This window comes from Lissotriton vulgaris, chromosome 7 (assembly GCF_964263255.1).
Source record: "Lissotriton vulgaris chromosome 7, aLisVul1.2, whole genome shotgun sequence".
Classification (NCBI taxonomy): Eukaryota; Metazoa; Chordata; class Amphibia; order Caudata; family Salamandridae; genus Lissotriton; species Lissotriton vulgaris.
The window spans coordinates 1,751,914,159-1,751,986,247 of record NC_141695.1 but is presented as its reverse complement, the minus strand read 5'-3'; the positions used below and the strand labels follow the sequence as shown (position 1 = coordinate 1,751,986,247).

The following is a 72,089-nucleotide window of genomic DNA, read 5'->3' as shown; positions in this document are numbered from 1 at the left end:
AATTCAGGTAACAAATTATGCACAAATTTATCTACAAACAGTCTTTGCCCTCCTTCTGTACTCATATCCTGACCACTATGATCCACAAAAGTCTCTTCGAACCTCGTGAAGAAGTCCGAGACACTTTCGTCTTTCTTTTGCCTACATGCTGACAACTTGTCCCAGTTAACACGTAATGCTGGCATCAGAGTCTTCATTAGATCAATTATTCTACCTGGCAGATTAGCAATCAAAGGTTCGGGTTTCGCACCACCTATTTGTTGACCATCTGCTGCAGTGATAGCTGCCCAATCACCACCTAAAGCAGCCTGATGATCCTCTCTACGAATTTTAGCCCACACTGGTTGCGGAACTACATTACCAAACAACATATCAATGTCGGCTAAGTTCATTATACAAGCCTCAACTGTCTGTGTTAATTCCTTGTAATATCCGGCCGGATTCTTACGTGGATCTGGCAAGGCCTGTTTCACCGCTAACACTTCTGCTCGCTTCCATGGAATGTGTATCCACACTCGTTGGAACTGTGCTGGAGCAGCCGCAATACCAGCAACCGCATCAGCTTGAATAGCTTCGCGCCAAATCGGAGGAACTTCCCTCATCGGATATTGGCGACTTAGCTTCACTTTACCTTTTTCTAAATCTCTCGGTGAACGAAGAGATGGATAATTCCTAAAACTTAAAATGAGTTCCATCGCTTCCTTTATATTCTCACCCACTATCATTCCAGCAGCAAACTCCTTTTGAACCCTAATTAAATCTTCCAAATCTGATTCGACATCGTCTTCTTCTATCTCCTCACGTAACAACGAGCACATCTCATCAAAGACGTATCGTTGTGTTGGTTCCCCCCACTGCATAAATGTGTCTAACACATCTCTCGTACTATATCTTCTACCCTTCGAAATCCATCTGAGAGCCGTGGAATCTAAAACTCCCCGTTCCTCAGTACTTGGAAGCTGACTCCGTCTCTGAACAGAATCAGTAGTGGGAGTCTTAATCAAAGTTTTATATATAGGAGACAGCATATTAGTAACAGAATCAGTGATTCTTCGACGAACAGAAAGTGGAGTTAGCACACTCGCAGACATAGAGAATGCAGTAGAGGTAGGAATAGATGATGAAGCAGTAGGAGTATCGAGGAAAATAGTTTCTGAAGCAGTAGGTACAGAGGTAGGTATAGGGGCTGGCAGTGTAGGAAGAGGAGGAGCTGTAGGAACATTCACATTCACCACAGGAAGTACAGGAACTTGATTCTGAGGGATAGGAGCAGGAGCACCAGGTTGTCCAGCAACCGGTAACTGAACATTCGGGACAGGCGGAGCCGTAGCACCTTGTGCATACGGTGGAGGTGACCGTAACAGATAAGATAGCAGAGGATCGTTTTCGGAGTCCTCCAGTATCTTAGCCATTTTCGATGGCAAGGCAGGATAGCACTTGTCAATCGCTAAGTTATGCTCTCTAATGGCTACATCTATGGCCTTCTCACACTCGTTAGCCTGCAACTGTTTAGTCGCTTGCTCTAGAGTTAACTCTTCTTGTTCTTTCTGTTCTTTCTTCAACCTTCTCATTTCTCTCTGTTTGGATTCTTTCCGCCAATAACGGAAAGAATCAAACATTGCCGGCCGGGCTTTCTTCTTAAACAATTTCGCTTCTAAGTTGTCGAGAATCTCTGGTTCAAAACTACCATGCAGTGGCCAACTAAGGACACCATCCTTCTTACAATAGCGGACCCATATCTCATTATAAGATATAGGACCCACGCCATACTTGCAATATAAATCATATAGGGGAGTCCCAATCGGAGGAACCAAACAAGAGTCCTCCAATCGCGAGTCACTGTTGCAACTAAAACAAGACAACATTTTCCGACTTACCATTCTCAGTCCGGAACACAAAACAAACAAACACGGAACAAATATGTGCACTTGAACCAAGAACTTAGGCCTACCAAAACGAACTGATGTATCGATACCCAAACTAAACCAAATAGATTATCGTAACTAGAACAACCAGTGATAATCTGACAAAACCAAACCAAACCAAGAACCGATCAAGGATTTTTAACAATCCTCACAAAAGTAACCAGCTAGCTATCACTAAATACTTAACTGAGTCACTGAAGACGTCACCAAGGAGAAACCCGTCACGTTTCGCCGTACTAAGGACTGCACCACTTCGGGTCCAAGACAGGGCGACGGTCAAGGCAACGGCCCACTGCAGCCGTCCTGAACGGGAAACCCTCGTGGAAGAGAACTTCGGGCCACTTTTGCGATATGCCGGGATCGATGAAGTGGGGCGCCTCCCTCAGGAATCTTCACACGAAGCTTCTCGAACTCTTCAGGCTTTTGGACCGGTACCGAATGACGTCGCCCCACGTTGGGCGCCAATTGGAGTTCTGGACTTTTTGGTTCCGTCCAGAGGTGTCAGGGTACAACACCCAAAGACCCCGGAGTTCCACCTGCCTTGGTGCACAAATGAACAGAAACACGGGCTTCTCGATGGTGGCGTCAAAGACCAAAGGTTTATTACTGCAGGGACACAGAAGTCACAGAATCTACACACGGGCAGAGACTAGGAGCCTGTTCGATTTGTACAAAGTGGGTTGCTCCTTATATACGAAATTTTAAGCTGGGGGCGAATTCTTTACATGTAATACATTCCCAAAACCTTTGTGTCTAAAACAATAAATATTTGGTGTTACACAGGAACCGTCGATAATATCTGAGGCCAAACATTGCAAAAAGAGGGGTTCCCACTAGTTTGTCACAATTCCCTGTCAATATTGCATTCAGGACCCGGACCGCCACCATCGAGAAGCCCGTGTTTCTGTTCATTTGTGCACCAAGGCAGGTGGAACTCCGGGGTCTTTGGGTGTTGTACCCTGACACCTCTGGACGGAACCAAAAAGTCCAGAACTCCAAGGCATTGTTAGGATGTGATAAGGAGAGGTAGACGTCATTAGGATCAGAGAAGGAGAGGTAGACGTCGTTAGGATGCGAGAAGGAGAGGTAGACGTCATTAAGATGAGAGAAGGAGAGGTAGACGTTACAGTGAGAGAAGGAGGGGTAGACATCATTAGGATGAGAGAAGGAGAGGTAGGCATCGTTAGAATGCGAGAAGGAGAGGTAGGCATCGTTAGGATGTGATATGGAGAGGTAGACGTCATTAGGATCAGAGAAGGAGAGGTAGACGTCATTAGGATGCGAGAAGGAGAGGTAGACGTCATTAAGATGAGGGAAGGAGAGGTAGACGTTGTTACAGTGAGAGAAGGAGGGGTAGACATCATTAGGATGTGAGAAGGAGAGGTAAACGTCATTAGGATCAGTGAAGGAGAGGTAGACGTCATTAGGATCAGAGAAGGAGAGGTAGAAGTTATTAGGATGAGAGAAGGAGAGGTAGACATCATTAGGATGAGAGAAGGCGAGGTAGGCATCGTTAGGATGCGAGAAGGAGAGGTAGACATCATTAGGAAGAAAGAAGGAGAGGTAGGCATCGTTAGGATGTGAGAAGGGGAAATAGACATTATTAGGATGAGAGAAGGAGAAGCAGACATTATTAGATTGAGAGATGGAGAGGTAGGCATCGTTATGATGGAGAGAAGGAGAGGTAGGCATCGTTAGGATGGAGAGAAGGAGAGGTAGGCATCGTTAGGATGGAGAGGAGGATAGGTAGACTTTATTGTGAAGAGGATATTAATGAGTAGCGATGGAAGGAATAGAGAAGGAGAGATAGATACTATTAGGATAATAGAAGCAGAGGTAGACATTGTTAGGATGAGAGAAGTAGAAGTAGACGTCATTAGGAAGAGGGCAATAACTTGTAGTGATGGGGGAGGCAGTGAAGGTAATGGCAGAGTGACAGTGCGATTGGGAGATGAAACAGGTGCAAGAGAAAATGAGACAAGACAGATGGTTTTGGACCAACGTTTAGAAAGAGTGTGTATGGGGCAATGAAACACAAATGGAGGATTGTGAAAGAGAGTGGTGCAGACAGGACAATGGCAGTACTAGCAATGACTCTAGAGACCGAAGCAGAATGACAAAGAAGAGAGTGAGTTCATTAACGCGTGACGAATTCAACAAGAAAGGTAGGAAACGAAGGACAGTAAAGCAACAGAGGCAGCAGGAAGTGTTTGGCAATGTTAGAACCAATCATTTCAGCTTTGAGCATTATATACCCCAGAAGGAACAAAGAGGATTTAGGATTTGCTTCATGGAGAAAGCAACGGAGAAGGTGAGGAGTTGTGGAAAGGACCTGACAGGACAAATTGCAACATAAAATCAGTTTTTCTCTGTTGTCTCTGCACCAAAATGATTCGACTGTCTTGGTCCACAAATCTGGATTGGAGGGGCCTGATTTAGATCGCGGTGGATGGGTTACTCCGTCACAACCATGACGGATATTCCGTCCACCAAACTATAGATTTATATTTCGGCGGATGGGATATTCATCACCATTAGGACGGAGCAACCCGTCCGCCAAGAACTAAATCCGGCCCTTACGGTACGGACCTTGGTGTTGCCCAACTTGATCCGTCACTTTTTCTCGTGAGGGGAATCCATATAACAAGGCTGCCAAAATAGCACGACTGGTCATCGAGCATCGCCTCGGTCCGCCATGATTGCTATCCGCGATGGCTTCGGAACCTTACTTCGAACCTTTCGTTTAATTTTTCCATTGATTGGGCTAGGGCAACGCTCCCAAGTAGCTGCGTGCTTCATGCCACCATATCGGGTTTCACCCCGACAGGTGGGTAATAATTAACGCCCCCTCTAAGCAGCGCGGCTGCCGATTCGGATTCAATTGGATTCCTCCCCTCTCGGGGAATCTACTCCGGGTTGAGTCTGCACGCGTGGTCTCTACAGGCCCTCAGGCCTCCTCTGATTTGACAAACAGATTACTGTTTGTACACAGGCACATCTACTGTCCTGAAGATGATCCCATGTATTTAGCTCAGGGATCGAAACGTCAACACTAATTGTACCTTATGTCACTGAATAATATGGAGATAATGCACAATGGTACCTATATGAGAATCAAGTATGTTTAAATACATACCTGAATACAGACACCTTCCCCTTACCTGAACCCCCTCGTCCTACCCTGTTTGTGTCTGTGTGGGCCGGAGGTGCGTCCTACTTGTAATTGTCACCACTTTTTATACAAAGCTTATCTCTCAAATAAATGTTGTCCGGCTGGACAAAGAACATACTGTCTATCTAGCATATGTTTATCAATCGTTCTCTACTTACAATTGTCTAGGGACTGATGTGTTTAGTAACAATTGTGTCACCCAAGGTCCATAGTAAAATTACCTTTGGGTTCCTTTGTTTCTTTCGAAAGTGAGCAAGTGTAGCAGCAAAGCATACAAATCAGAAGTACAAAGCACTCAATACAGTTCTCTGCAAAATCCGACATAGATTCACCTTCTACTACGAGAAAAGCGGGCGGTCCCCCTAGTCACAGATATCCAATTACCTTTATAGAGCTTTGGACAAATTCCATTCTTTGGAACTCTTTGCCGTTAGCCCTGCGTAAGGAGGTAAATCTCGCCAGTTTTAAGAAAGGTGTAAAAACCTGGCTCTTTGATAAATAATTGCAGGCTTCTAATAGGTTGTTTTCTGCGCTTTCGGTGTTTTCTCAGCTCTCACATCTTTTGCGCCGGGAAACCCTTTGTGGGTATCTGTGCGCATTATAAGTGCAAAAAATAAATAAATAAATAATAAAAAATCTGTGGGAATACATGATTGTCATGGTTTGGCCAATGGGGAACAGGCGAGAAAAAAAGGTTTTACTACAGAATACATTGGAGATTTCTCTCAGGATAGTAGTACATTAAGATTCAGCCGTTCTCACAGTCTTGGCTGCAAAGTTAATGTCACGATGTCCTGGTGCTCCAACGCTTCGCAGGGGCAGTACTGACGAATGTCCCGATCACCCTTCCACCGGTACCCTCGCTTCAAGAGCAAGACCACCAGCAGCAGGGAAAGGGGAAGTGGACAGAGAAGAGAATACCTGTACTTCGACTGGCACCCCTTACTTCTAGTGACTGCTATACGTCTCGCCGTCGACTCTGAAGGTGCCTAATACACAGAAGGGAGAGAAGCAGAGAATATACCACAAACCTTCCTTCACTATGCAGACTATTCTTAAATGGTAAACGAAACTTGTCCTACCAGTTTCTGCCCAGGTATTTGCCTCTCTTATATATTTTGGAATGTTATCTGACTGAGCTTCCTGCAGTGAAGACATATATGAACATTAATATCTCCACCCAGAATATTTCTCCACTCTCGCTCACTCTCTCTCTCTGACTGAACTAGTACCTGTGAAGCCCTTCGTCAGACTTGGTCTTGGGGGTTCTATGCAGAGTTGATCTTCTTGTCAGAAGTGCAAGCAATAGTTCAACAGAATTTCCGTAGAACGCAAAAAGGATATAGGAAGGTACAAGGGGGAGGAAAGGCAAGGGAAAACGCAAGGGGGAATGTCCAGGGGGTAAATGCGAGTGCTGACAATACAGTTTTTGTACTTGCTGGCTTGACGAGAAGAGGTAACACCTTACTTGTAGAGTTCTGGAATCTCTTCAGATGGATACTCAACTTCGTCGTGTCTGGTCAAGTCTTCCTCGACACACGCCTTCTCATGAAGAACAGCTATGATATCTGGATGACAGCTGTCACCGCTCAGGGACAGCGGCTGGGAGCTTCGTCTGGACAGAGGTGCCTCTCTGAACAGTGAGAGCGCACGGTAAGGATTTCTCTTACAAACGTCTCTGTAGACCCAAGTATTATGACACGCTGAATGTCTTTGATAATTGCTGTTATTCTCCCGTCATGAATAGTTGACGCGGAGCAGCGACAAGAACAAGCTTCTCGAACGGAATCTTCGTTGAAGTGCACAGTTAGGAGCGCGCGCCTTCCAGAAGTCCACTAGAGGGCGCATCTATCGAGTACTCTAAATGGAACATTGAGCGGCCATCTTAGGGAGGGGGACTATATACAATCTTATCAGTTCTCTAGTTCAATGACTCGGATTACCTCTGGAATATCTCAGTCTGCCAGAGGAACAAGGGAACCACACATTAGATCGTGCAGAACGGGGCCATGACAGGGATTTGAACAACAGTCTTGAGGGAGCTACAGTGGCTACTCGATGAATCCTGACAGTACCCCCTCTCAAGGACCGATTCATCGGTCCTGGTTTGTGTGGAAATCTGGAGTGAAAACGTTTCAGCAGTTGTGGAGCATGAAGGTTACTGACAGGTTCCCAGGACCTTTCCTCTGGGCCAAACCCTTTCCAATCCACTAAATATTTCAATTTACCTTTTACGTACTTGGAATCTAAAATATCCTTAACCTCATATTCTGTGTGCCCTTGAATGTTAAGTGGATCAGGAGGTTTTGTAAGTCGTAAAGGTGATTGAACCTTTTTCAGCAAGGATACATGGAAAACTGGATGTACCCCAATCTTGGTCGGAAGTTTCAGTTTTACAGTAACTGGTCCTAACACCTTTTCTACGGTATATGGACCCACAAATCTGGGTTGGAACTTTCTGTTTCCCTTCAAATGTAAATTTTTAGTGGACAACCACACCTGATCTCCTTCTTGGTACTGTGGGGACTTTTTCCTATGTGAATCTGCAAACTTCTTATAGGACACCTTAGCTTTCTCTAAATTCTTCTCAGCTGATTTGTGCAAAGAACTCAAATCTAAAAGGGCTCTCTTGGCTGCAGGGACATCTAACTCCTCTTGCAAAACCATAAAGTTAGGATGTCTACCAAAGTTCAAATAAAACGGAGAGTAACCTGTAGACGCACTCTTCGCATTATTGCAAGCAAACTCTGCCATCCACAACTTTTCTGACCATTCCCCACCCTGATCCAATAGAAATAACCTCAAGTACTGTTCTAATTCTTGATTGGTCCTTTCTGTCTGCCCATCGGATTCTGGGTGATAACTAGTAGACAGTCTACCCTCTATCCCCATTCCCTTTAGGAAGGCCTTCCAGAAGTGAGAAATAAATTGGGGACCTCGATCTGAGACCACTATCTTAGGGACACCATGAATTTTTACTATATTTTCGCTGAATACTCTAGCTAACTGGACTGCAGTTGGAATTCCTGACAAAGGGACGAAATGACTCATCTTGGTGAAGGTATCTACCACCACCAGGATGGTATCAAATCCCTTGCTCAACGGTAGGTCTACTATGAGATCCAAGGAAATTGTATGCCATGGAGAAGTTGGAGTGGGCAAAGGCTGCAAAAACCCTTGGGGAGCCTGTCTAGTGGGTTTACTTCGAGCACAAGACTCGCAAGACTGAACATATTTTTTGATCTGATCGGACATTCCAGGCCACCAAAAATAACGCTGCACCAATTCTTGCGTCTTAGCAATTCCTTTGTGACCCGCTAAAGGATGATCATGGCAGCTCCGCAAGGCCTTTTCTTGGAGATCAGTGGTAGGAAGATATAAGGCTTCTTTGACATAGGGTAACTGCTGTCGACACTGGCGTTCTTCTCCTTGTAGAACCCACTGTTGAATCTCTTCTGCGGTTAAACTCTTACGGACCTCTTCTTTGAAATTATCCAAAGTAAGTGCACCCACTATCTTTGTTTCTGGAATGATTGGTTTCGCTTCCACCGTATGCTCAGATTCTTCGGTCTGTAATCGAGACAGTGCGTCTGCTTTCCCGTTCTTGGGGCCAGGTCGATATGTAATCACGAAGTCGAAGTCTGCAAAGTAAAGGGACCAGCGCAACTGACGAGGAGTCAAGGTCTTAGCCGTCTTTAAAAACTGCAAATTCTTGTGATCGGAATAGACTGTGACTGTGTGTCGTGCCCACAACAGATAGTGCCTCCAGTCCTCAAAAGCATCCTTTACCGCCAATAACTCTTTCTCCGTGATGGTATAGTTAATTTCAGCAGAGTTCAGTTTTCTAGAGCGGTACGCCACGGGATGCAACTGCCCAGTCTTTAGATGGCGTTGGGAAAGGACTCCCCCGATGGCCTGATCTGAAGCATCGGCTTCCACATAAAATGGTTCAGCAGGATCCGCGTGCAGAAGGATGGGGGCAGAAGTGAATTGTTTCTTCAGACTCAGGAAAGCGGAATTTGAATCATCCGTCCATTCAAATTTAACTCCTTTCTTCAAGAGAACAGTGATGGGAGTTATCAGTTGTGAAAATCCTTGAATAAATCGCCGATAGAAATTGGCAAAGCCCAGAAATCTTTGAATTTCTTTCACGTTCTTGGGGGCAGGCCAATCTTCCACTGCTTTTACTTTTCCTGGATCCATGGTAACTCCCTGAGGTGATATAACGAATCCCAAAAATTCCACTTGTGGCACATGAAAAACACACTTTTCCAATTTAACAAATAGCTGATTCGCTTGCAATCGTTCCAAGACCAAACGTACATGCTGAGTGTGTTCCTGAGGGTTCTGCGAGTAAATCAAAATATCATCCAGGTAGATGATGGCAATCTTATCAATTAAATCACTCATAATGTCGTTGATAAAATGTTGAAACACTGCAGGAGCATTACAAAGGCCAAATGGCATGACACAATACTCAAAAAGACCAAACTTGGTTCGAAAGGCGGTCTTCCACTCATGCCCTTCTTTCATTCGAACCAAGTGATAAGCTCCTCGCAAATCCAGTTTGGTGAAAATTTGAGCTTCCTTAATCTGATCCAAAAGAACAGAAATCAACGGCAACGAGTACCTATTTTTAATGGTGACCTGATTTAATGCACGATAGTCTATGCAAGTTCTTAGACTACCTTCTTGCTTCTTCGGTATGAAGAACAGTGGTGAGGAGACTGGAGACTGAGATGGCCGGATAAATCAATTCGCAAGATATCGATCTAGGTATTCTTTTAAATGGACATTTTCAGCTTCAGTCAGAGCATAAATTCGACTACATGGGAGAACTGCTCCAGGTTCCAAGTCTATGGTGCAATCATAAGCACGGTGTGGTGGCAACAATTCAGCTTCCTGTTCACTGAACACAGTCTCTAGATCTCGGTACTCTGGAGGGATTTCTTCCGTCACTATCGCTCCAATGGACTGTCCACCAAACGACAACAGCATAGATGGCGTAGGTTCCTTCTCAATATTCTTTGTACCGTAACAGTGGGACAGGCAAAACTCTGAATGCAGACTGACTGTCCGGTTTTCCCAATCTATGGTCGGGTTATGAAGGGTCAACCATGGCAGTCCCAGGATCAATTGAAATTGTGGGGCGTCGATTAAGTTGAATTGTAACACTTCCCGATGCCCATCCCCTTGAGTAATTTCCAATTCTTCAGTGTGACTAGTAATTGGTCCGGAAGTCAAATTTGTTCCATCTACAGCACGAACAGGCTCAGGATGGTCTTTTGCGATTGCTTTGATTCCCATCTGTTTAGCATAACGGATATCACAGAAGTTTCCAGTGGCACCGGAGTCGAGCATAATTGCCACTCCGAAAATCTGATGTTCACGGAATTGCATGGTTACATGAAGAATTACATGAGGAGTCATGGTCTGTAGTGTATTTAAAATCAAATGAGATTTTGGAGTCGTCTTATCTTCTTTCACCACCAGAGCGACCCCGTCTACTGGCGGTTCACCTCGTTTCCCTTAAACGGAGTCTTGGGGCGCTTCAAACAATCCTTTACAAAATGGCCGGCAGCACCACAATACAAGCACAACTTCTTTTGCCTCCGTTGTTCCTTTTCTTCGTTGCTCAAGGGGCCTCGAACTGTCCCAATTTGCATGGGTTCCGACTCAGAATTCCCTCCGTCCTTTTTCACTCTTCGCTCTGTCAAAGCGCGGGAAATTTATCTTCCAATCTCTCTTCTTCTCACCCTTGCGTTCTGAATTCCGAAAATCCAATTCCAAAACCAAATCCACCAAAGCTGACAATTCTGTGGGCCTATTAGGGATCTGAGCCAGAGTGTCCTTGATTTCATCTCTTAATCCACGATAGAATAAGGCAGCTCTCTTTTCTTCTGGCCAGCTAGTTTCCAGGATTAATTTATTAAACTGTGTGAGGTAAGTAATCAAATCTTTAGATCCCTGACGCAGCTCCAGTAACTCGTTATCGGTGGCCTGAGATATCCTTCTCCGATCAAAAATTCTAAGAAACTCAGCCTTAAATTTAGGGAAGTCACTAAGCAAAGGATCATCCTCACTAACTAAAGGCATGGCCCAATTGGCAGCATCTCCACTCAAATATGACAGGATAAATGCTACTCGAGATTGGGCGTCCGGAAACAGTGTGGGGCGGCACATGAAGTGAAGGGAACATTGGGTCAAAAAATATTGAGCCTTTTGAGGATCTCCTGAAAACCTTTCAGGAGTCGCCAACGGGATCAACGGGGATACCGAATGAATTACTTGAGCTACAGATTTTGGATCCACAGTGGCACCACTAGTGACTGGAACAGCTGAACTCTGTACTGGGTTTCCCATAGCTAAACCATCTACCTTTTGTGCCAACAGCCTAGTCTCTTGACGGGAAGCCACTAACTCTAATTTTAAACTTTGGTTTTCGTCCTGAACTGCTCCCAAATCTCTCTGAATACCCACTAAGATTGCACCTAATTCCTTCAAGTCCATTCCCTCAGCCATACTGCCCGGGCGAAGATAAAATACGTGGGCACTTCAATCTGTCACGATGTCCTGGTGCTCCAACGCTTCGCAGGGGCAGTACTGACGAATGTCCCGATCACCCTTCCACCGGTACCCTCGCTTCAAGAGCAAGACCACCAGCAGCAGGGAAAGAAGAAGTGGACAGAGAAGAGAATACCTGTACTTCGACTGGCACCCCTTACTTCTAGTGACTGCTATACGTCTCGCCGTCGACTCTGAAGGTGCCTAATACACAGAAGGGAGAGAAGCAGAGAATATACCACAAACCTTCCTTCACTATGCAGACTATTCTTAAATGGTAAACAAAACGTGTCCTACCAGTTTCTGCCCAGGTATTTGCCTCTCTTCTATATTGTGGAATGTTATCTGACTGAGCTTCCTGCAGTGAAGACATATATGAACATTAATATCTCCACCCAGAATATTTCTCCACTCTCGCTCACTCTCTCTCTCTGACTGAACTAGTACCTGTGAAGCCCTTCGTCAGACTTGGTCTTGGGGGTTCTATGCAGAGTTGATCTTCTTGTCAGAAGTGCAAGCAATAGTTCAACAGAATTTCCGTAGCACGCAAAAAGGATATAGGAAGGTACAAGGGGGAGGAAAGGCAAGGGAAAACGCAAGGGGGAATGTCCAGGGGGTAAATGCGAGTGCTGACAATACAGTTTTTGTACTTGCTGGCTTGACGAGAAGAGGTAACACCTTACTTGTAGAGTTCTGGAATCTCTTCAGATGGATACTCAACTTCGTCGTGTCTGGTCAAGTCTTCCTCGACACACGCCTTCTCATGAAGAACAGCTATGATATCTGGATGACAGCTGTCACCGCTCAGGGACAGCGGCCGGGAGCTTCGTCTGGACGGAGGTACCTCTCTGAACAGTGAGAGCGCACGGTAAGGATTTCTCTTACAAACGTCTCTGTAGACCCAAGTACTATGACACGCTGAATGTCTTTGATAATTGCTGTTATTCTCCCGTCATGAATAGTTGACGCGGAGCAGCGACAAGAACAAGCTTCTCGAACGGAATCTTCGTTGAAGTGCGCAGTTAGGAGCGCGCGCCTTCCAGAAGTCCACTAGAGGGCGCATCTATCGAGTACTCTAAATGGAACATTGAGCGGCCATCTTAGGGAGGGGGACTATATACAATCTTATCAGTTCTCTAGTTCAATGACTCGGATTACCTCTGGAATATCTCAGTCTGCCAGAGGAACAAGGGAACCACACATTAGATCGTGCAGAACGGGGCCATGACAGGGATTTGAACAACAGTCTTGAGGGAGCTACAGTGGCTACTCGATGAATCCTGACAGTTAAGCCAATATATTGCTTTACCATACGCCTGGGACAGTCAGAAGCGTCCTTGATTCAGTGAGACATTTCTCTGGGAACACTTTCTGCTGACTCAGTGAAAACTACACAAGTTTAATTTAGACCAGGAATCAGCAGCAGTTATCACGTGATATATTGTGGCGTTGAGGCAAGCTTGAGAGCAGTGTAAACACAAGCTAATGTTGGCATAAGCTCAGTTCGTAATGCCCCGGTTACTTACCGGTAATCTTCATTACTCCGAGTATAGTCTTCCTCACCACATGAGTTACCTAGTGAGCTTTAGCTCCACAACAGAACCCTCCAAAGCAAAAAGAAACCACCTCCCACCCCCTCCCAACATGGCCGACCAGTCCCACCTGACCTCTATAAGAGGCGGGCCGGCCCAACCAATCAGCCTGATCTACCAAGCAAACAATGAAGCCGATAGCCAGATAGGGAGGAGGGGAGGGAACTCATGTGGCGAGGAAGACTATACTCGGAGTAATGAAGATTACCGGTAAGTAACCGGGGCATTACCTCCTCGTTAGTCTTCCTCGCCCCCTGAGTTACCTAGTGAGCAAATACCCAAGCCAACAAGGCTTCATTGACCACCATAACAACAACACCACACGGTGATGCAGAGAAACCAACCCAAGGTTGAAGTATAACAACTGAAAAGAAAACAGGGATCACAGGAAACCTGAAATCAAGACCTCCAGGAAAAGAAGGCCAACCAGGAGTCGCAGCACCAGCACTCAGAATGGCCCCAGCGAAGTCCCCCCGGGACTGCTAGAGACCCACGTACCAGGCGGGGGACGGCCACGCCGAAGCCAGATAAAACTCCACAGAGGAGACACCCACTAAGGGGGCCCAGGGAACAGAGCCACACCTCGCGGACCGACCCTGGGCCCCCGCCGGATCCACCGAACCCAGCGAAGCGTAGGGAAGGATGCCAGCCTGTGTAAGCCCGCGAACCAAGGTGGAACGAGGGCTAGCGGCCCGAACGAACCGGGCCAAAAGACACAACACAGGTCATCCCACCGGGAAAGGAAAAACGTGCGGCCAAGAGAAGCCAAAACAGCACGCCGAACAACCAGCACGGACAAGGGAGGAACCTCGTTGGCCGGGAAAAGCGGTAAAGATACCACCTGAGTCCGAGGCCCCAGGGAAGGAACCCCGGGAAGGACACGGGGGACATGCCGGAGGAACAACCCCGTCCGGCAAAACCCGCAAGAAGGGCGGGGAGCGGAGGAACGACCCCCGCACGCCCATCCGCCCAGCAGCCACCGAGGGCCGGGGCCCAAAAGGGCGGACCCCGAAGAGCTCGTAGAACGAGAGAGAAAACTCATGTGGAACGCCTCACGAATTTGCGAGTCACCCTTGCGCAGGGGCCCTGCAAATCTCCCCTGTAACGTTCCAATATTAGTATATGTGCAGCCGAAGCGAGCACCCAAGGGGGAGACCGGCAGAGCACCCGTGGGCGAAGGAAAAATAACATCGGAGCCAAGCGAGCCACCATGGAAACCAGGCCGTCGAACACCGGACTGTGGAAGGCCCGCAAGGCCGCCCACCGGGCCCACAGGGAAGAAGGGGCCACGTTCCAGGAACACCCCTCCGACCGGAAAACCAAGACCCGCAAGGGGACCACGGAGGCGGGGACAGCACCAAGCCGACCGCGCCAACGCGAGAAGGGCGCCCAGCGCCGGGCACAGGCAGAGCACGTGGAAGACCGGCGGGAACCCAGTAGCAAAGCCACAACCCCGAGCAAGCAGCGTCCTCCGCACAAGAACCGGGTCTGCCGAAGGAGGCAGGCCAGCCGACAAGAGCCGGCTCAACACCGATGCCGAGAGCGGGAGACCCAACCACGGCAAGGGAAGATCCGGGATCGGCCAGGAGGCCCGAACCGACAGCTCGCCATAGGAGAGGGTACCCGGGGCGGCGGACCCCGCCGGGAACTAAAAACAGGAACGCACCACGACTAGCGTGGCAACCACGCGCGGGTGCCAGGCACCTCACCACTGCCACGTTCCAAAATAAGGCCATGCGCTGCCGAGCCGAGCACCCCGGCCCTGCCCAAGCGAATCCTGCCGAGGACCCGCGATCTCAGAGGGCACGGGGGAGACGCGTACATCAGACCGAAAGGCCACGCGAAAGACAGGCAATAAGGACCCGGAAGGAGGAGTAGAACCCGGGCCGGAGGGCCGAGCCCCCCTCCGTGAACAGAGACCTCGGAGGCAGACCGAGCCGAGGCCCCAGGCGTCGAAACACCACTGGGGCAGGGCGAGACCAGGCAACAAAGGCCAGACCCGACTCCGTCGGACCCCGGGGGAAGACAGCCCGAAGGGCCAGGACCGGTGACACCCCCACCAGGGCGCCCAACCCGACCACGACCCTGGGACCTAAGCACCGGCAAATGGAACGCCACACGAAAACGTGCAGGGGCCAAGCCAGTCAACTCATCCAATTTTAGTAAATGTGCTGCCGAAGCGAGCACAGCAAAAAGACGGCCGGCCAGGAAGACATTCAGCAACCCCTGAAGCACGAGGTGCTGAGCGGCCGCAGGAGAACCCAACGACCTCCAAACGACCCGGCGCCAAAGGACGCCCCCCCCCTGAAAGAACCAGAGGGAAGTACCGGGACCAGGCACACGCCCCCCCGAAGGAGGACAAGCCCGAGACGCGGACCGAAGGGACCACCTTACACAGGCCAGGAAGCCGACGGATGAGAGACACCGCCAGATGTGAAGCCACACCCATGGGGGGGGGACAAAAACGAGGCCGTGAGGAAGCACACGGCCAGACAGGGAACCCCAAGACCCACACCCGGCGAATAAGATCCACCAGGCGGGCCAGGAGCACAGCTCCCCCCCCCGTTCGGGCCAGAAGGCAAGCCCAACGGAAGCACCTGCAACCGAGAGCGGGGACCCCCACACGCAGGCCGGCCCCACAGGCCAATCCATGGTCCCAGAAAAACCAACAGGTGAGACAAGGGAAGGAGTGGGGACCCCAACCCGTCGAGACGGTGGGCACAAAATGGAAATCCAGTGATTGCAAAGCGCTCAGCTACCCGAAGGCCTTCCTGCACTGGGTGCCTTCGGGAAGATCAAGCAAGCTATTGCCCAGAGTCAAATGGTGCAGGGCTAACCAGCCTCCGGTGCCGGGGATTGAATCACTTCCCCCGCGGCAAATCCGCAAGACCGGACAGCAAGCCCGAAGAGCCCAAGAACCGGGACAGCCACGTCCCAGGACGGTATGCAACGGAGGCAACCGCCCTCCCCCTCCCCCCCCAGGGGACCTCCTGGAGTGAGAGGGCCGAAAGACAGTCACTAAGGGCGAGACAGGGAGCGGCCGAACCAGCACGAGACCGGTACCGCCGAAACTCAGGCCCGGACCCGCCGAAGGACCCCACCCATGCAAGGGCGGGACGTCCTCACCTGAACTGCGCAGGGGCCAAGCCGGACTACACAGAAGCGGAACATGATGCGGAAATCGCGCACAACCCCCCCCGCAAGGGCACAAGGCGTAAGCACGAAAGCCGCTGTTTCATAACAAAACACAAGTACTAGTAAGGTGCCCATTCACCCCTACGGGAATCTTGGCGCCGAATAACAGATGTCAGGTGTCACCCAACGCAATGGAAATAATCTCACTGACCACAGATGGCTGAAAGGCCGAGTGGGCCCGCCGGTATTTGAACCTGCGACCACGAGGTCAACACCAGCCCCTGCAGTAGACGCATCAATCCACTGAGTCACTAGCCCCGGTAGTCCCAACCCGGCCAACTCCCTGAGGCCCAAGGAGGAGGCCAGGCTACCAAAGCCCCGTGGGGCCGACGCGGAGAGACCGAAAAAAACCAGCCATGCCCAGAGGCAATAACTGATCCCTGGGATATCGAGTCCACGACCCGCCGAGGCGGGGAATCGAACCCCGCCTCTGCACCAGGGTCTGATTCGCTTCTCCACAGCCGCAGAACGGGACAACACGAGTGGAACACTCGCGACCGGCTCAACCAGACGGCCCAGGGCGAGTCCCCCAGGGCGCCAGAATAGGGAACACGGACAAAAGGGAACTGTCCCCATGCCTATAAGCACAGGCACTCTGTGAATGAGGCAACCTCACAGGCCCTATGGCTGCACGAAGAAGGAATAAAACACTACCCCTTCACCTCGTGTTGTATGTCAACAGCCCGGCCTTACAGGGCACAAAAAACCGTTAGAAAGTTCCACGTGGGATACCTCAACAGCATAGGCAGGATACGAACCCTGGCCTGTGAGGACCGTCCGTTCTATTATCAGCACCACACGAAGTGTACCGAAGGCACAAGTCCCATTGAGCTAATAACAGCCTAAACGCGGTTACAATGAAATGGTTCCCCGGACCTCCGAGAAGGAGACAGACGCGCTGCCAATCCGACGAAGGAAAACGCACCTGGAGGCACTAATAACTTAACAGTACACGCAATTACCAGAGTAATCACGTCATCAGCAATTGCGTGCCGAAGAGTAACACAAATCAATCCTATTACTCTGGGCCCGCCCCCGAGAGGTGGGAGGCGCCCGGAACCAATCATAGCGCGGCAAACCGCCGCGGCCCGTAGGGCAGCCACATCCATGAAGGGAGGCAGAGGGGAGACTCGGCCGCGACCAGCGTCCCAGGCCCGCAGGAGGGGAGCACCCGGTCCGGATCGCAGAGCCCCCGAGGACCCGCCGAGAAAAAGGTAGGACCGAGTCCGCCCCCCGAAGCGCCGCTGATCCGCAAGGCTCCAGCACGTTGTCATTTTAAATCAGTGCTTACCTTGCAACAGACTTTTTCGGTGCTCAGCACAGGCCCTGAATCAGCAACACCGGCGCATTCCATGAGCACCAGCGAAGGAAGCAGTCATTTGCAGACAGATATTCCTTCGTGTACCTGAGGGAAACCCAGGTCAGAAGCCGGACAAGCGGCCTCACAACAATCAGCGCGCCCACCGGACACAACAGAATGCCGAGCCAGAGACGCCAAGACTCGAACCCGGCTCTCCAGCACCGAATTCGACAGCTTTGACCATTATGCCAAATCCTCTCCCCCTAAAAATAGAAATGCGAGACACACATCGGACTCGAACCTGGGTCATGTTTAAGCGCCAAACCGTCCATGACCCCAACACGGGGAGCAGTCGAATCATACACGCAGGCAGTGCCACAGTGCTAACTGCTGCCTGAGGGTGTAAAACCTTGCGCAACACACCCCCGTAACCGAGGCACATGCATGTAGTCAGAGCGCAATTCCAGGCGGTAACTATACAGTGGAGCCAGGAAAACAAGAAACACCCCTGCTTGAGGGGAGTGACAAACACCAGCATGACCACATACAGGAGAATGCGCAGGACCCAAAAGCCCATTCAATGGCTCGGGCCCCTCAGTAACGACCGGGGGAGAAACGGGCATGTACAACAACACCACACTCCCGGCCGCCCCCCCCCCCCCCTGTAGACCCTTGGCACGCTATAGCAGCACCTAACCGGCCCCACAGGACCGGGGGAAGGAAGAGGGGGGGGGGATTTATTAGGCAGAAGGCACCAGATACCGCTAGAGCAGGTCCTCCACCCTAAACCCCAGAGCCAGCTCACGCCGGCCCATCTTACCTGAACAGTGCTCTGGAGAGAATCGTGCAGAACAAAAAAAACAGGCTGATTGGTTGGGCCGGCCCGCCTCTTATAGAGGTCAGGTGGGACTGGTCGGCCATGTTGGGAGGGGGTGGGAGGTGGTTTCTTTTTGCTTTGGAGGGTTCTGTTGTGGAGCTAAAGCTCACTAGGTAACTCAGGGGGCGAGGAAGACTAACGAGGAGGTAATGCTCTTTATCAACTGAAAATCTGATATATGTAGACAGAGTCATGGGAATGGGCTGTTCAATATTGTGTGCGTTTTCAAAGTTTGAAGGAGAGCTGGCAAAGACATGGCTCCTTTTTATATTGTATTATATAGTGAACAAACTGTGGCTGGGAGAAATCTTTTCCTGAAGAAGGTGGCAGTGGTATTGTACGGCCCACCGAAACGCGTCAATGATCTACTGTTTTTTAGGATGCTAGATCTTTGGGATATTTGTGAGGCAAAGAGATATTGAAGTTTCAACAAGGGACAAATGAACCGACACAGACTAGTGCTGTTTTAATGACACAATATTTTGGCTGAATTGTTCTCCCACAGTGTTGTCTTTCATTGTTATTTTTTATGAAGCTGAATTGTTCTACTTATGTGTAATGAATTGTGATGTTATATGTTTTTTGCTTATCCGGAAGGATTTTTTAATTATGAGCTTATATTTTTAAGTGTGTATACTTGATAGCCCGATTCACAGAATGAACCTAAGACTAAATCCTAAACGTACTTCTATTTTGGTATTCACAGAATGCACTTACTACTTTTGGCATTCACAGAATGCACCTACTACTTTTGGTATTCATAGAATATACTTACTACTTTTGGTATTCACAGAAGTTAGGATTTTGTCATAAATTTGTCTTAAGACAAACTTAAGACAGACTTAGGACAAACTTAAGACAGACTTAAGTTAGGAGTTTGTCTTAAGTCTGTCTTAAGTCTGTCTTAAGTTTGTATTAAGACAAACTTAAGACAAAATCCTAACTTCTGTGAATACCAAAAGTAGTAAGTTCATTCTGTGAATACCAAAAGTAGTAAGTTCATTCTGTGAATACCAAAAGTAGTAAATTCATTCTGTGAATACCAAAAGTAGTAAGAGCATTCTGTGAATACCAAAAGTAGTAAGTGCATTCTGTGAATACCAAAATAGTAGTGGGCCCGATTCACAGAACTAACTTAAGACAAAATCCTAAACTTACTACTTTTGGTATTCACAGAAGTTAGGATTTTGTCTTAAGTTTGTCTTAAAACAGACTTAAGAGAGACTTAAGACAAAATCCTAACTTAAGTCTGTCTCAAGTCTGTCTTAAGACAAACTTAAGACAAAATCCTAACTTCTGTGAATACCAAAAGGAGTAAGTTTAGGATGTTGTCTTAAGTTAGTTCTGTGTATCGGGCCCAGTAAGTTTAGGATTGAGTCTTAAGTTCATTCTGTGAATCGGGCCCCCAGTATGTATTGTATGTGATATTCAAGAATTTTCGTACACTATATATGGGTTTTAATAAATGAGTTTGAGTTTGAGTTTAAAAGTACTTCTTAAGCGCACGTATACCAGCGGCTTCTTGGCGCTATAACTAACGGGGACTGAGGGTGGAGGTAGGGAGGTCAAAGCGGGCAATTAGTCAAAGGATTTAGTGAAAAGATAAGTTTTAAGGTTTTTACGGAATTGTGAATAGAGGGGGGTGGAGCGAAGTTCAAGGGGAAGGGAATTCCAGAGGGTAGGGGCAAGGACAGAAAATTTAGATCCACCCCACTTCTTTCTCCGGAAGCGTGGGATGGTGAGGAGGGACTGGGTGGAGGATCGTAGAGCCCTAGTGGGGACATAGGGGACGATCTCAGAGGAGATGAAGGCTGGCGCCGAACTGGAGCGGGCCAGGAAAGTAATGCATGCGAGCTTGAATTGAATTCTAGCTCGCACGGGGAGCCAGTGCAGTGATTTCAAAAGAGGGGTAGAGTGGTGGAATTTGGGGAGATTGAAGGCCAGGCGGGCCGCCTGGTTCTGTATTTGTTGAAGGCGGCGTAAGCTGTATGCGGGAATGCCAGCATACAGGGCGTTCCCGTAGTCCAGGCGGGACACCACCATGGCCAGAATGATGAGTTTCAGTGCGGAGAAAGTGAAGAATCGGGACACCCTGCGAATAGTGCGCAGTGAGAGAAAGGAAGAGGAAACCACAGAGCTAACCTGGGAGTGAAGGGTGAGTTGCGAATTAAGTTTAATGCCCAAGGTTTTGACTGAGGGAGAGGGAACAGGAGAAGGACCGAGAGAAGGGGGCCAGAAGAGGGGGGACCAGGGGCTGGACGAACCACCCATCAACACCAGTTCTGTTTTATCGGGGTTGAGTTTGAGATGGTTGTGGTTCATCCAGTCCCTGATATGAAGCATAACAGTTTGAAAATTAAGTGTAGCAGAAGGAGAAGAGAGATTAAAGACCAGCTGGAGGTCATCCGCATAATTAAATACGGTGACCTCCATCTGTTGAAGAGAGAAAATAAGAGGGGCAATATACAGATTAAAAAGGAGGGGAGAGAGAGAGGAACCCTGGGGAACCCCGCACTGAACTCTTCGGGTGTCCGCTGTATAGTCACCCAGGCGGACAGCCTGGGTGCGGTCACTCAAGAAGGAGGACAACCAGATCAGGGCACTCCCCCCGATCCCCGCCGCCGCGATACGGGAGAGTAAGGTGTTGTGGTCCACCGTATCGAAAGCGGCTGAGAGATCGAGGAGCACGAGCGCCTGGTGCTGATTGGTGTCCATACCCTCCCTGAGGGTGTCGAGGACCGACATAACAACAGACTCCGTGGAGTGTGCGGGGCGAAAGCCGGCTTGACGGGGGGCAAGGACACCGTGTTTCTCCACAAAGGAACTCAGAGCGCAGGTGACATGGCGCTCGAGCACCTTGGCCAGGAAAGGAAGGAGGGAAATGGGGCGGAAATTGGCCGGGACAGAAGGATCTGCCCCCGGTTTCTTCAGAATGGGCACAATGACCGCGGATTTCATAGAGCTGGGAACTATGCCTCGGGAGAGGGAACTATTGAGGAGATGGAGGGGAGGGTCTGGGCAAGAGACAAAGACGTGGCGAAGGATGTGGGCAGGGCAGGGGTCGAGCGGAGAGCCGGATTTGATCAGTGGCACTACAGAGGTCAAACTTTCCCGAGTGATAGGGGGAAAGGCAGTTAGTGCACCTTTTGGGGGAGGACATGGCGGATCAACAAAAGATGGGGAGGGAGGGGGGATGTTGGCCTTAATGGTGGTAATTTTAAGAATAAAATAATCGTTAAGAGAGAGACAGAGGTCTTCGGATGGGGCTGGTTTGAGAGTCGTTCTGTCCGAGAACGCCAGGTTGTGGACGATGGAAAAGATCTCTTTGGACTGGTTCTCTGCTGCTAGGATTTTCGAAGAGAAGTAGGATGTTTTGGCCTCCAGGATGGCTTTTTTATACTGGCTCAAGATGTTGGTGTATTCAAGCTTCAAGGTGGGGCAATAGTTTCTTCTCCAGGCCCGCTCTGCGCGACGGACGGTTAATTTGGTGGTTTTGAGCTCATTAATAAACCACCGGTTAGCGTCTTTGTCGCGTTTGGAGGTGATGCGTTTGAGCGGGGCAACAGAGTCGCAGCTGTGAGTAAGCCATTGATTTATGGAATCAACCTGGGAAGCAGTGGTGAGGCCCTGGAGAGCGGGAAGAGAGTTAGTCAGGAGGGAGGAGAAATGTTCAAGATTGACGCGACTCCATGATCGGATCCAGGTGTTTTTGGGTCGGAGGGTCTTAGCTGGGGGAAGAATAGGAAGGAGAAAGGAGATCAGGTGATGATCAGACCAAGGGCAAGGGGAGATAGAAAGTGATTCCACAGGGCAGTTCAGGGACCAGATCTGGTCAAGCCGATGACCTTTAGTGTGGGTAGGAGAGTGGACGTGGGATGTAAAGTTGAGAGAGTGAAGGGTTTCGGAGAATTCCTTAGATGAGGGGCATTCGGCAGGATCGGAGGGCCAGAAATTAAAGTCTCCAAGGAGTAAAATAGAAGAGTTGTTGACAGTAAGAGTGGCCAGAACCTCCAGAAAGTCGGGGAGGAACTGTAGGGGGGACTGGGGGGGTCGATAAGTGAGGAAGCAGGTTAGGGGGGGAGAAGTGGAGAGTGTGCGGATCACTAGGAATTCAGTAGTAGCAATGGGGGGTAGGGATAGGATTTGGAAGGGGAGATCGGTACGTGCGAAGACCGCCACGCCGCCCCCGGCTCTACCTGATGGACGATCAGCCCTAAGGGCGTAGTAGGAGGTCGGTAAGGTGGAAAGAAGTGCGGGGAGGGAGTCGTCGCAGAACCAGGTCTCAGTTAAGAAGAGGAGATCGGGGGTCTGAAGGTCCAGCAGGACCGAAAGTTCGTGCGCGTGGGCGACCGCAGATCGGGTGTTGAGGTAGATGACTGTGAGGTTTTTAGGGGTGAAGGGAGTAGCAGTACCACAGTTGGTGGGAGAAGAAGTGACTGTGGGAGAGGAGTGAGGAAGAGGGGTAGGGAGTGCTATACCAAGAGTGGTGATGAGGGAGTTGGTTGTGGCCGAAATGGGCCAAGGACCCTGGTAGCTACGTAGTAGGTCCGGGGAGTAGGTGATGAGCGGGGCAGAGTGGAACGCCCCTAGTCCCGGCCTGTCGCGGACGGGCGCAGACGGGCTTGCCTTAGGCGCGCCTTCGGCGCGCAATCGACGCGCCCGCTGCGCTCGTCCGCTGCGCTTCCTACTGAGACACATGATTTATAGCAACTAAACAGGAAGTGGGGGGGTGTGGCCAACCGAGGGGGCGTGTATCAGTCACGCGCCGCGCCCTCGAGGATGGCTGCCCAGGAACAGAGTCGTTGCAGCGAGAAGCGCTGTTCAGGAAGTGCAGGTGAGTGGGGGGTGATCAGAGCAAAGTAATTAGCAAGTTTTAAAAAGGGTTTTTAAAAAAACCGCGTTGTTCTCGCTCCCGGCTTCCGCCTCAGGAGTCCTAGCGTTAGTGCGACGCCTAGTGTTGGCGCGCTCTATTTATGTTGTCAGCGAGGGGGCGTGGCCAACCGAGGGGGCGTGTATCAGTCACGCGCCGCGCCCTCGAGGATGGCTGCCCAGGAACAGAGTCGTTGCAGCGAGAAGCGCTGTTCAGGAAGTACAGGTGAGTGGGGGGTGATCAGAGCAAAGTAATTAGCAAGTTTTAAAAAGGGTTTTTAAAAAAACCGCGTTGTTCTCGCTCCCGGCTTCCGCCTCAGGAGTCCTAGCGTTAGTGCGACGCCTAGTGTTGGCGCGCTCTATTTATGTTGTCAGCGAGGGGGCGTGGCCAACCGAGGGGGCGTGTATCAGTCACGCGCCGCGCCCTCGAGGATGGCTGCCCAGGAACAGAGTCGTTGCAGCGAGAAGCGCTGTTCAGGAAGTGCAGGTGAGTGGGGGGTGATCAGAGCAAAGTAATTAGCAAGTTTTAAAAAGGGTTTTTAAAAAAACCGCGTTGTTCTCGCTCCCGGCTTCCGCCTCAGGAGTCCTAGCGTTAGTGCGACGCCTAGTGTTGGCGCGCTCTATTTATGTTGTCAGCGAGGGGGCGTGGCCAACCGAGGGGGCGTGTATCAGTCACGCGCCGCGCCCTCGAGGATGGCTGCCCAGGAACAGAGTCGTTGCAGCGAGAAGCGCTGTTCAGGAAGTGCAGGTGAGTGGGGGGTGATCAGAGCAAAGTAATTAGCAAGTTTTAAAAAGGGTTTTTAAAAAAACCGCGTTGTTCTCGCTCCCGGCTTCCGCCTCAGGAGTCCTAGCGTTAGTGCGACGCCTAGTGTTGGCGCGCTCTATTTATGTTGTCAGCGAGGGGGCGTGGCCAACCGAGGGGGCGTGTATCAGTCACGCGCCGCGCCCTCGAGGATGGCTGCCCAGGAACAGAGTCGTTGCAGCGAGAAGCGCTGTTCAGGAAGTACAGGTGAGTGGGGGGTGATCAGAGCAAAGTAATTAGTAAGTTTTAAAAAGGGTTTTTAAAAAAAACGCGTTGTTCTCGCTCCCGGCTTCCGCCTCAGGAGTCCTAGCGTTAGTGCGACGCCTAGTGTTGGCGCGCTCTATTTATGTTGTCAGCGAGGGGGCGTGGCCAACCGAGGGGGCGTGTATCATATATAAATGTACTTATTTCTGCAATATTGAATATAGTTTTTTGTTTTTTACCTTTATATTTTGGTGATATGGGATGCATGGTGGTTGATTGATTGAGTTAACCAAAGAGGAATTTATTTGACCTTTGTCATATTGGTGCCCCACCTCTTTGGTATTTAAAGGGCCTCTCTCTCGTTTTTCGAGATTTATCACAGGCTTAACCATCGAAGCTATCATTGTAGTGATACCGAAGGAGGGGAAAGCCCACCTGAATGTCAGAAGTTATAGACCGGTCTCCTTGATTAACACTGATTGCAAGATTTATGCGAAAATGTCAGTCCATTGACTAGAATTGGTTATTCAAAAACATATCCCAAAGTCACAAACAGGTTTCCTTATGCAAACTTGGAGCGGATATCAGGACTTGGTGCCATGTCCCAGAAAGAGCAAAAGTATCTCCCTCCCCAACTGCGGCACTAGCCTCGGACGCAGAAAAGGCCTTTGATACGGTCTCCTGGCCTTTCCTGAACGCCATTTTACATAAATACAACCTGGGCGAGGAATTTATAGGCACGACCGTGGCCCTCTACTCAGGCCCGACAGATAGGGTGAGAGCTAACGGCCAACTCTCCCAATCCTTCGACCTCTCCAAGGTACTCACCGGAGGGTGCCCTCTTTCCCCTCTGCTCTTCCTTTGCGGTTATTGCGCCAGTCATCACCAACTTCAGGAACAACCTGAGAATCCCACGTATCCAATTCGATTAGGGCGGACAAGAAGTTGCTGCCGATGCAGACGATGTACTATTGTTTACTGAGGATGCCTCGCTAGCCATACCAGTCAGATATTCACAGGTCGCGGACTGTTCCTTAAATATGGACACAATTGAGATGTTCCCCTTAAACGTACATTGCACAGCTGAAATTGGTGAATTTGGCCTGAAGTTGCTACCAACAACCCTCAAATACCAGGACCTGTGGTTCTCAATAGACCATAAATACTCCACCAAGCTTAATGAGCAAAAAACATTGAACAAAATGAAAGAACTTCTTTCCACCTGGTCACCTAAAATCATCACGTGGTGGGGCCGTGTAGGAGCAGGGAAGATGATGATAGCCCCGTTGATTCATTTCATATCCAGCATGCTTGCGGTACGCCTATCCCCGTTTTCTTAAAATCGGTGGACAGCGTCATATCTGAATTTATATGGAAAGGGGAAAAACAAGGATCTCCATGAAAGCCCTAAAGAGAAACAAAACCTCTGGGGTATAAATACCCTGGACTTCCTTCGCTGCCACAGAGTTTACCTGATCACGCAGAGTGGGTGGTGGCTGGACCCTAGGAGCCTAGCCCTCCCCCTGGGCCCAGTATTGAGGGCAACCCTCACCTCACCCCTCCCCTTTAGCTCCGCCCTCACAGCCCACAACATCTTGAAAGTCCCTTTGAACACTCAGGTCAAATTCTAATGGACGATGTAATGTCGCTTCTCCACCTGGATGAAGGCTTAGAACACCGAACACAGGGGTGGACCCCAGCCTAGCCTAGGGGTGGACCCCTGCCTAGCCTAGGGGTGGACCCCTGCCTAGCCTAGGGGTGGACCCCAGCCTAGCCTAGGGGATTGACCCCAGCCTAGCCTAGGGGTGGACCCCGGCCTAGCCTAGGGGTGGACCCCAGCCTAGCCTAGGGGTGGACCCCCCCTAGCTTAGGGGTGGACCCCAGCCTAGCTTAGGGGTGGACCCCAGCCTAGCTTAGGGGTGGACCCCAGCCTAGCCTGGGGGTGGACCCCAGCCTAGCCTAGGGGTGGACCCCCCCTAGCTTAGGGGTGGACCCCAGCCTAGCCTAGGGGTGGACCCCCCCTAGCTTAGGGGTGGACCCCCGCCTAGCTTAGGGGTGGACCCCCGCCTAGCCTAGGGGTGGACCCCAGCCTAGCCTAGGGGTGGACCCCCCCCTAGCTTAGGGGTGGACCCCCACCTAGCCTAGGGGTGGACCCCAGCCTAGCCTAGGGGTGGACCCCCCTAGCTTAGGGGTGGACCCCAGCCTAGCCTAGGGGTGGACCCCAGACTAGTCTAGGGGTGGACCCCAGCCTAGCCTAGGGGTGGACCCCCGCCTCCCTGTGGTATAACCGCTCCATTAAACTAGATGGGGACACACTTTACTGGGATACATGAGCTCAAAGATGTATAAACACCACTCTTAACCTAGGAACATGCGCTAACCCGGTGCCCTTTTCCACCCTACAAAAGAACTTCTACCTACCTAATATTGACTTCTATAACTTTCTACTCAACACAGTATTAAACAAACTGAAACCCCACACACAGAGACCTTCCTACTCTGTTAGCATCCCTCAAAAGAATAGGTCATATTACCTCCCACCTAGATAAACTTCTTGACACACTTCACGGACAAGCTCTGAAACTATCTAACAGGAAATTGGGCCAAAATCCCCCACCCCCACCCCCCACCCCCTTGCACAATCCAGATTCTGGTCTATTCACAAAAACGCATTGGACCCCCGACCAGACAACACAGACGTGGACTGAGGGACACAGGCGGGCAACTTGGGTTCAAGACCCACTAAACCCTATCACCAATGTCCCGATAGAAACAGACTTCCTAACAGCGGCCTTGGGATTGCGCCCCCCCCCCCCCCCCCCCCCCCCAGGCACAAACACTGATGGAAGCCCTCCACAGCTGGTGCCTTATAACCCAAATCCATGGCCCTTCGACCCCCGACCACTGTGGGATGCCCCGGACGGATATCTACAGAAGACTAAACCAGCACGAGGCCCCCCTACACCTTTGGGCTCCTCACACAGGGGGTTACATTCGGACGATATCCTGTTTTTCGAACTGATTTTAACCCCAACCCACTCCTGCTCAGCGTAGCCGCATCTCCCCTCTGATCACCCCTCACCCTCATCTCTCCTCTGCCCACCCCCTCATCTCCCCTCTGCCCACCCCCTCGCCCTCATCTCCCCTCTGCCCACCCCCTCATCTCCCCTCTGCCCACCCCCTCGCCCTCATTTCTCCTCTGCCCACCCCCTCATCTCCCCTCTGCCCACCCCCTCGCCCTCATCTCCCCTCTGCCCACCCCCTCATCTCCCCTCTGCCCACCCCCTCATCTCCCCTCTGCCCACCCCCTCGCCCTCATCTCCCCTCTGCCCACCCCCTCATCTCCCCTCTGCCCACCCCCCTCGCCTTCATCTCCTCTCTGGCCACCCTCCGCTCTGCCCCCTCTCGAATCTCTCCCTCTCTTTCTCTTACGCATGTGCCAGGGGAACTGGTTTGCTTTACACTCTATTCCGACAATCTCATTGGTTCCTGACTGGGTCCACCCTTTACCAGATGTAACTCTGTCCACGTCTACGCTGTAATAACAACCACTAAGCGGCTGTCGGAGGACCCCGCAGGGGGCCACTGAAGTGGGCAGCCCTCTAGTACCATCAGGGTACCCCACACCCCCTTAAGGGCAGGTACTCGGGGAGGAGTCCCCCTAGCCTTGTGGCGGCACGCTAGGCGAGCGTCACTTCCTGGGCGCGAGGACCGGTGGAGGGGTATATAGGCCTCCCCCACCATTTCGCGCGCCAGACATGCCCAGTTCAACAAAAATTAATTTAACAGAGCAGGTAAATTTCCACCGCTGGGGCTGCTCAGGGTGGGCAGTGTGAACCCCCCCCCCCCCCCTGCCCCCCTATTTGGGAATACTCCAGGATGGGGGTAAAGTAGGACTTAGTCAATCCTTAATGTTAGTGCCCATATTACTGACAGTGCGCGCTGTCCGCTAGGGATGGTTCTCTTTCTTCTAGATTTACAGGAGGCTCCAGAGAGGAGAGGTTGCAGGTAAGACCATAGATGTTTGGTGGGGGGCCCTGGCGGCGACGGAGGACACCTCCAGAACTGTGGTGGAGTTGCAGGGCGATCTGGATGCAAATGGATACAGAAAGGGTACCTCTGCGCGGCAAATAGCGGTGCCAGAGCCAAATCCCAAGAGCCTCATGGGAGGTTGCTGGACACCACGTCGGCGCCCCGTTAGTCCTTCGGGCGGTTGTGGGCCTGAGAAACCGGGTGCTTGCCTTGCTACGCTCTGCCTTGAAAGGGGCGTGAGTAATAATGGCCCAGGTGTCACGTGATCCGCAAAGAGGATCACCAGAAGGGGCAGCACAGATGGGGTTCGCCCCAGTGCTGCTCGGCTCATCAGGCAGGCAGGTGGCCCAGATGCCTGCCTGCCCTTGGATCGCCGTAAGATAACCCACCATATTATATAACGGTGTATGTAATAAACCTGCAGCAATTTTACCCAAACAAAAAATGTGTGGTGTGTTTATTTATTAAAATGCATGCTACGTTTGGGGGGGTGGGAAAAGTTGCCAATGGTGGTGCTATGTTCATACTGTTACTAGCGATGACGTATTATGACGTCATATCCTCTAGGACGCTTGAAGTATACGGCTTATTTACATTTTTTATGTATTGCTTTGTTTCCTGTTTCATTTAATTTCTTGCAAAATAAAATAAAACTGTCTGAAAAAGAAATCTAACTACTGAGTTACTTTGCTACAAACCACATGTTTATCAGTTGCACTTCCTCAAAGTCTGATATATCTGGGGCGAATTTGTGCTTTTAGACTCAGGCGACACCGACGGTCATCCGGAGCGACATGAAGAGACCAGTGTCCGGGCTGGACCAGAGGGACAGGTATGAGATTCTACAGCCCGGGGTGTACTGATACAGAGCCTGGGGTGTACTAATACAGAGCCCGGGGTGTACTGATACAGAGCCTGGGGTGTACTGATACAGAGCCTGGGGTGGACTGAGACAGAGCCCGGTGTGTACTGATACAGAGCCTGGTGTGCACTGATACAGAGCTCGGTGTGTACTGATACAGAGCCCGGTGTGTACTGATACAGAGCCCTGTGTGTACTGATACAGAGCCCGGTGTGTACTGATACAGAGCCTGGGGTGGACTGAGACAGAGCCCGGTGTGCACTGATACAGAGCCTGGTGTGCACTGATACAGAGCCTGGGGTGTACTGATACAGAGCCCGGTGTGTACTGATACAGAGCCCTGTGTGTACTGATACAGAGCCCGGTGTGTACTGATACAGAGCCCGGTGTGTACTGATACAGAGCCCTGTGTGTACTGATACAGAGCCCGGTGTGTACTGATACAGAGCCTGGGGTGGACTGAGACAGAGCCCGGTGTGTACTGATACAGAGCCTGGTGTGCACTGATACAGAGCCTGGGGTGTACTGATACAGAGCCCGGTGTGTACTGATACAGAGCCCTGTGTGTACTGATACAGAGCCCGGTGTGTACTGATACAGAGCCCGGTGTGTACTGATACAGAGCTCAGTGTGCACTGATAAAGAGCCCGGTGTGCACTGATACAGAGCCTGGGGTGTACTGATACAGAGCCTTGTGTGTACTGATACAGAGCCCGGTGTGTACTGATACAGAGCCCAGTGTGTACTGATAGTGATACAGAGCCTGGTGTGTACTGATTCAGAGACTGGTGTGTACTGATACAGAGCCTGGGGTGTACTGATACAGAGCCCGGGGTGTACTGATGCAGAGCCTGGGGTGTACTGATGCAGAGCCTGGGGTGTACTGATACAGAGCCTGGGGTGTACTGATACAGCGCCTGGGGTGGACTGATACAGAGCCCGGTGTGTACTGATACAGAGCCCGGGGTGTACTGATACAGAGCCTGGGGTGTACTGATACAGAGCCTGCGGTGTACTGATACAGAGCCTGGTGTGTACTGATACAGAGCCCGGTGTGTACTGATACAGAGCCCGGGGTGTACTGATACAGAGCCTGCGGTGTACTGATACAGAGCCTGGGGTGTACTGATACAGAGCCTGCGGTGTACTGATACAGAGTCTGGGGTGTACTGATACAGAGCCTGCGGTGTACTGATACAGAGTCTGGGGTGTACTGATACAGAGCCTGGTGTGTACTGATGCAGAGCCTGGTGAGGGTGTGAAATCTGTTCGATGCCAGGGCAGTGACGTCACAGCGGCGGAGGTGGCAGAGCGAAATCTGTTCAAGGCGATGTCAGTATAACTCCTTTCAGTAAAGGGCCGGGCGGAGCCGGACAGATGGGCATGGACCCCCCCCCCCCCTTCCTGGGTGGAGCCGGACAGGTGGGCATGAACCCCCCCTCCCTCGGGGGGTGGAGCCGGACAGGTGGGCATGGACCCCCCCCCCCCCTTCCTGGGTGGAGCCGGACAGGTGGGCATGAACCCCCCCTCCCTCGGGGGGTGGAGCCGGACAGGTGGGCATTGACCCCCCATCCCTTTGGGGAGGGGGTGGAGCCGGACAGGTGGGCATGAACCCCCCCCTCCCTCGGGGGGCGGAGCCGGACAGGTGGGCATGGACCCCCCCCCCCCTCCCTCGGGGGGCGGAGCCGGACAGGTGGGCATTGACTCCCCGACAGGTGGGCATGGCCTCTCGCCCAGGGGGCCGGCTGGAGGCGGAGTCCCCCAGCTCTAGCGCCTGGCGGGCGGGCGGGCGCCTCTCTGAGTCGGAGCAGCGCTCGCAGCGCCCCGTGCACAGGAAGGAGCCCTCGTCTTCAGCAGCTCAGCACATCCCTCCCTCGTGAGTGTTTCTGTTTCTCCCGGACCCGGTGGTGGCACCGACTCCAAGGCGCCGGGTCTCACCCTGCAGGTCCGTGTTCCTGCAGGAAGCGGCTCTCCCTTCAGATGCATGCGTTTGGCACAGGCAGAGACAGACCTCCAGATCTGCCTTGAGAGGGATCAGTCGCCCCCCACCTCCCTTGCATGCCTGGCTGGTCTCTGTGCTGGCCACGCCCCCTTCTCTCTTTCTTCCCTTTCCACCTGTGCTCAGATCAACACACATTCTCGATTGAGCAATGACATGAAACTAGTTTCGTAGCCGAGTTCAATGCTCCTAGAGTCGGTGAAACCGAAAGTGCAGCTGCTGTGCTCTGTCATGGTGGGAAACCCCCCACGTCCCATGACCACCTTTACGGATTCTCTATCTACCCCCTGCAAAGTGCCCCTTATCGCTCCCATCATAAGATATTGCTAAACACAGCGCCCCCCTGAGGGCACAGCGCCCCCTCTCCACAGGTCAGTGCCCGGTGCGACCGCACCAGCCACACTGCCCTAAAGCCGGCCCTGGAATCTCTGCACAGAGGCAAGATAGTGCCCGCTCCGCCCCCCCACCAATAATACTCGCGCGGCGCAAAATAAACTGGCCACACGAGTTTTGTTGGGAAAAACAGTTAGCTGTAGGTTTGTTTCGTGCAAGGAGTGCCAACGCGGTGGGTTAACGCACGAGCGATCCAAGGGCGGGCAGCGGAGACTCACCTAACCTCCCTGCCCGCCCGATGAGCCAGCTGCACCGTGGCCAGCCCAATCGGTGCTAGCATTTATGCGGGGGTTAACCCCTTACATACCATTGACCCATTGACCATAACTTACTCACGCCTTTTTAAGGGCGGAGCGTATCCAGGCAAGCCCCCGTTGCTCAGGCTTACAACCACCTAAAGGACGAGCGGGGCGCCGTCGTTTTCAACCAGGATCCTGACGTATAGACACCTGAGATTGTGACGTAATGCTCCCCTATTGTGCTCCTGAAAGAGTACCCCTCGCACCAATCAGCCTCCGGGTCGCCCTGTAACTCCACCTGCAATATTAATGTATACATTCATGCATTAATTTCGTTAGACAGCCCCCCACTGGCATGGAGGGTAAGCAGATGGGAGGGTAACAGCGTGTCCAATGGGGGACAAAGAGGGTGGTCAGTGGGTGGGGGCAGGTATAAGTGCCTGGCCCCAGCCCACTGGGCACCGGAAATGACGCCACAGAGGCGCCAGACGTAGGATTGCCCTTTAGCTCCGCCTCAGCCCTGGATGTGGCCGCGGCGGCCGCCATCCTATCCGGGACCCCCCACCAGGGCAGGCTCCTTAACCTCCTGCAACGTGAGCTTACCTGTCCTAGCTGGACAATTTACATCTGTGAGAAGTTGGCCTGGTATATGCTGTCCACTAATTAAAGTGGGCACCTCGTACCAGTCCAAACGCCCCTTATTGATGATTAGGTTAAAGACAACCTTTTATGAAAGCAATCCTAGTGGTAGCTGTGGAGAGCAGCCTTCAGGCTATGTCTCAAAGGAATGTAAAGCAGCTCGTTTTAGCAGATCTGAACCTCCTGAATGACTTAATGAAAGAAGAACCACACAGGTGTTATTATAAAAATATGTATTTATTACTAGACACTCTCTACTAATCCCTTTATGAGATTAGAGCACAAGATACACAATATTAAATCACTAGAACAACAGTAAATAGAACAATACACAGCAGGCTCCAGGGGGAGAACGAACCCTATACTAAGAAAGTGGTATAACAACCACGACTTGACGAGACACAGTGCCTAGGGCACGTAGAATCGGTGGGACCCCAAGGAACCACCCAAGGTAGTGACATAGGGGTCCCACGGAAGACGGGTGCAGTGTGACAACACAGCCGCGAGCTCCGTACAACTCTATGGGAAAGTCATGGTTGGAATTTTAAAGATTAAGGATACTTAGGAGTGGACTTTGACCAAACCCTTTTAAACACAGAAGGTTCTAGGGGCCAGATGTAGGTAAATGAGATTTACCGATTTTTAATTACCGAATTTTACCGATTCGGTAATTAAAAATCGGTAAATCTGAGGGGTGGATATGTAGGAACATCCAGATGTTCCTTTTACCGAATCGGTAAATATCTGTATTTACCGATTCGGTAAATACCGACCGGTAATGCCCCATTCATTCCTATGGGCTTTGAAGCCCATAGGAATGAATGGGGCATTACCGGTCGGTATTTACCGAATCGGTAAATACCGATTCTGACAAGGGTGCAGGGGGTGTCACTTTGACACCCTCTAGCACCCCCAAAAAAGGTTCGGGGGCCATGTGGCAGGCATACCTACCCTAAGGGCAGGTCTGCCTGTCATATGGCACAGGTGTGCATGCACACATGTGCATGCACACCAGAATCGGTATTTTACCATCAAATAGTATTTGATGGTAAAATACCGATTCTGTAATGCTTGTGGGACTCAGAAGAGTCCCACCTACATATCAATTTTACCGAATCGGAAAAAATACCGATTCGGTATTTTACAGAATCTGTAAATTTACCGATCGGTAAATTTACCGATTCTGTAAAATACAGGGCCCTACATCTCAAATTGCATTTACCGGTCGGTAACGGCCGAATTCGGCCGTTACCGACCGGTAAATGCCTACCTACATCTGGCCCTAAGTCCAGCACCCATGTGAGCACCGGAGTACTCGTGTTACCTAACCCAGGGAAGCTGGGTGCATAGGTGTCAAATGGTGTCGGGAATCTTCGTCGTTTTCAATGGCGTGATGCGAAGAAGTGCTGCTGCCGTGAAGATGAAAAGTGTCCGGAGTGATCCAGGCCTGGATCAGAGCTGAGAAGAACCTGAAAGCAGAGGGGACAGAGTCTGGGTCACTTTGCCAGTGACCAGGGGCCCGATATACGAATGCCCACCGATGTCGGGTGCTTCAGGTGAGAAGAGGTGAAGCTTGATTCTGCAGCCATGGGAACCGGGAGACATCGAGGATGACCAAATTCCGCAGGCGAGCTGTCCCACAAAGGATGGTCAGTGTCCGGATTGAACACCAACAAGCCTTGGCAACTGCAACCCACACAGTCAGGGGAAAGATGCTTCGTTGAGGACCAGCAAGGTCTTGGATACTCTCCAAACTATGGAGAGTCAGGGCACGTCTGGAGCAACCAAGAAAGCCCACTGAAAGTCAAAGTTAACTTCACACAGACACATAGGTCAACGGACCAGGGATCGCGAATGGACCTCGAGAGGAATCACAAAATACTAGCCCACGGAATACTCGTGGAGTGTAGGCCAGTAATCTTTAGTGGAAACACTGCTCGGGATCAGGACTAGAAGTAGCCTAAAGCACAGCTTCAGGGGTTACCAGAAAGCTGATTAATTAATTAATTAATTGTGTGCTTGTATAGCGCAGGAATCACTCCCGAAGGGGTACCTCCGCGCTTCGACCGCTGCGAAACCCTTCCTGGCTTCCCTGAGAGATGGTCCCTTAATGGGTATCTCCAGGGTGAGACCAGGCATCCCCGGCGGTCTGGTGGGGCCGTTAGTGAAGATGAGGCAAGCTAGTGCCCAGAGTTGCCGAGTGTGATCGCTGATCAGAGTGGGCACCAAGGCGAGAGAATTATCGAGTCCGCTGACCCTGGTCCAGAAACCTGCCGCGTCAGGAATCGAACCCTGGTCCCGGGCCGTCCTCTGCTCTCGGGTCTGCCGCCTCTAACCAGTGAGCCACACTACTTCACTGATGAATCAGGGGTTCGTGTTGCACGGTCCCCACGAGGGATACGGGTCTCAGGTTTGCTGAGAGCACTAGTCGACCTCGGGGACACTCGGGAACCCACCTCCTGTGTTGCGAAATTCTTCAGAGTCGTCAGGAGCTTCGGCGATGCAAACCGGTCAGATGCGTCTTGGGGCCTGCCTTGTAGGGGTGTAACTCCTTTACTCCAACGGAGCTTCTTCAGTTGTCGAGCAAAGCGTAGATCGTCGAAGGATATTTGGTTTCTGTAGCAGCGTTTAGTCCAGGTAAATCTAAAGTCCTGTAGTTAGGGTTCCTACTTTATACCCAAGGAAGGGGTGGGACAAACTCTTGGGACCCACCTATGGGAGGGTCAGGACAGAGGGGTTGTTATACCCATTTCCTTTGTCCGGTTTAGCGCCAGAGCAGGAGCAAATGGCTCCTGCAACCGGTTTGAACTGGGCTATGCACAGGGACACCAAATGTGCCCCCAGTGCAGACATCAAAGCACTCTCAGAGTGCACCCACCCAGACCCAATACACTAAAGCATGCCTGGGAGGTGGGTACACCTTCCTGTGACAGGAAGCCTATTGTCCAGCCTCCCCTGCCACATCAGTGGTTCTACAACGGAGGAATCATACCTCTCACACCAGTTACTGGTGTGGAGGTATGATTCCAAGGAGTTTGACACCAAATACAAAGTGTTTCTGTGCAGCCATTTTAAAGTTAGCATTTACCGTGAGGTTATAATGCACTTAAGTAAATATGGTCTGGCTGCATCACCAACAACCCCGGAGGATAGATTCCGAAAGGCTGCACAGGGGCTCTGCTCATGCCTGGGCACCCTCTCACATAAAACCCAGCACCCTGCCTTCAGGATTGATAAGGCCTGCCATAGGTTTATATGTGTAGTGATATAAGGGAGATATTGTATTGTATTGTATTGTATTGTCATTTATAAAGCGCGGTTGCTGCCCAAGGGCGTCCAAGCGCTGAGGCATAAGACAGAACTGAGTATGACGGATGGGTTTTAAAGTTCGGTGGACCTCGCAAACAGGTAGGTTTTCAATTGTTTACGGAAGGAGAGTAGGTTTGAATTAGTCCGGAGCTGTAGGGGGAGTGAGTTCCACATCCTAGATGCGTTTAAGGAGAACATCCTACCTCCGGACCTAGCTCTCCTGATTCTGGGTACCACTGCCAGGAAGGCCTCCGTAGATCTAAGGTTTTTGCGTGACTAATTTGTCTGTGATAGCTGGGCCCGACTTCCAGAAAGCTCGGTGGGCAATGCATAGTGCCTTGAATGCCACTCTCTGTCTTACTGGAAGCCAGTGTAGGCTGTTCAGTGCGGGTTTTGCTGACTGGGTCCGTGGGATCTGTGACAGGGTGCGGGCCGCACAGTTCTGCACCACCTGTAACTTTCGCAGGGTCATCTCTGGAGCTCCAACATACAGGGCGTTGTTCGAGTCTAGCCGGGATAGAATCAAGCCCTGTATTGCCACTTGTTTGGCTTCCATTGGTAAGAGGGGGAGAACTTTCCTTAGTGTTCTTAGTAGGCCAAAGCATGTGGCAGATAGTTTGGTGGCCTGAGTGGAGAAGGAGAGGTTTTTGTCAAGCCAAACTCCCAGGCTTTTTACGCTGTCCTTGGGAGCTGGGGGGGGTACCCAGGCATGGGGGCCAGAGGGGGGTGAAAGACATTGGAGATACTGAGCCCAAGAGCATGAGCTCAGTTTTGTCTCCGTTAAGTTTTAAGGAGGAGCCTGTCATCCACTCCTTAACGTCCTCAAGGCATTTCATCAGGCCTGCTGACATATGTCTGGTACCCTCTTGAGCCAATGAGACCACTAGCTGGGTATCGTCGGCATATGATACAATTTTTATACCGTATGGTTCGACGATCCCGGCCAGTGGTCTCATATAGACATTGAACAGCGCAGGGCTCAATGAGGAGCCCTGCGGTACTCCACAGTTCAGAGATTTACTGGCTGATACTGTGTCCCCATCAAAGATCTGGAAAGATCTGTTGTTAAGGAAAGATTCAAACCATCTTAGAGCATCGCCTGTGACGCCGATGTTGCATAGGCGATTCAGCAAGGTGGTATAGCTGACCGTGTCGAAGGCCGCGCTTAGATCAAGGAGGATCACTGCCACTGATCCTCCCTGATCTAATATCTTTCGTGACTCTTCGGTTATTGCAAGCAGGGCAGTTTCAGTGCCGTGCATGGGCCTAAAGCCTGTCTGGGTTGGGTCCAGGAGCAGATTATTTTCCAGAAATTGTACTAGCTGGGTATTTATGTACTTCTCCAGCACCTTACTTACCCAGGGAAGTAATGAGATTGGGCGGTAGCTGGAGTGGTCTTCTGGGTTGAGAGTGGTGTTTTTTAGCAATGCCCGAACCATGGCTCTCTTCCATCCAGTGGGTACAGTACAGGAGGAGATGGAGGAGTTAAGTAGGTCTAGTACCACGGGAAGTGTGGCTTGGCTTGCCTGGAGTAGTACCTCCGGAGGAGCCGGATCGCGGGGGGAGCCAGATTTGACTTGCCGTGCCAGTTTATCAAGGATGTTCAGGTCTAATAGAGGGAATCGTTCCAGAGTGGGCTGGTCTGAAGGGGGGAAGTGCTCACAGGAGTATGATTGGATGTTCCTGAGTTGCTGGCTGCTATCGGAAAAGCGGAGTATATTTGAGAGACTTTGTTATGAAAAAAATCTGCTAACTCGTTACACTGTTCCGGCGTTTTTGTCAAAGGGGGGGCAGTATTCACTTTGATGCAGTTTTTTACTATGTTGAAAATCTCCTTCGGTTTTGAGTTGGCTGCCATAATTTTGTCTGCAAAGTAGGAGGCCTGTGCCGTCCTAATCCCGCTTCTATAGGTTTTGATTGCCTCTTTATATTGGGATTTTTTGTCAGGGTGGAAATCAAGTCGCCAGGCTCTCTCTTTTTTCCTGCAGGGGCGCTTTTGGTCTCTCAGGGTATCTGAGAACCAGGGTGCAGTTTTGTGTGTCTTCTTTGGAATAGATTTCCGTAGAGGAAGGATAGTGTCTAGCGAGTCCCTGACCCAACTCTCATAATTTTTATTTGCTTAGTTGGGGTCTGTGCAGAAAGGTGGGGAGGAGCGTTCTAGGTTGGTAGTCCATTGCTCTATAGAGAGTTTTTTCCAGTTACGCTTGGTTATGGGTTGAGGGTTGGATAAGAAAGACTTATCGGTGAGCCAGGAAAAAGGGACCAAGAAGTGGTCCGACCAGGGAAGACGAATAGGTTGCCCCACTATTAGCTCAGTGCAGTTGCTGAATATTGGGTCTAAGAGATTACCCTTTTCGTGGGTGGGGGCTGTGACCAGCTGGGTCAGTTGTAGGGCTGCAAGATCGTCGATTAATTCCCTGGCAATAGGATCTGTGGGGGAGTTAAAATGGAAATTAAGATCTCCTAGAACCGTGTAGTTGGCGGAGGTTAAAATTCGATTGGCTAATATATCTGGTAAGGATTTGTGAAACAGCTTAGCTGGTTCTGGGGGCCGGTAAATCAGAGTGCCAGTAACGGAGAGATTCGCCGTAAGGTCTATGCTGAATGCTAGGCTTTCGCACTCAGCAATAGCTTCGGTAGTGGTGCGACAACAGTACTTTTCTTTTAAGATGATAGCCAGGCCTCCACCTCTCCCCTTAATCCGGTCTAGTCTGTGAATTTGGAACCCGGGGGGTAAGGCAGAGACTATATCTGGCTCTGAATGAGACGTGAGCCAAGTCTCCGTCAGAAAGATGGCATCTGGGTTGTACTCCTCTAACAGCAAGGCAATTTGGGTGCTGTGCCGCGGTAGAGATCGGCAATTAAGCATGTACATATGAAATTCCTGTGCCGTGGCTGGCGACACAGAATTAACAAAGGAGTGTTCACAGCCGGGGCATCGAGTGGGGAGGTCAGCTGGGAGATAGGCGTGTGGACATAGTGCAGCTGGGGTGTTCCTTATATTCTGGATGGCCGCCGAACTGTAGGTCTTAGACTGGGGGGCGTTAGGGGCAGGGGCTGTGGCCCCTGGTCCCGTCTGGTCGCGGACGGGCGCAGACGGGCTTGCCTTTGGCGCGCCTTCGGCGCACCGCCGGCGCGCCCGCTGCGCCTGTCCGCTGCGCTTCCGGAAGCTGCACATTCTTTGTGTCAGTGGGATAGTGAGATATAGTGAACCTATATCTCAGTAAGGGGTGCATGCACCACCTTACACAGGTTGCAGTAGCATACCTCTGGTGTCAGTTTGAGTGGTCTCTCAGGGGTGGCATAATACATGCTGCAGCCCCAGGGAGGCCTCTGGGGTACCTATGCCCTTGGTACCTAAGGTACCATATACTAGGGACTCATAAGGGTACCCCAGAATCCAATCTAGAGTGTACCTAAAGCACATTCAATCAATTTAGAGGAGAAAGCAGCTGGGCTGGGGTCCTGGATAGCAGGATCTCAGTCAGTCTAAGTCGAAAACAGTGAAACATCAGCAAAAAGTGGGGGTAACTATAAGAAGCAGATCTTTCTCTCCAACACCATCTACCTCTGCAGGTGTTCCCCGTCCCTATCCGGGGAACCTTGTGATGTTTGCACTAAAGAAACCAGGCCTAATTTACCAAGCCCTTATTTTATTTGCCTTTGAATTGGAGTTGAACTAAGCCCTCCTGCTTGGTGGGCTTGTACATGGCTAAATTCCCATTCTGTAAGCAGGTTCGATGGCCGCCACTTAAATTGGGATCTACTGTTCTCTGTTTGAACCACAGCTTTATTTACCCATCCGTAGGCATGCTCGATGACCTCCCCGGAAGTTGGGAAAAACTGTACTCTACTTGAATGCCAATTGTTTTTTACTACCTTGTATCTTTTTGTGCTATACCCACTGATTCCCCAACGTTTGGAACCGCAGCACACTTGTTAAATGAAAACTCCCACACCGCCTAGCTACCATGGCTATGGGCGGGTAAATATTTAGCTGATGCGACCTGTAACATGCCCTTGATTCCAGCGCGCACTTACTGTGCTGAATTTGACCAGACATTTGCACGGACCTTTTTATTGATAAACTATGGTGAACCCATTAATGGTGGCCCCAGCAAGTGCTCAACAGGTGCCAATGCTTTTTAACTGAGAATGCAAGATGTGTACTGGTGATTGTCATCATATGTGCTCCAAACCCATATTTCTCAACACTATTGGGACCACCGCATACTTTCTGGGTGACATTAATGCACCCGCCTGGCTGCAGTTAATAGCGGGAACCCTTTACCCACACTCATCATCCAGGTATTCTGCTGCATTTCATGTCAGCCTTACAACAACAACAACAAAGGAGTTTATAAAGCGCCTGGTGACGCCATCACGGCGTGTCCCCGCGCTGTGGAAAGAAGTCAAGACCAGAGTAGGGTGTTACAGGGAAAACAGGTGGGTTTTTAAGCTTTTCCTGAAGGCGGTCTCCGAGTCCGCTAGTCTGATCTCCATAGGGAGAGCGTTCCATTCCCTGGCGGCCATAACCCGAAATGAACGGCCACCCATTCTGGCCTTCCTGATACGGGGTTCTGTGAGCAAGCCAGTTCCCCCAGAGCGGAGAGTTCTATTGGGCTCATAGGGAATAGCTAAGTCATTCATATAGGGAGGAGCTTTTTGGGAGATGATCCTATGGCACATTAAGAGTGCTTTAAAGAGAACTCTTTTTTTATGGGTAGCCAGTGGAGGGTATCTAGAGCAGGTTTGGATGGAGCTCTCTTGGGAAGTCTAAGGACTAGACATGCTGCTGTGTTCTGGAGGACTTGAAGTCTCCTGATGTTATTTTGCGATGTTCCAAGCAGAAGCACATTCCCATCATCTATTCTAGAAGTCACTAGAGCCTGTGTCATAGTGCGCCTCGCTTCAAGAGGAAGGAGATCAAGGGTACGGTTCAGGGTCTTCATGACCCCATAGCATTTACCGACCACCCTGTTCACGTGACAGTCATAGGAGAGTTTGGGGTCAACCCAAATCCCCAGATTCTTGGCTGCTTCACAGGGGGTGGGTAGCGGCCCCAGACACGAAGGCCACCACTCCTTGGTCCAACTCGTATCCCTGCCTCCCATAACCAGAACCTCTGTTTTCGAGCCATTGAGCTTCAGGCAGTGTTGGGTCATCCAACCTGCCAGAGCCTGCATGCAAGATTTAAAGTTATTTGCAGAAACAGAGGGGGCTTGGGATAGGGAGATGAGAAGTTGAGTATCGTCGGCATATGAAACTAATTTAATGCCGAACGATTGAACCACTTCAGCCAAAGGGGCCATATACAGGTTGAACAGGGTAGGGCTCAGGGCAGAGCCCTGAGGTACCCCCTGTTCCAAGGCAATGCTGTCAGAGAGAAAAGCGCCTCTCTGAACCTGGAAGCAGCGATTGGTGAGGAAAGCCTTCAGCCAGCCCAATGCTTCCTGGATGACCCCGGCTTTGTTCAGACACTGTAGCAAGATGGAGTGTGCTACAGTGTCGAACGCCGCACTAAGGTCCAGCATTATAAGTGCCATAGTCTGTCCTTCATCTACACCTGCCCGTAGGGTTTCGGTCGCTCTCAGCAGGGCGGTTTCGGTAGAATAACCTGACCTGAACCCTGATTGGGAGCTGTGGAATGCACCGTTAGATTCTAGATGGGCCATGAGTTGGCTGTTAGCTATTTTCTCAGCCACCTTCGCCAAATAAGGTAGCAGCAAGATGGGCCGAAGGTTTTCCAGAGTATCCTGACTGATGTTAGGTTTTTTCTTTATAGGCAGCACAATGGCTTTTTTCCATTCCATAGGGAGGGTAGCCGTGGAAAAGGAGAGTTGGAGGATGTGCCTGAAGTAACGCTCAAGGACCTCCAGACTGGCTGCAAGTATCTTGGGGGGGGCAGGGTCCCGGGGAGAACCAGACTTAATGTTCTTACAGATACTAGTTAAAGTAGTAGTGTGAGGAACAGAGAAGCTGGTCAGGCATTTTTTAACATGGATGAGCTCCAGATTTTCAGTGAAGTCAGAGCCTGATGGCAGGTCGGTGGAGAAATTAGAGTAAATGGTAGTGATTTTGTTGGCAAAGTATTTGGCAATATCATTGCATTTCGCAACCGAGTCATTGTGGGCATTGCTCTCGTTGGTGACTACCGAGATTTCTTTAAAAATTTTAAAAAGCTCCTTAGAGGAGTTTTCTGCTTCACCAATACGGGTCTTATAGTGTAGAGCTTTAGCGGAGCGGATCAGTTTATAATATCTCGCTTGCTCTTTCTTATAGTGGTCTTTTGCAGTGGGGCAGAAATTGACACGCCAATCGCGTTCCAGTCTTTTACAAGCGGTTTTAGCATCTTGAAGTTCAGATGTAAACCATGGGGATGGTTTTCTCAGTTTCTTGTTGGTCACTGATCTCCGGATGGGAGCGGTCTCATCAAGGGCAGTAAGAATAACATTTTTTAGGCAAGTGTAGGCGGTCTCACAGTCGGAGCCTTTAGGGGGTCCAGCCGATTCAAGCTTGTCGGCAAACGTGTTAGGGTTAAAATTTTTCCACTTGCGACATTGATAGGTCTGCAAGTTTTCATTCTTGACTTCAGTCTCGGTCGCTAGTATATGTAGGGGAATTATAAAATGGTCAGACCAGGGAACGGGAATTGGAGGAAGCACTTTTACTCCGTTCCAGTTACCAAATACGGGGTCGAGCAGGTGACCCTGTCTATGAGTGGGGCTTTGATGTTTAAGATCTAGCTGCAGAGAAAGTAGTTCTGCTTACCCTGTCACCGTCTGACTGCGTTCCATAGATGCCGGGTCACCCTGCTGCCGTTCCCACCCTAGCGTGAGTGGCCCAGTGCCCAACATCTGCTAATGTATAAGAATGCAGACAAGGGATGGAAAAGCTTCTGGGAGTCCAAACAGGATGTTCATGATCCAACCTCCAGTCTAGCTGCGGACTTTTGATGGATGCTGAGCAACCAACTGATGCACCCCCCCCCCCCCTCCCCTTTGGCGTCGTTTGCCCGGCGCCCTTATTCTGATACCGCCATTGCCGGAATGCAGACCGCAAGGCAGCTTATTGCTGGAGAAAACCCTGTCTAACTGAGCGCACAGACATTGATTGCCCCCTCATAAGTATGGCGGTATTATCTGCTTTAGTACACTTTGTGTTCACTGCCCCTAAGACCCCTGCCCTCTTTCCAGCGCAACCACTCCTACTCCACCTGGCATACCAGCCATGGGTCAGCAGTCTCTAAGTTAAACGTAATCTGGTACCCACTGGCTTGCTGAGAGCACATTCCCGTTAACTGACCACTAAGTTGCACCTCGCCCGTTATCGACACAACTCTATTGACTAATCGTGCCACAGTCCAGTACCCGCGGGTCGCCAGTCTTGCGTATTATTATTCCAATGACGGGATCTAAGACTCTGTTTCATGTTTTGACGCAGCCCACCTTTTTGTGGGTCCGCTGGGACCCCTCTGCCTCACTGCAAGTAACCGCGTCACTTGCTACCGCTCCCTTCCTGCACTTGACTGTCACTCAAAGGCACCTGGCAACAACATGGTGCATTGCAGCTCGATGAAGGGCTTATTCCAGGCCAAAGGTACCAAAGACCGCGTTTTCAGCATTTACACTTTATATAGACTCCAGTTTGTATGAAGTGTGTGTCGATGTCATGACAAGGCAGACCCAATAGCCTATTCTTCGTTGGTGACTATCCCATTCAAACTTCACTGGTTCCCAGTATCCACGATAATCAAATTCAAGGCCATGATTCTGGCCTACCGGGCCCTAAAGGGAAAGTGTCCCGGATACCTTAAACAGAGGCTACGTTGCTATTAGCAAAATCGGTCTCTAAGGTCAAACTCACAAAATCTGCTTTTCACCCCCGCTTTGCGAAAGCCCATCTGGGCGGTAGATCGTTTGCAGTGAGGACGGCCAAAATGTGAAATCTCCACCAAGCTGCTTCAGAGACCTGCTTCAGAAAAGCGCCGAAGACCTGGCTCTTTAGGCCCGACTAGGCTTGGGAGCAGTGCTCGGACTTCTGTGCGCGAAATGCCTGCTGGAGGCGCGCCGGGACACCTCTGATTGAGGTAGCTGTTTGCGCTTTATACGTTTCAGTATTATTTTTATTATTACTATGATGTGTGACTGCTCAATCATAGGTGTGCTTAGAAGTATGTGACATGAAGCAATGGTGCCCTCATGTAATTACAACACATACGGAGAGAGTAGGGTCCAAGGGAAATATTTAGAGACCCAATTACAGTTATAGCCCCTTAGCAAGACACTGTATAGAAAAATAATAACTGTGGGTCTAGGGAAACTCAAAACTCTGTGTTCAAAAGATGTTGTGTCCACTACTTGATACGCTTGGACCCATCACTCTGTGATATGGAATCCCATCAGTTACACTATCTGGACCGCCCTGTTTATCATCATTTGGGCCAGTCTCAGCAAGTGGTATGTCCACAACGTACAATCAGTACACTCAGATACAGGTAACTGAAAAGCAGTGCACAAAAGATAAGTGAAAGTGAGGGGTTAAAAATGGATAGTGGGTGCAAAAATGACTTTAATGGAGAGCAAACCACTTCCAAGATTAAAAACGTGGAGTGCAAAATAACAGTAGTTCAAACAAATATCTACTGCCTGTTTTATAAAGGTCGACATGTTTCTGCAGTTGCGGATACTGTGTGTATCACCTGCTTCTTCAGGACCAAAGTTAAATTTTGCTACTGCTTCAAAAAAGTGAGTGTGCGTATTAAAGAAATCAAACAAACATTCAGGATATCCCCTGGTCAGGCCTGCTCAATGCTCCTGTTTAGTAGAAGCTAGAGTTTGAGAGACCGGCGCCGCTCCTCGCCTGGCCACAGCTCAGGAAATAGGGGCACCGCTCTATCCGTCGATACCCCAGTCAGGCATCTGCGCTGTACGGGGATGGCAGTAGCAAAATTTAACTTTGGTCCTGAAGAAGCAGGTGATACACACAGTATCTGCAACTGCAGAAACATGTCGACCTTTATATAACAGGCAGTAGATATTTGTTTGAAATATTGTTATTTTGCACTCCACGTTTTTAATCTTGGAAGTGGTTTGCTCTCCATTAAAGTCATTTTTGCACCCACTATCCATTTTTAACCACTCACTTTCACTTATCTTTTGTGCACTGCTTTTCAGTTACCTGTATCTGAGTGTACTGATTGTACGTTGTGGACATACCACTTGCTGAGACTGGCCCAAATGATGATAAACAGGGCGGTCCAGATAGTGTAACTGATGGGATTCCATATCACAGAGTGATGGGTCCAAGCGTATCAAGTAGTGGGCACGACATCTTTTGAACACAGAGTTTTGAGTTTCCCTAGACCCACATTTATTATTTTTCTATACAGCCCTCATGTAATTGCCATTTGTCCCTCTGATCTTAAAGGACATTTGTATGTTCAGTTCAATCTGTACTCTGCACCCAGTCTTCCCAGGCTATTAACTGCGAGTAATGTGAGCAGCTGCTGGCATTAATTGGAGGAATATGTTTGCAACTTGAAGTTTTTCGCCGCCCGCCTTAAAGTGTCTTGTTGTCAGCAATTAGGTACCTAACTTCTATCTCTTCCCCCTGGAAAGATACAACAGTCCGCCTCGGTCATGAAAACCTAAATAAGCACAAATTGTACCATGGCCGTGCCTCCAAATGTCTCTGAGGCGGGGCATCAGGCAGTCTGCAACGTGGGAAGGGCTCTACTCTGTCATAATGAACAAAAAAAGACACATCAAACCTGCAGAGGCAAAATGAGCTATGATAACCTGGCCCAAAATCTGCTTCCCCCTGCTGCTGAACTGGAAACATTTTGCATGGAGGTGCCTCTGGTGCGATGGCCTTAAGTAACAGATGCCCCTATACCCTGCTTGACTAAACTGTGCCATCCTAGGTAATTGTCTGATTTTTTGGGGTGTTTTTTGTTCTCTCTTCCCCTTGTACCTTCATTTGACATAAGGGCACCCTGAAATACATGTGGTCAATACATCCACTGTATAAACTGTCTCTTGTATTGGACTGTCGAGCTATAATGTTCTCCTTCCATCAAACGAACCCAGAGGATTCCTGCTCGATGTTCTCTGAGAGGGGCCAGTGATGCCCCACCAGGAGTTTATTGACACATTTGAGGAAATTACAAATGGCTTTTAAATACCCTCGTAATCAAATTAGGGTGAATGTAATACCAGTGCTAGGGGTGGACTAGTGGCTGCTGTGGACCTACTTACAACTACTCTACCCGGGCTCCATCTCCGTTTCCTAAGCCCCAGTTTCACACACCTCGTAAGACCCCCATGGATTTAACAGAATTGAAACACCAAATAGGTTCAGCTCCACTTTACTATCACACTCTGCAGTCCTTTTGCCTGTACGAGAAAAGGAGTTAAGTTCGGCGCTCTACCATATCACTCAACAATGCTATTGCTTTAAATTAAATAAAGGTCTGAAACCGGTCTTTCCACTTATCAGCCCTTCAAGTCAGGCCAGCTGCTAATAATTATTTTGGCCTGGGATGGCGGAACCACAAATATGCGGGCTTGCAACACACCTGAAGAAAGGAGTGCCAACCAACTACCCATCCGCAGTAGCAGAGAGTCGCGCAGCCACTCGCAGGCCTGATTACTAAACCAGGTTACGTTTATGGGGTGGCATGGGGCGTTCTGAGCATGCCTGCCACAAATGCCACTGCCACACCCTGGTCAGTTCACCCAGCCGTAGGGTAGCATGCAAAGCTAAGCCTCGAAGAAATCGCCTGTCCCTGCAAGCAGACCAACCTCGCCCTGCCCCCCGAGCTGCCCGAACTGTCAGTGCTACATACCGGCTGCCAGGCAACTCACCCCACCCAGCTCAAGCCAGCCGGACATGACCCAGTTCACGGCAAAGAATAATAGTCAGCACTGGGCCAATCATCCCTTATAACTGAAACAAAGTATCGATTGAAAGACATGCTCATTTATTGTACAAGTCGTACCCGTTCGACTGTCCCAAGGTGGACCTTAAAGGAACATTATCCTGCACCATTGTCAAATGTGCCATCTGATCGCCTGAAAGGATTGTCGAGCCCCCCAGTGGCCTGTTGATTCTGGCCAGAACCTCGAGGCTCTCTTTGGCATTGGATTAAAACATTTACGCTGGATTCTGCGCGTGGCAAAGCGCGCCGGATAGTTCTGCCTCTTCTCTCATTGAATTCTTCTATTTAATCAACCAGTAACATTGGGCCTATCGCCAGCCAGGACCATTGGCTTTGTCACTGGTTGGTCGTTGCATAAGGTAAATAAGCAACAGCCATGGCTACCTGGTAAGAATATTGAAAAGGCTTCCATTCTGTACTGATGAGATTGAGCAAGCTCTATCCTGAGTTTCTTTGAATTACATTACAGTCTCAAACTCCAGAAAACTATGGGCCCGATTCACAGAACTTACTTAAGACAAAATCCTAAACTTACTACTTTTTGTATTCACAGAAGGCATTTAGTAGTAGTAAAGTTAGGATTTTGTCTTAAGGCTGTCCTACGTTTGTCTAATGTCTGTCTTAAGTCTGTCTTAAGTCTGTCCTAAGTTTGTCTTAAGTTTGTCCAAAGTTTGTTTTAAGTCTGTCTTAAGTCAAACTTAAGACAAAATCCTAACTTTACTACTACTAAATTTCTTTTGTGAATACCAAAAGTGGTAAGTTTAGGATTTTGTCTTCAGTTAGTTCTGTGAATCGGGCCCTACACCTTTATCGCCATGTTAGTCCTGTGGGCACATGCTGCACAAGGTATCCGCTCGAGCAGTTCGGCCCCTAGCTGGCTCGCACCCAGTGCTCATCCCTTTGCCTTGGAGCCCCCGCCCTGGGCCCCAGGCGAATGGCACAGTTTGTCCCCCGCTCGCGCCAAAAGTGTGCTTTTGGCCGATAGTTGTACATTAAATACATTGTGGCTGTGTACTTTCACAATCAGGCAAGCCAGAGTTCTTAAGATTGTCCTTCATCTGCGAGAGTCTGTTTCCCCCAAAACAAAATAACAACTTCCGGACTGGTGCTCGGGCGTGAGCCGCCAGGGGTCGCTCTGCGCACCTCAGGGCGTGAGCCGCCAGGGGTCGCTCTGCGAGCCTCAGTACAGACGCACGAGGCTCGGGTAGTCAGGGCTCTCCGAGCCAACTGTTACATTTGTTTCGTTCGACTTTATAAAACCCCCCAAGGAGATCCCACTGACTTCCTCCAGAGCTAAATGCCTCGTGAACCGACCCGTCTGGATTAAAAAAGTGATTGCTCTTACAGGTGTACTGCCCAATTTGATTAGGACCCCTTAACCGACCAGCCACTTGCTGGCTATAAACATGCCTTTAGGGAGCAGGACCCCTCTTAACCCGTTCCATGCCACAGTGGGCATGTGCGGAGGACGGTATGTAACTGTTACCAGGGATTTTTTACAACGCATACCATTACAACGCATACTATTACAACGCAGGTCATTTTACAACGGATACCTTTACAACGCATTACACTACAACGCACATACTATTACAACGCATACCATTACAACGTAAGTATAATTATAGGTAAGTTTATCTTTTTTTATAAACATTTATTAGTGGTATTTTGTTATGGGGTACAGGGGTATTTTTAGGTTTTAGGGCTGGGTTTGGGTTTTGGGGTACAGGGGTATTTTTAGGTTTTAGGGTTGGGTTTGGGTTTTGGGGTACAGGGGTATATTTAGGTTTTAGGGTTGGGTTTGGGTTTTGGGGGACAGGGGTATTTTTAGGTTTTAGGGTTGGGTTTTGGGGTACAGGGGTATTTTTATGTTTTAGGGTTGGGTTTGGGTTTTGGGGTACAGGGGCATTTTTAGTTTTTAGGGCTGGGTTTGGGTTTTGGGGTACAGGGGTATTTCTAGGTTTTAGGGTTGGGTTTGGGTTTTGGGGTACAGGGATATTTTTAGGTTTTAAGGTTGGGTTTGGGTTTTGGGGTACAGGGGTATTTTTAGGTTTTAGGGCTGGGTTTGGGTTTTGGGGTACAGGGGTATTTTTAGGTTTTAGGGTTGGGGTTGGGTTTTGGGGTACAGGGGTATTTTTAGGTTTTAGGGCTGGGTTTGGGTTTTGGGGTACAGGGGTATTTTTAGGTTTTAGGGTTGGGTTTGGGTTTTGGGGTACAGGGGTATTTTTAGGTTTTAGGGTTGGGTTTGGGTTTTGGGGTACAGGGGTATTTTTAGGTTTTAGGGTTGGGTTTGGGTTTTGGGGTACAGGGGTATTTTTAGGTTTTAGGGCTGGGTTTGGGTTTTGGGGTAGAGGGGCATTTTTAACATAAATTTACAAATAATAAAATTGAAATTAATTTAATTAATAATTGTAATAAAAAATTATATAACAAATAATTAAATTAAATATTTAAATTAAATAATACATAAATAATTATTTACATTATATTTTAAAATTATATATTATTATTATATACTTACCTATACTTACGTTGTAATGGTATGCGTTGTAATAGTATCTGCGTTGTAGTGTTTTGCGTTGTAAAGGTATCCGTTGTAAAATGACCTGCGCTGTAAAAAATCAGTTGTAATGGTATGCGTGCTAAAAGTACGCGTTGTAACATCATATATCCGCGGAGGACGGCCGGGGGCCGTCCGAACCCCGCCCACTCATTAATTCGCCCACACCATGGCGAAATTCGTGCTGCGATCAACGCGCTAAGGGCAGGACGCTCCTGCACCTCACGCCCAAAGAGGCGTTCCTTCGGTCCCTGACCTTGTCATCCATTGGCACTTGTGCACTTTCTCACACAGCATCAGCATTACAGAAAAGCAAGTGGGAAACGCTCCATCCCTTGGATACCACGAGTAGGGCTGTTCCCACCGGGTTGTCCACATGGAGTATGCTTGTGGTGATTGTCTCTGCAGATCAGGGTGCTGACACAAGATCACAGTCCACAAGTTAAAGTCCTTTTTGACCAAGATACCAATGCTATAAGTGATGGGCGGTAGTGTAAAGCAGTTGTAATATTTTTATGAAAACTACGAGCATGAATGCGACTGGCGTTCTCTGAGAAGCTGTCTGCTTTCTGGGGAAATTTGCAACAAATACTTTAACCATTCATTTCTGTAGTTGACGTATGTACTTACTTACAGTCTTATGTGAATTTAGAGATTACCTGCTAGTATCTTTTCCTTGAGTTAATTGGCAACTTGTCTATACGCAACTCTAACCACGGGTATCTGTCGTAAACTTTTATACTTACTACCCTTCTGTTGTGAATTTAGAACTTTTCAGATTGTTTCTTTAATGTAACTCATGTACTCTGAAGTCTTTATGTAATGAAACTGGGGGCAAATTATCAAGGACCGGTGTTAAAATTATTGCTGTTTTACCGATAAAACGGAGATAATGGGCTTGATAATACGCCCTTGTTAATTCCCATAGAAGCCCAGGTTCACACCAGAACATGGGCTTCCATAGGAATTAACAAGGGCCTATTATCAAGCCCATTATCGCCGTTTTATCGGCAGTTTCTTGCCGATAAAACGGCGATAATTTTAACACCGGTTCTTAATAATTTGCCCCCTGGTCCTTTTGTAACGCGCTCCAACACCTTCAGGTAAAGTTTGCGCTAAATAATATTGCATTAAATTTATCAATACATAAACCGAATAGCCTGCTCTGTGCCCACCACCTTTTCAAAGCGTGCAATATGTGGCGGACAGAGCCAATAGTTATGCCACGCTCAGCCAGGAAAATGAGCCGGCCGGCCAGACAGGGGGGGTCACCCAGAGTGCAAGAGCCGTGGCCACTAATATAATAGTCCGCACCCCCCCCAACAGGATTATATGAGGCCCAAAGGAAGGGTCCTCATATGTCAACACCGATGGTTTGCTCGGAAATATGTTCCGGAACGCCGAAAGGAATGCCCCTCGGGCGGATCCTGCACCTAATTGCAAACGTGGATCCTTGTTGGATGGTGACCGTGAATGATCCGTTGGACCAGCAAAGTATGGTCTCACCCGAGGAGCCCCTGGCTGCGCCTCAATCCTCGTGATTAGAGTCCTGGGGCCATATGTAGGAAAATGGCAATTTGCGATTCTCAAATAGCGATTTTTTGCAAATCGCAATTTGAGAATCGCTAAACCCTATGTATGTAGGATTAGCAAATAATTTTGCGAATCCTACATATTCCTTAATTGCGATTCGCAATTAAGGAATACCTCCCCATTCATCCCTATGGGCCTAGAGGCCCATAGGAATGAATGGAAAGACATTCTCAATTTGCGATTCCCCTTTAGAGAATCGCAAATTGTGAATGCAATTTCATGGGTGCCAGGATGTCAAAAGGACACGCTGTTGCACCCCTGAAATGGGCATGCATGCAGATGTGATGCACATACATGTATGTGAGTCACATAGCACTTTGAAAAATGCATAAAAGTGCATTTTTCAAAGAAATCGCAAATTACCATCAACTTGAAGTTAGTGGTAATTTGCGATTCCTTAAGTCCAAATTGCACTTTTTTGGTGCTTCTTACATTGCATTTAAGGAATTGCAAAATTTGGGATTCCTTAAATGCAATCTCAAAATAAGGAATCGCAAATTTTGCAATTCCTTATTTTGCACGCAGATTTGCCTCATACATACCATTTGGCAAAATTGCGATCGCAAACGCCGAAATTCTGTGAGTTTTGGCGTTTGCGATCGGAATTTGGCTTGATACATATGGCCCCAGATGTATTGATGATACCAGATGTGAACTTTGATATTGTCATTACCCTAGAAGTCTGATGTTGTACCGAACTACTGAAAAGAATTGGGTGCGTGTATGTGTGTCCCACACGATCTATCTACTCCTGCCCTGATGAAGGCGTCGCCCCTGCAAGGGCATCACACCGAAACACGCGTTGGCGTTTTTTCCTCGTGTGCCTGGATTCATTTTCCTCTTACCTCCTGGAGGATGCACGAGAATGTCACACTCTCTTATCAAGTGGCAGTTTTACCACCTGGAGTGTGTGGTTATATTATAGGAATGTGTATGTGTTGAGGACTGAATGCAAGAATGACTGATATTTATGATTGCGTTGCGTGTGGGACTGATCTAGTGACACATCTTTGAGATGTTTTTGTATGTTTTATTTATATATACGTACTTATTTGTTTCAAATACAAGAAATCTGTTTAATATGATGAAAATAAAAAGAATAATTTATATTTTGTAAAAAATGGTCTTTTGAAATTTTGAATATCTGGGTGGGTTAGCCATCGGTGTTGACATATTAGGACCCTTCCTATGGGCCTCATATAACCCTGTTGCACGGGTGACTATTGTATTCGTGGTGTTTGCTTGAGTTTTCCCTGCTCCACCCGCCCCCTATTTGTCTTCAGGGGTCCCCTTTTGATAGAGGTTGTTGCAAGAGCCAGGGCCCCAAAAGGGCCAGCGTTCACCGCTAACTAGGACGCAACATGACACCGCCTACCTCGTGTGCCTTGAAGGCGTGCCCATGCATCCACCATGGACGGTACATAGGCGTTCCCATGCATATAGGCGTTCCAATGCATCCACCGATGGACGGTACATAGGCGTTCCCATGCATCCACCCATGGACGGTACACAGGCGTTTCCATGCATCCACCATGAATTGTACATAGACGTTCCCATGCATCCACCATGGACGGTACATAGGCGTTCCCATGCATCCACTCATGGATGGTACACAGGCGTTCCCATGCATCCATCATGAACGGTACATAGGCTTTCCCATGAATCCACCATGGACGGTACAGAGGCGTTCCCATCCATCCACCCATGGATGGTAAATAGGCGTTCCCATGCATCCACCCATGGATGGTATATAGGCATTCCCATGCATCCACCATGGACGGCATACAGGCGTTCCCATAGACGGTACACAGACATTCCCCTGCATCCACCCATGGATGGTACATAGGCGTTCCCATGCATCCACCTATGGATGGTACACAGGCATTCCCATGCATCCACCCTTGTACGGTACATAGCTGTTCCCATGCATCCACATATGGACGGTACATAGGATTTCCCATGCATCCACCCATGGAAGGTACATATTCGTTCCCATGCATCCACCCATGGACGGTACGTAGGTGTTCCCTGCATCCACCCATGGACGGTACATAGGCATTTCCATGCATCCACCATGGGCGGTACATAGGCGATCCCATGCATCCACCCATGGATGGTACATAGGCGTTCCCATCCATCCACCCATGGACAGTACATAGGCGTTCCCATGCATCCACCATGGATGGTATATAGGCGTTCCCATGAATCCACCATGGACGGTACAGAGGCGTTCCCATGCATCCACCCATGGATGGTACATAGGCATTCCCATGGACGGTACACAGACATTCCCCTGCATCCACCCATGGATGGTACATAGGCGTTCCCATGCATCCACCTATGGATGGTACACAGGCATTCCCATGCATCCACCCTTGTACGGTACATAGGTGTTCCCATGCATCCACCCATGGACGGTACATAGGCGTTCCCATGCATCCACCCATGGAAGGTACATAATCGTTCCCATGCATCCACCCATGGACGGTACGTAGGCGTTCCCTGCATCCACCCATGGACGGTACATAGGCATTTCCATGCATCCACCATGGGCGGTACATAGGCGATCCCATGCATCCACCCATGGATGGTACATAGGCGTTCCCATCCATCCACCCATGGACAGTACATAGGTGTTCCCATGCATCCACCATGGATGGTATATAGGCGTTCCCATGAATCCACCATGGACGGTACAGAGGCGTTCCCATCCATCCACCCATGGATGGTAAATAGGCGTTCCCATGCATCCACCCATTGATGGTACATAGGCATTCCCATGCATCCACCATGGATGGTATATAGGCATTCCCATGGACGGTACACAGACATTCCCCTGCATCCACCCATGGATGGTACATAGGCATTCCCATCCATCCACCTATGGATGGTACACAGGCATTCCCATGCATCCACCCTTGAACGGTACATAGGTGTTCCCATGCATCCACCCATGGACGGTACATAGGCGTTCCCATGCATCCACCCATGGAAGGTACATAATCGTTCCCATGCATCCACCCATGGACGGTACGTAGGCGTTCCCTGCATCCACCCATGGACGGTACATAGGCATTTCCATGCATCCACCATGGGCGGTACATAGGCGATCCCATGCATCCACCCATGGATGGTACATAGGCGTTCCCATCCATCCACCCATGGACAGTACATAGGCGTTCCCATGCATCCACTATGGATGGTATATAGGCGTTCCCATGAATCCACCATGGACGGTACATAGATGTTCCCATGCATCCACCCATGGATGGTACATAGGCGTTCTCATGCATCCACCATGGATGGTACATAGGCATTCCCATGCATCCACCATGGATGGTAAATAGACGTTCCCATGCATCCACCCATGGATGGTACATAGGCGTTCCCATGCATCCACCATGGACGGTACATAGGCGTTCCCTTCCATCCACCCATGGACAGTACACAGGCTTACCCATACATCCGCCCATGGATGGTACATAGGCGTTCCCATGCATCCACCATGGACGGTACATAGGCGTTCCCTTCCATCCACCCATGGACAGTACACAGGCGTACCCATACATCCACCCATGGACGGTACACAGGCGTTCCCATGCATCCACCATGAACGGTACATAGGTGTTCCCATGCATCCACCCATGGATGGTACACAGGCGTTCCCATGCATCCACCATGGATGGTACATAGGTGTTCCCATGCATCCACCCATGGATGGTACACAGGCGTTCCCATTCATCCACCATGAACGGTACATAGGCGTTCCCATTAATCCACCCATGGATGGTACAAAGGCGTTCCCATGCATCCACCATGGATGGTACATAGGTGTTCCCATGCATCCACCCATGGATGGTACACAGGCGTTCCCATTCATCCACCATGAACGGTACATAGGCGTTCCCATCCATCTACCCATGGAGGGTACATAGGCGTTCCCATGCATCCACCATGGACGGTACATAGGCGTTCCCATGCAGCCACCGTGGACGGTACATAGACATTCCCATCCATCCACCCATGGACGGTACATAGGCGTTCCCATGCATCCACCATGGACGGTACATAGGCGTTCCCATGCAGCCACCGTGGACGGTACATAGGCGTTCCTATCCATTCACCATTGACGGTACATAGGCGTTCCCATGAATCCACCATGGACGGTACAGAGGCGTTCCCATCCATCCATTCATGGACGGTATACAGGCGTTCCCATGCATCCTCCCATGGACGGTACATAGGCGTTCCCATGCATCCACCATGGATGGTAGATAGGCGTTCCCATGCATCCACTCATGGATGTACACAAGCGTTCCCATGCATCTACCCATGGACGGTACATAGGCGTTCCTATCCATCCACCCATGGACGGTACATAGGCATTCCCATCCATCCACCCATGGATGATACACAGGCGTTCCCATGCATCCACCATGGACGGTACAAAGGTGTTCCCATGCATCCACCCATGGATGGTACACAGGCATTCCCATGCTTCCACCCATGGACGGTACATAGGCATTTCCATGCATCCACCATTGGCGGTACATAGGCGTTCCCATCCATCCACCCATGGATGGTACACAGGCGTTCCCATGCATCCACCCATGGACGGTACACAGGCGTTCCCATGAATCCACCCATGGATGGTACATAGGCGTTCCCATGCATCCACCATGGATGGTAGATAGGCGTTCCCATGCATCCACCATGGACGGTACAAAGGTGTTCCCATGCATCCACCCATGGATGGTACACAGGCGTTCCCATGCTTCCACCCATGGATGGTAGATAGGCGTTCCCATGCATCCACCATGGACGGTACAAAGGTGTTCCCATGCATCCACCCATGGACGGTACATAGGCGTTCCCATCCATCCACCCATGGATGGTACACAGGCGTTCCCATGAATCCACCCATGGATGGTACACAGGCGTTCCCATCCATCCACCCATGGACGGTATACAGGCGTTCCCATGCATCCACCCATGGACGGTACACAGGCGTTCCCATGCATCCACCCATGGATGGTACATAGGCATTCCCATGCATCCACCATGGATGGTACAAAGGTGTTCCCATGCATCCACCCATGGATGGTACACAAGTGTTCCCATGCTTCCACCCATGGACGGTACATAGGCATTCCCATCCATCCACCCATGGACGGTACACAGGCGTTCCCATGAATCCACCGATGGAGGTTACTTAGGCGTTCCCATGCATCCAACACGCATTTTGAAACAAAGCTCTGTCTACCAAAAAAAAGGTAGATTGGGCTTTGTAACATAAATGTATGCCTTTTTGAGATGGGAGTAACCTTGGGGATAACTTTCATAGTTCTAGACACTTTCACCTTTGCGCGTATGCTTGGCTGCACAGCCCACATACAAAGTTGGAAATGTGTGTGGGTGGACGCTGATCTGGTGGACCTTAAACTGTAAGACTAAAGATTTAACTTTCACTTCCGTGCACACTTCTGTCTTTTGCCAGCCCACTCTACTTGCATGTACAGGTTTCACTAATCCTTGGAACTGAACAGTGCTTTCTTGATTGCTGTCACCTGGTCTTGACTCCTCTTTCTCCCCCAACAGGAGAGCCCAGCTGGGTGGAGTCCGCTTCTAGTGGTTGTGATGCTGTGATGCAGCTGTGGGTCTGAAGCTTCCTCTGAGACATGCTGCTCCTCGGCCTCCTCCTTCACTCAGGGTTCCTCAGCCCTGGGGCACTTGGGTATGGCTTCAGGAACTGCATCAAGTCCTACGAGTACCCCCAACACTACAACTGCATCCAGCGGTACCTGACGGACGTGCGGAGTGCAGTGGGCGATCTACCCAAGGAGACCCAATGTCTGAACATCTCCCACAACTTCATCCACCGCCTCCCTGGGGGAAGCTTCCAACACCTGCCACAGCTGAGAATCCTCCGTCTGGACTGCAACCGACTGCAGGAAATCAAGGATGCTGCCTTTGACAACCTCGGGGAGCTCCTCACGCTCAACATTTCTAATAATGAACTAGAGAAGCTCTCCAGAGGGGCGTTCATGGGGCTCGGGAACCTCACCCTCCTTCTGATCGAGAAGAACCGGCTGTCTCAGGTGGATCCAGACACCTTCCACCTGCTGAGGAGCCTTGAAGTCTTGCACCTCACCTCCAACGCGCTGCAAAACTTCAGCCAGGTGATCACATCAGTCTACCCCCTGAGCCGACTGCAGACTCTCAATCTCTGTGGCAACAACCTGTCTTCCCTCAACACCTCGACCAACCTGCCCGCTTCTTTGTCCCAGTTGCTTCTCTGTAACACTTCCATGGCTCTCCGGGGCTTGCCACTTGACTATTTCATCCATGTGCGCTGGCTGGACCTGTCTGAGAACCACATTGGTGCAGGAGAGCTGGCTTCCTTCAACTTGGCAGACTTAACTTACCTGCTGATGAACAACAACCCGGGGTTTCAGATATTCGATTTTCTCAACCGATCAAACATGCACCTAGCCCGCATTGACTATTCAGGGATGGGGCTGCACAACAGCAACCTGTCCAGTCTCTGCAAGTACCTGGGCAGCACCCCACTTTCAAAACTGTCCCTTCTGAACAATCATATCACAAATTTGACTGATAAGACTTTTTTACACTGTCCAGCGATTAAAGCTTTCGACCTGTCTAGAAATCGGCTGAAGAGCCTTCATTGCTTGGACTTTGTGCATGGAAATGACCTTCAGAGTCTTGTTGTCCAACACAACTTACTGGACCACTTAGAAGGATGCTCTTTGAGCCATCAGTGCTTCACCAACCTGAAAAACCTCACCCTTAGCTACAATCGGATCCTCACGGTTGGACACAATGCCTTCGCCTTCGCACCCAATCTCACCCAGTTATCCCTGGAGTTCAACAACATCGCCTATTTGTCCAAGGGTGCCCTGAAGGGCCTTTCCAAACTTGAGATTCTCCGGCTGGACAACAACCTGCTAACAGATTTGTACGAAGAAAGTTTTGCATCCCTCACAAATCTGCAGCACCTTCTCCTGAGGAATAACAGGGTCGCTGTGATCTTCCCCAACACATTCATGAACCTCCACAAACTACAGATCCTAGATCTAGGGGGAAATATAATCTGCTCCTTCACAAAAGAGTCCTTAAGAGGTTTGCAGAACCTAGCCAATTTGTACCTGGATTTGAATCAGATCAAAGCCCCCCTCCTTCACAGCCAGGTGTTTTCCTATGTGGAGAAAACTCTGCAGGTGCTTGACCTGAAAGCTAACAATATCGCATACATTTCCAGCAAGCAGGAGATCTCACCCTTTGAGAACCTGCAGAAACTGAAGTCACTTAAAATTCACTCTCAGCAGCCCTACGGAATTAAGATCATCCCACCCAATTTCTTCAAAGGCCTAAAGTCGTTGAAAGACCTGGACCTCTCCAACAATAGGATTCTAACAGTGTCTCACAATGTATTTGACGACCTGGGGGAGTTGAGGTTCCTCGACCTGTCGGACTCTTGCAACGGCATTCAGAACCTGCCCGTCGGCATCTTCCGGAACCAGATCCAGCTGCAGACGCTTGACCTGGAGAACATCGGCCTGCAGTCCCTCACAAAGGAGGTGTTTGGGAACCTCACCTCCCTGCGAGTCCTGCATCTGATGAAGAATGCCCTCCAGGTTGTTAATGGGACCGTTATATTGGGGCTAAAGAATCTTGAGTACCTTGACCTCCGCAAGTGTCCGCTGAGCTGCACCTGCAAGAGCCAGTGGTTCAAAAGCTGGCTGAACAACAGCCAGGCTCAGATAGTCTACCTCTATAACCTAAGCTGTGACGTTGACCCTTCCCGTTACATCTACAGCTTGGATGTGAGTGTTTGCTACTCACAACTGGGGAAGCAATGCTTCTTTGGGACGGCGCCAGTACTGCTTCTCCTAATGATCATTCCTCTGCTCTACACGCGATGTTACTGGTGCATGAAGTACAATTTCTATGTCTTCCGAGCCTGGTTCCGGGAGAAGTGGAGTAGGAATGGGAAAGAAACCTACAAGTACGACGCCTTTGTCTCCTACAACTCTAACGATGAATGGTGGGTACTGCAGGAACTTGTGCCACAGTTAGAGAACTGTAGCCCTTCATCCTTTCGACTCTGCCTCCACCACAGAGACTTTGAGCTGGGCCGGGACATCATAGACAACATTGTGGACAGCATCTACAACAGCAGGAAGACCATCTGTGTCATCAGCAGGAGCTACCTCCGCAGTGAGTGGTGTTCCTTAGAAATCCAGTTGGCCAGTTACAGGCTCCTGGATCAGCGAAAGGATGTCCTGGTCTTGGTCTTCTTGGAAAAGATTCCGGAGCGAGACTTGTCGGCCTACCACCGGATGAGGAAGGTGATGCTGAAGAAGACTTACATCACGTGGCCTCCAGAACCTGATGCTCAGAAGTTATTCTGGAGCAAAGTACGCAGCTCTCTACAAAGTAATGATGCCGCTGATGACAGCATGGAACGGATGAACATCAGACACCATCATCTTCTGGAGTCAACTGGCCTTCTGAGCTCACCTCAGCATGGACACTCCCAGGCACTCGAGTATACTCACTCCTAATCCAGCCATGATGGCGCTGGTGAAACTCAACACTATCAAGGCCACGCTGCATGGGCTAAGGTACACCCTCAGAGAGCTTCCACGTCACTGTCTGAAGAGACATGCCTCTTCCTGATCACACAGGCACTTGGAGAGTTCCAGAGTCAGTTGGGCACCCTTTAAGAAGGCCCAAGCCCAGTAGGGTGACTCTCTTTTCTAAAGAAAAACTGGACAGGATTGCTGTTGCCTAATCCCTTGTACGGTACCGAACTTTTTTTCTATCATTGTTTTTCTTCTTTTCTCCTTTTCTATGACTTCCTTCTTCATTTAAGGAGACCTTTTTCATATTAAAATGTATTTGTTCCGGATTTTGATACACTGGCAATGTACATTTTGAAAATGTTTTCATACGTGCTTGACTGACAGAAATCTCATAATATAGTTGCTCTATAACACAGAACCTGCAAGGCTTAAATAAAATGTGGGTTTTGAACCTATGGTTGTTTCTAGTTTGTCTTCTTGCCAGCAGGGGTCTTCAGCAGTAATCTGGGGGCATATTACCAAGGCAGGTGATATGAAATTATCACCGCTTTTGCTGCCGTTTTCGGCCGCAAAGCGGCGATAATTTCATCGCCCTATTAGCAAGCTGTCGCTAACAGCAGTTAGCGACAGCTTGTAGGCGATAGCGAGCGGTTTGGGGCCCGCTTTGCATGTTAGCGATATTTATCGCTAATGACATGCAAAGTAGGCGTACCCAACCAGTTAGCGACTGAAAGCAGTTGCTAACGTCGCTATCACCTATTATCAACGCAGTTGTAGCAATGAAAAAATTTGCGCTAAGCTCGAATATCGCTGAAAACTAACGCCTGCTCAGACCACTTCTTAACATGTATATCCAATGGGAGTTGGATATTCAAGTTAAGACCCTATTGGCGTTAATGCCTGAATATCGCTGGATTTCCAGCGATATTCACACATTAAGCCGCTATCGCCGGAAATGTTATTGCATTTGAGATAAACGTTGCTAATAGCACGTTATCTCTGCGATAAAATACCGGCGATGCACGGCGATATAAAAATTGTCGCTAAGCTTATTTAGCGATAAATATCACTAGTTGTTGATAATATGCCCCCTGGAGCTCTCGCAGTAGGTCACTTAGCATGTTCTGTGCATTCCTCTCCTTCACAGCCCTGCATGGATCCCTCCTTCAGTCTCCTGCTCACTCTGGCTTATCAGGCCCATGCAGGTTCTCTTCCCCCACACCACCAGCTCACTGTTATTTAGCAGTTCCTGCAGTCACCTCTCGCTTACAACCTCCTGCTCACTCTGGCTTTGCAAGCTTTCCACTCTGCTTTCCCTCAGAGACTTCTGCTCCCTGTGGCCCGGCAGCCGCTCCATGCTCCAAACACTGCACGCCCCCCTACTGCACAGCCTCCCCTTCCTCACAGCCTCTTCCTCAGCCTCTTCCACACTCTAGCTTCGCAGGCCCTGCACACTCCCCTCCCTCACAGCCTCTTCCTCAGCCTCTTCCTCACTCTAGCTTCACAGGCCCTGCACGCTCCACATGGTCACAGCCTCTTCCACACCATAGCTTCACAGGCTCTGCGCGCTCCCCTCACAGCCTCTTACTCACTCTAGCTTCACAGACCCTGCATGCTCCCCTCCCTGACAGCCTCTTCCTCACTCTAGCTTCACAGACCCTGCACACTCCCCTCTCTGACAGCCTCTTCCTCACGCTAGCTTCACAGGCTCTGCGCGCTCCCCTCACAGCCTCTTACTCACTCTAGCTTCACAGACCCTGCACGCTCCCCTCCCTGACAGCCTCTTCCTCAACCTAGCTTCACAGGCCCTGCACGCTCCACACGGTCACAGCCTCTTCATCACTCTAGCTTCACAGGCCCTGCACACTCCCCTCTCTGACAGCCTCTTCCTCACCCTAGCTTCACAGGCTCTGCGCGCTCCCCTCACAGCCTCTTACTCACTCTAGCTTCACAGACCCTGCATGCTCCCCTCCCTGACAGCCTCTTCCTCACTCTAGCTTCACAGACCCTGCACGCTCCCCTCCCTGACAGCCTCTTCCTCACCCTAGCTTCACAGGCCCTGCACGCTCCACACGGTCACAGCCTCTTCCTCACTCTAGCTTCACAGGCCCTGCACGCTCCCCTCCCTCACATCTTTTCCTCACTCTAGCTTCACAGGCCCTGCACGCTCCGCTCCCTGACAGCCTCTTCCTCACCCTAGCTTCACAGACCCTGCACGCTCCCCTCCCTCACAGCCTCTTCCTCACTCTAGCTTCACAGACCCTGCACGCTCCCCTCCCTGACAGCCTCTTCCTCACTCTAGCTTTGCGGGTCCTGCACACTCCCCTCCCTGACAGCCTCTTCCTCACTCTAGCTTCACAGGCCCTGCACGCTCCCCTCCCTGACAGCCTCTTCCTCACTCTAGCTTCACAGACCCTGCACGCTCCCCTCCCTCACAGCCTCTTCCTCACTCTAGCTTCACAGGCCCTGCACGCTCCCCTCCCTCAGATCTCTTCCTCACTCTAGCTTTGCGGGTCCTGCACACTCCCCTCCCTGACAGCCTCTTCCTCACTCTAGCTTCACAGGCCCTGCACGCTCCCCTCCCTGACAGCCTCTTCCTCACTCTAGCTTCACAGACCCTGCACGCTCCCCTCCCTCACAGCCTCTTCCTCACTCTAGCTTCACAGACCCTGCACGCTCCCCTCCCTCACTGCCCCTTCCTCACTCTAGCTTCACAGGCCCTGCACACTCCCCTCCCTCACAGCCTCTATCTCACTCTAGCTTCACAGTCCTTGCGCGCTCCCCTCCCTCACTGCCCCTTCCTCACTCTAGCTTCGCAGGCCCTGCATGCTCCCCTCCCTGACAGCCCCTTCCTCACTCTAGCTTCACAGACCCTGCACACTCCCCTCCCTGACAGCCTCTTCCTCACCCTAGCTTCACAGGCCCTGCACGCTCCGCTCCCTGACAGCCTCTTCCTCACTCTAGCTTCACAGACCCTGCACGCTCCCCTCCCTCACTGCCCCTTCCTCACTCTAGCTTCACAGGCCCTGCACACTCCCCTCCCTCACAGCCTCTTCCTCACTCTAGCTTCACAGTCCCTGCACGCTCCCCTCCCTCACTGCCCCTTCCTCACTCTAGCTTCGCAGGCCCTGCATGCTCCCCTCCCTGACAGCCCCTTCCTCACTCTAGCTTCAAGACCCTGCACACTCCCCTCCCTGACAGCCTCTTCATCACTCTAGCTTCACAGGCCCTGCACGCTCCACACGGTCACAGCCTCTTCCTCACTCTAGCTTCACAGGCCCTGCACGCTCCCCTCCCTGACAGCCTCTTCCTCACCCTAGCTTCACAGGCCCTGCACGCTCCCCTCCCTCACATCTCTTCCTCACTCTAGCTTTGCGGGCCCTGCACGCTCCCCTCTCTGACAGCCTCTTCCTCACTCTAGCTTCACAGACCCTGCACGCTCCCCTCCCTCACAGCCTCTTCCTCACTCTAGCTTCACAGACCCTGCACGCTCCCCTCCCTCACTGCCCCTTCCTCACTCTAGCTTCACAGGCCCTGCACGCTTCCCTCCCTGACAGCCTCTTCCTCACTCTAGCTTCACAGACCCTGCACGCTCCCCTCCCTCACAGCCTCTTCCTCACTCTAGCTTCACAGGCCCTGCACGCTCCCCTCCCTCACTGCCCCTTCCTCACTCTAGCTTCGCAGGCCCTGCACGCTCCCCTCCCTGACAGCCCCTTCCTCACTCTAGCTTCACAGACCATGCACACTCCCCTCCCTCACAGCCCCTTCCTCACTCTAGCTTCAAGACCCTGCACGCTCCCCTCCCTCACTGCCCCTTCCTCACTCTAGCTTCGCAGGCCCTGCACGCTCCCCTCCCTGACAGCCTCTTCCTCACCCTAGCTTCACAGGTCATGCACGCTCCCCTCCCTCACATCTCTTCCTCACTCTAGCTTTGCGGGCCCTGCACGCTCCCCTCTCTGACAGCCCCTTCCTCACTCTAGCTTCACAGACCATGCACACTCCCCTCCCTCACAGCCCCTTCCTCACTCTAGCTTCAAGACCCTGCACGCTCCCCTCCCTCACTGCCCCTTCCTCACTCTAGCTTCGCAGGCCCTGCACCCTCCCCTCCCTGACAGCCTCTTCCTCACCCTAGCTTCACAGGCCCTGCACGCTCCCCTCCCTCACATCTCTTCCTCACTCTAGCTTTGCGGGCCCTGCACGCTCCCCTCCCTGACAGCCTCTTCATCACTCTAGCTTCACAGGCCCTGCACGCTCCACACGGTCACAGCCTCTTCCTCACTCTAGCTTCACAGGCCCTGCACGCTCCCCTCCCTGACAGCCTCTTCCTCACCCTAGCTTCACAGGCCCTGCACGCTCCCCTCCCTCACATCTCTTCCTCACTCTAGCTTTGCGGGCCCTGCACGCTCCCCTCTCTGACAGCCTCTTCCTCACTCTAGCTTCACAGACCCTGCACGCTCCCCTCCCTCACAGCCTCTTCCTCACTCTAGCTTCACAGACCCTGCACGCTCCCCTCCCTCACTGCCCCTTCCTCACTCTAGCTTCACAGGCCCTGCACGCTCCCCTCCCTGACAGCCTCTTCCTCACTCTAGCTTCACAGACACTGCACGCTCCCCTCCCTCACAGCCTCTTCCTCACTCTAGCTTCACAGGCCCTGCACGCTCCCCTCCCTCACTGCCCCTTCCTCACTCTAGCTTCGCAGGCCCTGCACGCTCCCCTCCCTGACAGCCCCTTCCTCACTCTAGCTTCACAGACCATGCACACTCCCCTCCCTCACAGCCCCTTCCTCACTCTAGCTTCAAGACCCTGCACGCTCCCCTCCCTCACTGCCCCTTCCTCACTCTAGCTTCGCAGGCCCTGCACGCTCCCCTCCCTGACAGCCTCTTCCTCACCCTAGCTTCACAGGCCCTGCACGCTCCCCTCCCTCACATCTCTTCCTCACTCTAGCTTTGCGGGCCCTGCACGCTCCCCTCTCTGATAGCCTCTTCCTCACTCTAGCTTCACAGGCTCTGCACACTCCCCTCTCTGACAGTCTCTTCCTCACTCTAGCTTCACAGGCCCTGCACACTCCCCTCTCTGACAGTCTCTTCCTCACTCTAGCTTCACAGGCCCTGCACGCTCCACACGGTCACATCCTCTTCCTCACTCTAGCTTCACAGACCCTGCATGCTCCCCTCCCTCACTGCCCCATCCTCACTCTAGCTTCACAGGCCCTGCACGCTCCCCTCCCTGACAGCCCCTTCCTCACTCTAGCTTCACAGGCCCTGCACACTCCCCTCTCTGACAGCCTCTTCCTCACTCTAGCTTCGCGGGCCCTGCACGCTCCCCTCTCTGACAGCCTCTTCCTCACTCTAGTTTCGCGGGCCCTGCATGCTCCCCTCCCTCACTGCCCCTTCCTCACTCTAGCTTCACAGGCCCTGCACACTCCCCTCCCTCAAAGCCCCTTCCTCACTCTAGCTTCACAGACCCTGCATGCTCCCCTCCCTGACAGCCCCTTCCTCACTCTAGCTTCACAGACCCTGCACACTGACCTCCCTGACAGCCTCTTCCTCAATCTAGCTTTGGGGGCCCTGCACGCTCCCCTCTCTGACAGCCTCTTCCTCACTCTAGCTTCACAGGCCCTGCACACTCCCCTCTCTGACATTCCTCTTCCTCACTCTAGCTTCACAGGCCCTGCACGCTCCACACTGTCACAGCCTCTTCCGCACCCTAGCTTCACAGACCCTGCACGCTCCACACGGTCACAGCCTCTTCCTCACTCTAGCTTCACAGGCCCTGCACGCTCCCCTCCCTGACAGCCTCTTCATCACTCTAGCTTTGCGGGCCCTGCACGCTCCACACGGTCACAGCCTCTTCATCACTCTAGCTTCACAGGCCCTGCACGCTCCCCTCCCTCACATCTCTTCCTCAATCTAGCTTTGCGGGCCCTGCACGCTCCCCTCCCTGACAGCCTCTTCATCACTCTAGCTTCACAGGCCCTGCACGCTCCACACGGTCACAGCCTCTTCCTCACTCTAGCTTCACAGGCCCTGCACGCTCCCCTCCCTGACAGCCTCTTCCTCACCCTAGCTTCAGAGGCCCTGCACACTCCCCTCCCTCACATCTCTTCCTCACTCTAGCTTTGCGGGCCCTGCACGCTCCCCTCTCTGACAGCCTCTTCCTCACTCTAGCTTCGCAGACCCTGCACGCTCCCCTCCCTCACAGCCTCTTCCTCACTCTAGCTTCACAGACCCTGCACGCTCCCCTCCCTCACTGCCCCTTCCTCACTCTAGCTTCACAGGCCCTGCACGCTCCCCTCCCTGACAGCCTCTTCCTCACTCTAGCTTCACAGACCCTGCACGCTCCCCTCCCTCACAGCCTCTTCCTCACTCTAGCTTCACAGGCCCTGCACGCTCCCCTCCCTCACTGCCCCTTCCTCACTCTAGCTTCGCAGGCCCTGCACGCTCCCCTCCCTGACAGCCCCTTCCTCACTCTAGCTTCACAGACCATGCACACTCCCCTCCCTCACAGCCCCTTCCTCACTCTAGCTTCAAGACCCTGCACGCTCCCCTCCCTCACTGCCCCTTCCTCACTCTAGCTTCGCAGGCCCTGCACGCTCCCCTCCCTGACAGCCTCTTCCTCACCCTAGCTTCACAGGCCCTGCACGCTCCCCTCCCTCACATCTCTTCCTCACTCTAGCTTTGCGGGCCCTGCACGCTCCCCTCTCTGACAGCCTCTTCCTCACTCTAGCTTCACAGGCTCTGCACACTCCCCTCACTGACAGTCTCTTCCTCACTCTAGCTTCACAGGCCCTGCACACTCCCCTCTCTGACAGTCTCTTCCTCACTCTAGCTTCACAGGCCCTGCACGCTCCACACGGTCACATCCTCTTCCTCACTCTAGCTTCACAGACCCTGCATGCTCCCCTCCCTCACTGCCCCATCCTCACTCTAGCTTCACAGGCCCTGCACGCTCCCCTCCCTGACAGCCCCTTCCTCACTTTAGCTTCACAGGCCCTGCACACTCCCCTCTCTGACAGCCTCTTCCTCACTCTAGCTTCGCGGGCCCTGCACGCTCCCCTCCCTCACTGCCCCTTCCTCACTCTAGCTTCACAGGCCCTGCACACTCCCCTCCCTCAAAGCCCCTTCCTCACTCTAGCTTCACAGACCCTGCATGCTCCCCTCCCTGACAGCCCCTTCCTCACTCTAGCTTCACAGGCCCTGCACACTCCCCTCCCTGACAGCCCCTTCCTCACTCTAGCTTCACAGACCCTGCACACTGACCTCCCTGACAGCCTCTTCCTCAATCTAGCTTTGGGGGCCCTGCACGCTCCCCTCTCTGACAGCCTCTTCCTCACTCTAGCTTCACAGGCCCTGCACACTCCCCTCTCTGACATTCCTCTTCCTCACTCTAGCTTCACAGGCCCTGCACGCTCCACACTGTCACAGCCTCTTCCGCACCCTAGCTTCACAGACCCTGCATGCTCCACACGGTCACAGCCTCTTCATCACTCTAGCTTCGCGGGCCCTGCACACTCCACACGGTCACAGCCTCTTCATCACTCTAGCTTCACAGGCCCTGCACGCTTCACACGGTCACAGCCTCTTCCTCACTCTAGCTTCGCGGGCCCTGCACGCTCCCCTCCCTGACAGCCTCTTCCTCACTCTAGCTTCACAGGCCCTGCATGCTCCCCTCCCTGACAGCCTCTTCATCACTCTAGCTTCACAGGCCCTGCGCGCTCCCCTCACAGCTTCTTCCTCACTCTAGCTTCACAGACCCTGCATGCTCCCCTCACTCACATTCTCTTCCTCACTCTAGCTTCACAGGCCCTGCACACTTCCCTCCCTGACAGCCTCTTCATCACTCTAGCTTCACAGGCCCTGCACGCTCCACACGGTCACAGCCTCTTCCTCACTCTAGCTTCGCGGGCCCTGCACGCTCCCCTCCCTGACAGCTTCTTCATCACTCTAGCTTCACAGGCCCTGCGCGCTCCACACGGTCACAGCCTCATTATCACTCTAGCTTCACAGGCCCTGCACGCTTCACGCGGTCACAGCCTCTTCCTCACTCTAGCTTCACAGACCCTGCACGCTCCGCTCCCTGACAGCCTCTTCATCACTCTAGCTTCACAGGCCCTGCACGCTCCACACGGTCACATCCTCTTCCTCACTCTAGCTTCACAGACCCTGCATGCTCCCCTCCCTCACTGCCCCTTCCTCACTCTAGCTTCACAGGCCCTGCACACTCCCCTCTCTGACAGCCTCTTCCTCACTCTAGCTTCGCGGGCCCTGCACGCTCCCCTCTCTGACAGCCTCTTCCTCACTCTAGCTTCACAGGCCCTGCACGCTCCCCTCCCTCACTGCCCCTTCCTCACTCTAGCTTCACAGACCCTGCACACTCCCCTCCCTCACAGCCCCTTCCTCACTCTAGCTTCACAGGCCCTGCACACTCCCCTCCCTCAAAGCCCCTTCCTCACTCTAGCTTCACAGACCCTGCATGCTTCCCTCCCTGACAGCCCCTTCCTCACTCTAGCTTCACAGACCCTGCACACTGACCTCCCTGACAGCCTCTTCCTCACTCTAGCTTCAGAGGCCCTGCACACTCCCCTCTCTGACATTCCTCTTCCTCACTCTAGCTTCACAGGCCCTGCACGCTCCACACGGTCACAGCCTCTTCCGCACCCTAGCTTCACAGGCCCTGCACGCTCCACACGGTCACAGCCTCTTCCTCACTCTAGCTTCACAGGCCCTGCACGCTCCCCTCCCTGACAGCCTCTTCATCACTCTAGCTTCGCGGGCCCTGCACGCTCCACACGGTCACAGCCTCTTCATCACTCTAGCTTCACAGGCCCTGCACGCTTCACACGGTCACAGCCTCTTCCTCACTCTAGCTTCGCGGGCCCTGCACGCTCCCCTCCCTGACAGCCTCTTCCTCACTCTAGCTTCACAGGCCCTGCATGCTCCCCTCCCTGACAGCCTCTTCATCACTCTAGCTTCACAGGCCCTGCGCGCTCCCCTCACAGCTTCTTCCTCACTCTAGCTTCACAGACCCTGCATGCTCCCCTCACTCACATCCTCTTCCTCACTCTAGCTTCACATGCCCTGCACACTTCCCTCCCTGACAGCCTCTTCATCACTCTAGCTTCACAGGCCCTGCACGCTCCACACGGTCACAGCCTCTTCATCACTCTAGCTTCACAGGCCCTGCACGCTTCACACGGTCACAGCCTCTTCCTCACTCTAGCTTCGCAGGCCCTGCACGCTCCCCTCCCTGACAGCCTCTTCCTCACTCTAGCTTCACAGGCCCTGCACGCTCCCCTCCCTGACAGCTTCTTCATCACTCTAGCTTCACAGGCCCTGCGCGCTCCACACGGTCACAGCCTCATTAACACTCTAGCTTCACAGGCCCTGCACGCTTCACACGGTCACAGCCTCTTCCTCACTCTAGCTTCGCGGGCCCTGCACGCCGCCCTCCCTGACAGCCTCTTCCTCACTCTAGCTTCACAGGCCCTGCACGCTCCCCTCCCTGACAGCCTCTTCATCACTCTAGCTTCACAGGCCCTGCGCGCTCCCCTCACAGCTTCTTCCTCACTCTAGCTTCACAGACCCTGCATGCTCCCCTCACTCACATCCTCTTCCTCACTCTAGCTTCACAGGCCCTGCACACTTCCCTCCCTGACAGCCTCTTCATCACTCTAGCTTCACAGGCCCTGCACGCTCCCCTCCCTGACAGCCTCTTCATCACTCTAGCTTCACAGGCCCTGCACGCTCCACACGGTCACAGCCTCTTCCGCACCCTAGCTTCACAGGCCCTGCACGCTCCACACGGTCACAGCCTCTTCCTCACTCTAGCTTCACAGGCCTTGCACACTCCCCTCCCTGACAGGCTCTTCCTCACTCTAGCTTCACAGGCCCTGCACGCTCCCCTCCCTGACAGCCTCTTCCTCACTCTAGCTTCACAGGCCCTGCACGCTCCCCTCCCTGACAGCCTCTTCCTCACTCTAGCTTCACAGGCCCTGCACACTCCCCTCTCTGACATTCCTCTTCCTCACTCTAGCTTCACAGGCCCTGCACGCTCCCCTCCCTGACAGCCTCTTCCTCCCTCTAGCTTTGTGGACCCTGCATGCTTCACTCCCTGACAGATTATTTCTCAGTCTAACTGCACAGTGTTAGAAATGGGACCCTGGCTGGCCAAGACTCGCGTCGAGGTCAGTCAGGGATCACCATTCCTAAGGTCAGGGCAAGGGAGTTACACGCCAAGATAACCCCTACTCGCCCTCTAGGTAACGTGGCGCGAGCAGCAAGGCTAAACTTGGAGGCGATATGAGTTAAGTATTTGCGCACGCACCCCAGCAACAACACCCAAGGCCCACCACAAAGGAAACTCCACACAAGGTTATATAAAAAATAGCCTTTGTATTACAATAAACACATTAGATAAACACCCACTTTACACTGTGCCAACAGGCACGGGCAGAATTTACAAGGGATATGTACAAGACAGGGCCACCTTGACCACTGTCAGGAATCAGCACTTTTAGAACACAATACTTGTAGGCCTAGAACTTAAACATAGAGCCTAACGGACAGTACCTCCCGACCTGGTTGCAAGGATAATGCGAGTGACCTTCTTAGTAAACTTGAGCGGGCGGCCCAGCGAAGCGGCACGACTCAGGGGAGAGTGGTGCGGCTCGAGGCTTGAGCGGGCCACCGGCAAGGTACAAGCGTTTCTCTGGGGCGACCAATGTGTGCGGCTCAGAAGAGGAGGGGAAGGCAGGATGCAGGCGGCCCAGCGAAGCGGCGCGGCTCAGGGGAGAGCGGTGCTGCTCGAGGCTTGGACGGGCTGCCGTGCACGAGCTGCCGAGGGGAATGAGCGAGGCACATTTCAGCGAGGCCCCAGGGGCCCAAGAGAGATCAGACAAGTCCCAGCAATTTGTCAGGGCAGGCACAATAGAGTCCACTGGTCCTGGGACTCTGGTCAGGGGGCGAGCTCAGTACCACGCCCTTGGAATAGCACTTAGAATATAACAGAAAATCACTGTAGCTCAATACAAGTAACTACTGGTAATCAGGTAAGTACTCCCTACGCAATCCTAACCACCTTAGGAACAGGTCACGCAGGGAACCAGGACCTTACTAGCACCACCTGCACTAGCAAGAACAACCAACTAAATATCAACATACATTTAGGGGTATAGACCTGGGGACAAAACACATGATGTATCAACAACACATTCAGCGGTGTAAGGAACACATGACGCATCAACACACGTTCAGCGGTGTAAGGAACAAGGCACATGATGCATCTACAACACATTCAGAGGTGCAGCAAAGAACACTTCGCATAAATCACAGTAACATGAACTTACATCAAAGTCCAGGGTCCAGGTTGCGCCACTGCGCCAAGACCTAAACGTAGCAGCTGCCCACAAAGTGCTGGGCAGCTGAGGGACAGAACAGGGGGCCTAAACACTGCAGCTGGAACTAAGTGCTGCGCAGCTGGGGAAAGGCCAGGGATGAAGCAGGAGTGCGCCTCACTCCTAAGTTCACAGAACATGTCCCTAGAAAAGAAAGACCTAAACGGTGCAGCTACCCACTAATTGCTGGGCAGCTGAAAACAGAACTGCGACAGGGCTCTTACTGGCCCCTCAGGACAAGGACTTTGCCCAACTGAGCCCTCTGGCTCTAAAAACAAATATGTCCCGGGTTGGAGCCATCTAGGCTCAAGAAACACTACTGCCCAGCGTGGGAGCCCTCAGGCTCTGCAGTAAATACAATGCCCCAACACGTTGGAGCCACGGGGCTCACTCAGCACGGGCTCCTCTGGCCCTTTCACTCGATACTGTGCCCTGGGGAAACGTTGGGGCGGCCCTCTACCATCCGGGGCCGCCCTGAAGGCACCTAAAGGCGGAGCGCACGGACAGAAGAAAACGCTATGCCCCCACCGAGCCCTCTGTCAAGCGGGGCCGCTCAGCGTTGCGAGGGGATCCCTCGCGCACTTTCACCACGTCCCGCCCCCCCCCGGGCAGCTCTACTCACCGGCTGCTCTCCGGAGGCGGCGGGGGACACCATCTTCTTGCAGCAGTCTGCCGGGGCCCTCCCTCGCTCACGGGGGCCTCGGCGGGTGTCAGCAGGGCAGCGGGCGGGGCTCTCTCACCTCATGAGAGCCCCGCTTTCTTGACACAGGGGTCTTCACCCGGTCCCCCATCTCGGGACCGGGACTCAGCCCCAGGCTCAGTCTCCCTGGCGGCGCTGGCCAATCCCAGCGCGGCGGCGGGCGGGACTTCCTCCGGCAACCCGGAAGTCCCGCCCCGCATCAGGCACTGTAGTGCCTGACTTCCTGTTTTGCGGCGCTCGGGCCGCGGCGGTGAATCTCGGGGGCATTTCAGAGGGGTGGCACCCTCGAGATTAAAAATAAACAGCGAGGTGGGCACTCGCTC

The 72,089-nt window shown here is 51.4% G+C and overlaps 1 protein-coding gene and 1 non-coding gene across 3 annotated transcripts; one reads left to right on the top strand and one right to left on the bottom strand.

The window, feature by feature from the left end:
- Positions 1-14,289: 14,289 nt before the first annotated feature.
- On the bottom strand, positions 14,290-14,396 carry LOC147706573 (U6 spliceosomal RNA). The gene has a single exon (XR_015298482.1). It is a non-coding gene; the product is annotated as a U6 spliceosomal RNA (small nuclear RNA).
- Positions 14,397-29,304: 14,908 nt separating this feature from the next.
- On the top strand, positions 29,305-60,006 carry LOC147706572 (uncharacterized). Of its 2 annotated transcripts, none has more exons than XM_086933053.1 (2): positions 29,305-29,364; positions 56,667-60,006. In XM_086933053.1, the coding sequence occupies exon 2, from the start codon at positions 56,747-56,749 to the stop codon at positions 59,651-59,653; it is 2,907 nt and encodes a 968-aa protein (XP_086789179.1). In that variant the 5' UTR covers positions 29,305-29,364; positions 56,667-56,746; the 3' UTR covers positions 59,654-60,006. The 2 variants fall into 2 exon arrangements, with proteins under 2 accessions (XP_086789179.1, XP_086789177.1); XM_086933051.1 differs by lacking the exon at positions 29,305-29,364 and adding an exon at positions 31,196-31,270.
- The last annotated feature ends 12,083 nt before the right edge of the window (positions 60,007-72,089 follow it).

What these genes read in the sequence shown, in the direction of transcription:
- LOC147706572 (XM_086933053.1), top strand. Translation starts at nt 56,747, where the DNA reads ATGCTGCTCCTCGGCCTCCTCCTTCACTCAGGGTTCCTCAGCCCTGGG.